Source organism: Corvus kubaryi, unplaced genomic scaffold (genome assembly GCF_017639235.1).
Source record: "Corvus kubaryi isolate FWS band 111438036 unplaced genomic scaffold, C.kubaryi_AGA036_p1.0 split3-73, whole genome shotgun sequence".
NCBI classification, from domain to species: domain Eukaryota; kingdom Metazoa; phylum Chordata; class Aves; order Passeriformes; family Corvidae; genus Corvus; species Corvus kubaryi.
In genome coordinates, this window is record NW_024582091.1 from 42,964,415 (window position 1) to 43,036,503 (window position 72,089).

General features: G+C 39.3%; 1 long non-coding RNA gene across 1 annotated transcript; it reads left to right on the forward strand.

Moving 5' to 3' along the window:
* Window positions 1-15,350: 15,350 nt before the first annotated feature.
* Window positions 15,351-29,430, forward strand: LOC121659221. Its single transcript, XR_006014213.1, has 3 exons — window positions 15,351-15,547; window positions 25,496-25,679; window positions 29,132-29,430. It is a non-coding gene; the product is annotated as an uncharacterized LOC121659221 (long non-coding RNA).
* Window positions 29,431-72,089: the final 42,659 nt, after the last annotated feature.

The following is a 72,089-nucleotide window of genomic DNA, read 5'->3' on the forward strand; positions in this document are numbered from 1 at the left end:
TCCTTTGAGAGAATAATGGAAGGAACTATATCACAGCGGTGCAGAAAACAATTTCACAAGGCGTAAATGAATGTAGAAAAGAAATCCTATAGCACTCCTTTTGTGGAGTATTGGACATATGTGTTGCTTCTTGACTCAAATTTTAAGTGGTTTCCTTAAAAGTAATTGAAGAGTTTCATTAAAGATCTAGATGGTTCTTTTATGAACATTGTCATCTAAAGGTCAGGGACCTGGGAATGCTTCTCAGCTGCACAAGTCCAAGTTACTTCTGTGGCCAAGATCCCTGCCGGAACGAGACCTAATTACGCTGTATTCTGCTTCTCCACTGTAGCACTGTTTCCTTTGAGAATGAAACCTGAGTTTGGTGGCCGTAAGAGCCTAACATGGTACAGTGCTGGCCACACACCTGGATGATGAGAGGAATAGGACCCAACGGGAAACGCTGGAGCATGCACTCACCACACAATTCCTGAATATCCACAATAAAACTCTGTAATACAAGTGGCTGACTTTCATCAGGAAGAACAGATGATAGCAACCTATTCTGTTGCAATGTGTAAGCACATTGGTTTCTTACTATTGCATTACTTCCCCCCCTCTCTTTCTGTCCTAAATAGCTCTGTGTGTGTGCATATGTTGTATGATCTACTGTAGACAAACCAAAAATTACTGTGGTAGCACCAAGCCAGTAATCAGGGAATATGACATACTGTTACTCAAAATTCTGCTCTACTGAAGAATTAATCATAAACATTGATGAGAATAATAAGGTGGTTCAAGCCTTCTCAGATACTTAAAAGTATTATTTTTCCTCTATTCTCTGTTTTCACATATTTATTTCTTATAATCCTGATTTAGCAGAGGATTTTAAACAGATGTGTCAAAATATCATAAGATAGGCTATTTTGGTATCAAAGTGGAAATGAGAACTTTCAGTTGATTATTTTAACTTACTATAATTAATGCTCACGTGTTTGTGAAATTCACTTCTCACTTATGTAACAAACAGAACAACTGTGAAATAAATACTAATAAAATACATTAAAACTAAAAATTGGGAGTTTTTTCATAACTTGCTTCCTATTGAAAACAGACTGCCAAAAGCCAAAGTTGTTCCCAGGAACAAATCAGGTTTTATACATTTTTTATGTGGAAAAAATGTTGACCTTTTTTTTAAGATCTCAACTTTTTTTTTTCAATATCTACAGAAAGGAAATAGCTCCAGTTACAATCTACTTCCTATTTTGACTTTTTTTTATTTTTATTTGTAACAGACATCAAAAATTTAAAACTTCATGATTAGCTAGATTACATGTTTCAGGCTTTTTAATGTTTTACTAGAACATGACAATTGTTTCCTTCTCAGCTTTAACTGAAATTTTCCAATACTGGTAAAAGGCTGATGATAGCCATTCCTAAAGGTATCTTTCTTAAGAAATAGATTATTAATTTAAAGGCCCAGCAAGCAAAAATATATTCCAGAACAAAACAAAGTTTTCACTTACTGGATTAATTTTCACAAAGAAGTGACCTATTCTATTCACTCCATTTGTGTAATAAATGAGCCATGAGATTTCAAGAGCTAAGCAAAATTACACTCTAAAAAGTTTCCAATTAGGTGCCCAACATTTCTGAAAAACAGTTTTTCAATTGCTAGTATTCAAGGAATAGAATAATTTCTAAGTTACTCCCCAAAAGCATATGACAATATGTTCTTGGTTAATATGTTCTTTGTACTCTTAGAGGGGATATTCTGACTGAAGATGTTGATACAGTTAATCAGTAATTAGTCAGTAATCCATGCTTTTATGATTCAATGCATGAATGAATCAACTTGCAGACAAGAACTATTACTCATTTTTTCTAATAGATATGGTAAAATAAAAATAATTAAGTGAAGTCATCATCATGGTCATACACACAGAATCAGCAATAAAAGCTGTTCATCTTGGGCACTGTGGGTCAAATATACCAAATAGTTGTACACTCCAGCAAGTCAAATCACTTGTAATTGCTTAGAAGCTTTGAAACTGTCTAGCCAGCCTTGAATATGAATTCCAGAAATGAATGCCAGTACTCTGGCTGTACTTGAAATCAGTTTTTTTCACTATTTCTCTCTACCAAGGACTTTCATGGAAGGTCTGAACAACCAACCACAGGGAACAAATTTTTATTGAAGGAAAAAACCCAACATTTTCCATTAGAGGTACCTTCCTATTTCTCCTTCCCCCATCCAGCTGACTGTAAACACAGCAGAAATAATCTTGGCTTTAAAGTACATAGGCATTTACTTTTTCAAGCATACTCATTTACAAAAGTCCACTTTTATTCCCTGAGATTATACAGGTACCTCTGGGGCATACTCTCTGTACTCCCTTTTCTAGATGAAATTCTGTCATACTTTACTAGACTTAGTTAAGAAGCACTAAAAGTCTTAGACTGTTGAGTAAAAGGAATAAGAAGGCTGCAATACAGCCTTTTCCAGGTATCCCACCTTAATGCATATTGTACTTATGACTAGCACAGAAAAGTTTGTTTCTTCATTAGAACATATGTATATTACATATCTTCTGTAATATCATGTTACAAATAGGCTTGCATTGAGTTGACTTCAAATATTTCAATTTTATTTAAGTTTATTATATTAGGAATCCTGGTTATATAGTAGCTTGTCAGCATTGTGTAATTTCAAAGGACTGGACACAAATCTTTCAAGAGGGAATAAGTATGTTCTTTCCCAGGTTTTTTGGGGGTTTTTTGTTTTGTTTTTGGTTTTTTTTTGTTTTGTTTTGTTTTGTTTTTTGTTCTCCATACTCTGTGCTGTACACTCCATTGCAACAACCACAAATTACTTCTCTGCAACATATTTAATGAGACATAATGATAAACATTCTTTCTGGTAAAGCAGGGAAAACAAAAATTTGTCAAAGTAAGAAAACTGCAACCTCCTTTCCACCACAGGCAGACTTGAAAGAGCACTCCTAAGGCTTTGTAGATATTTCAGACTTTAAAAAAAAAATTACTTTAGATGTTGGTAGGCAGTACTGGCCAAAACCCCAGCCCAAATCATATATGGACCCTGATATGCCAGAAGCATATTTGACTGGTATTAAATAATAACAAATAAAACATTATTTTTTCTGACTGGGATCTAAAAACACAAAACAATCCCTAAGGCTTTATGAACTTGCATTTAGCAATTTTTTCAGAAACACATTCAGAAAATAAGAGTGGTATATCCTAAAGGTGAGTGGGGAATGCAGCTTAATTTTTTTTCTTCACCTTCACTGCAAGTTAACAGGAAGACTTTACTTTGGATGATGCTTCAACTTAGTCCAAGGCATTTCTTCATTGTCTTTCACTCCCTGTTTCCCCACATTAGCATTTGGTATGCTACTGGCCTATTAATAGCTTGTATAAGCATGCACTGCAGACATATTCACCAGCACAGTTGCACATATGGCTGTCACTCCATGTTCTGCACTGAAGGATGGATCCTTGTGGAAAACATTTCTGCCCTCAGACTTCCACTAGCCAATTTGACATCTTCCCCAGATCAGAGACCCTTGCTGGCACCTCCAGGGGCATGCTTGGGCCCATGCACATGCTGGCGCCATGAATATTTAACAGAGAAATTGAGAAGAGGCTTGCTAGTGATCCATCTGTTAAGTTGCTGGAGCTGTACCAGGGACCCACGAGTTGGCTGCAGACTTCTTCCATAATAATGCCAAGGTTCAACAGAGAATTTAAGGTATTCAGTTGATCCTCTGCCCAAAGCTGACTACTGGCAGGGAGAGTGGCCACAGTGCATAGCTGGTGACAGCAGATTTACCACTGAATAAAGCCAAAGCTATCTCTGAAATAATCAGCTGTGACTAATAATAAATAGTAACCTTACGCTATCATTTTTTAGGATAAATTTAGGATGTTTCTGCCCTATTTAAAGTAGCTAAGGTATGCTGCTTCACACCTGATTTTAGGAAAGCCTAGTATTACCCTACCATGCCAAATAATGTCCCTTGGACTTTTTGGCTTCCAGAACTCACATCCCTACCCAATGCTGCATAATAATAACTGCATTTTGGGAAGAGAGAATGTGATAAAAGGGAGAATAACACAACAGATAGTCCATTATGCCATCTCATGCTGCCTAATGAAATATGTTTTTTGCTTGGGGAACAACATCAGGATTTCTAATAAATCATTGATGGGTCATAAAAAAGTTGGGTCAGCCTCCTGCAGGGTATATCACTCCTGTGTGAACATGGAAGAGCAGCTAAATTTTCTTTCTCCCTTTCATAAATTTTAGATTTTGGTTTTGTCCTTTAAAAGTCAACTAAGCCACAAATATTACTTTTCAAACAAGTCCAACTATTTTAAAAGAAAGGTTAGAAGAGAAGAGTTGGTCGTTTTTTCTCAGCATGAAGCAACAGTTTTGACTTTAGGTTGGATCTGCCTGCATTTTCTTTTTTTCTCTTTGTCACTTCCTCCCAACTCACAATCTCCAGGGGAGTCATTCAAGGCTGGAACAAACCTCTAAAGGTTTGCACCATTAGAAATTTTTTAGCTTGTTTAAGTAAAATTCTTAACAAATGAGTTAGTTGACACTGTATGAACTGGATGTCAGCAAATACAGGGAGAAGCTGTGTTTGATATAATAAGTCTCTAGTCATTCTTTAACCCTGCAAGACAAAAATATAACCTTGTCTACTAGGTTATGGTGCTGAAAAAAGACTTCTATTTCTCCACATTGACAGCAATTGGCAGCATCATGAGAGCTTGTTGTTAAAACCATGTCTAAACATAGTAAAAATGCCCAAATGCACTAAAGCCCTTAAGTACCATTAAAAAGACAGAGTATTTAGTAAAACTATGGCTCTGGTTTGATGGCACCATAAATCTGTCTTGAGTTCTCCAACTTAATGGTGTAGCAATACACAGTCCAGCTCTGGCTGAAACTCATAGGCTTGCAAAAAATTTCCCATTTTTTTCTGACAGGCTGCTTCCATGTAGATATGTTGGTTCATGAACATCTGGTCCATGAAAGAGTTTCTCTGGACTTCCCCATTTGGTCTAGTCCTGCCATTCTTGCTCTTTATATTCAGAGTACTCTCATGTCACCACTTCTCCAAACATGAACTCAGAACTTTCATTTTTGCTGTATTTCCATTTTTGTTTCTCATTGTGGTTGAACCTTTCTTGATCGTGGACTCCTGTGCCATTTCTAAGCAAGCCCTTGGCACCCAGCAGCTGGTATAAACAATGACTTAGTTTGTCCATTTCATGACTTTGCTTTTGTCTGTTTGGTGGCTTTGCTTATCCTGAAGTTCTGTCATTTGGTATCCAAACAAGAGCTGTTGGCTTGACCAGAACTCTGGCAGTGCACATTAGGAAATTGTCTGCCATTCTCTTCTGCACAGATGCTTCAGTGTAGGCTCCAAAGCAACCTGGAACAAGACAGGCCAAGACTGGGTTCCACAAGAGACTATGAACAAAGCCAAAGAATAGACAATCTGGTGCTGCAAGATTAGCATACCTGTAGTAGGAAGCACTCCAGAGCGCCTGAGGATGCCCTCTTATGTTAGATCATTTCACCCAATGAAGAGAGACCTCCCAAAAAAACCATGACAGGGCTATCCAGAGAGTGGAACTTTGCCATTACCCATTAACCAGACTCAAGCTTGTCCAGACTAGAAAATGTACCCTTTTAGTCTGGTCATTTGGAGAGGAAACCTTAATGTCATTTTCTGGGGATGCAGTTAAGCTCTGGATGCTTGGCCAAAACGCTGACTGCTCTGTGCCGACAGTCACCCACCTGCACCAGCCCCATTGTGTTTGTCTAAGCCTACCTCACACTAAGGGTTTTCAACAAAAAGATCCTGCACTTTGGGTCTGGGAGCCACCCCAACTGGAGTCATACTCATTCCACACTCAGTCTCCACACTTGATTGGGCTGTAACAAAAAGACAGAATTTTTTTAGAAATCTCTGAGGACATCTACACATGTACAAAAATCTCAGTGACAGTTCATTATAGACAGGAAAGCATTTGGTGAAGTAAGGCCAGCCTGTATTCACATTTCCCCTCCTGAATAATTACCAATCATATGTTACATCTCAGAAATGTGGTATAAGACTGAACTGTAGTTCAAAACACTGATACAGCATCCACCAGATGGTCCTCAATATATGAAGTCTCTTTCTTGATCCTGTGTGGGTTGCTTTTCCTGACCAAGATTTCAGCATTCGCCTCAGTCACCACGCACGATAGCAGTATCATTCTGTATTTGGCTAGACTTCTATTGATCATGGAGAAAATAAGTTTCATCACTATGTCTCATCACAGCCACTTAAGACACTCGCACAATCCATGGCAGAGAGAATCACCAACACTATCAGTTATTTTACACTCATTGGCTTCAGCTGGATTTATACTATTTTCTAATTTCAGCTGGATTTGGCACGGTAGAGGTAACAGGTAATACACAGGAAACCCTGTGTGTCTTAGGACAGGTGCCTAAGACACACAAGGTAAGTCAGATGCTGGATGTGGGTCAGATGCTTTTTCATTGACTGCAGAATAGCAGACTACATGCCTAGGTTTTAGGTTGCCTCAGTCAAAATAAAGTTAATGCCACTTATTGCACAGGTTCAGGGTGTATTAAATCCTCCAGACAAGACTGTGGGGGCAAAGAGAACTAGCAAATCCAGGCAAAAAGAAAAGCCAGCATGTCTCTGCTGGTGTGACTCAGTGCTGACAGAGTTCCAGCTCTTTTTCACCACTGCCTGCCTGCCTAACAATTGACTAGGTGATCTTCTGCTAATCCAAGTGACCCTCTGGATGCAGGTATTGGTGTAGGTGACTGGCCTAGGAATTCCAGCCCATTTCACAGTGGAGCTGCTGTACACAACCTGCCTTTGAAAAAAATTCAACCCAGAGCCCACAGCTGGCTACCACTGGTCTTCAAGCACTGCCCCCTTCTTGAGACTGTCCAAGATCACTGGGAGTCACTGCTGATTTGCCCTCATCCCTAAATTCAGTGCCTCTACTAGTAATAATTCCAGCCACAACCCAGAACTCAAAAACTCCTTGAGGGATTTAGCAGGAAGACATCCCTCACCTAGCTAGCAAAATCTGCAAGCTGCAGGAGACCAATGGCAGCTTGAAGAACCATCCCACATCTTCATTGCCAATGTGCAATGAAGCGTGAACAAGAAGCTACAAGTGCCTCAGAAGCCTGTCACTGCATGCAGCAGACACAGTTTTAGCGACACCAGTTATGTGTGTGTTAATTTTTCTGCAGCAATCATCAGACCAGACCATGCTGCTTGACATTTTCTGTGCAGTCTAGGTTGCCAGCGTCCTGCACACACAGTTAGTTGGGGATTCCTAGTGCTTACACATCTGAGCTGAGGCATGGGAGCTGAATCACTCCTCAGAGTGATTCCTTCTCCAAGGCACTGTTCTGCCAGCAACATTTGTTCCTGACACAGACCAGGCTGGGTTCCTCAGACCAGCCAGTAGTCCTCCCAACCACTTTCAGTATAGTTCCCTAACACCCAAAGAAGTAGTCACAGCAATTTTATCTTCAGAGTCTCCCTATGGGACAATTGGAAAATTTTAGTCAACCACAGACATACCCCCCAGAATTTTAAAAGCCAGTTATAGGAGTTGACTACCATGGGCAACTCACTTGCTGAGCAGCTTATGAAGGACAATTCATTACCACAGTAAATCTCTGATAATGCCTGATGGTCAAGACTTGCAGTGAGGTTTGTCCCAACACTCTGTTGAGCAAAGCTAATTACTAGGCAGGCTCTGTAGACTCATACAAATTTCACCATCTGAAGACCCAACTAGACAAGTAGAATTTGTAAACTACATAAGATATTTAATTGTGGGAGGCAGCTGAAGTCAAGGCTGGAGTTAATATTGACAGTACAGAGATATTCCAGTCACCATTACATAAGTCTGTATGTCTTTGATCCCATAAAAAAGTCAGTTCTTGTAACACTGAATTAGAGGGCAATTAGTTTTACACACACAAAAAATAAGTTTTTGGGAAGAGATATTATTGTTTATATCCTTAGTTAAAAAGAAAGAATTTATGCATTCACATACAAAATGTTTAACATTTCAGCTGGAAACGGAAACAAGCAAGACAATTTTGACCTGTACTGTAGAGTGGTGTAGTGGAATCTGATCCCTGTAATCTAAATATACCCTGCAAGTAGCCATTCCTGTGGGAGAGCTGTGTGCAACAGCAGCAATGATAAACAGGATGATGCATAACACACGATTTTTTGCTTCATTAAAAACATGTTGTTCTTTTCATAAGGAAACTTGAAGTCTGTGTGTCTCTGATTCTCTCTTTTAGTAATTATGGTGCCTTTCATTTCCCCAAAAAATAATCTTTTACATACTGCTCTCCTCATTTCTCCTGCCGCACACAAAGCATTATGCAGCTTGTCTCGCTCAGAGCTATGCTGCACTGCTCAGCCAGTCAGTACACACACATTGACTGGCCACTTAGATGCCCCCTCTCAGAATGGGTAGCGGACTGAATCCTAGCAGGGTTTCTCTCCAGAACATTCATTATGATTTCTACCTAGCCATTTCATGCCATCTATCCAGGATGAATTTTTTTATCCTTCTGCTACCAGCATTTCCTAAGCTGATGAATGGGTTTCACACCTACTGGGCATGAAAGGTGTGGGCTGTTGGGAGGAAGCTAAAGGGAAAGTGACAGACAGAGCAGACAACATGATTTGATAAGCTAATTTACTCAGGAAGCTGGGCTAAATATGTACGCCAGTACAAGATCATGTTTCTTCTTCCTAATGAAGATCCTTTTCTAAGGACACAGGCACTTGAAGAAAGCAGATTTCTTTATTACATTTTACAGACATTCTTCAGAAGCTAATGTGGGTGTACACCTATACTGCCAAAGGAAATGGGACTGCTCACTGAGTCAGAGGGGCTAGGTTTGACTGCAGCCACACCACACACAGAGCGGCCCTGTGTCTTTCTTGGCTTGGATATACACCAACTTCTGCTTACCCCAGATTCCAACAGAAATGGCTAGTGTCAGACAGCCTGTCTGAGGAGTCAGCTGGGACCCTGTGGACAAAAACTTTGGATAAAGTACCACTGACAATTTCTACTTCCACTAAAATTAGGATTCCTAGTGGATGGGTCAAGGTCTCTCTTCCGTGTGGTCTATAAGACAAAGCTACACCATGATGACAAATGTGTAATTTCTGTGATAGAAAACTCTAAGAAGTGGGGACTTTCAGGTTTTTTGCACAGCATGTAGGAACAATGAGCTCACAAAGCTCCACTGGGAGGACTTTCACCTCCCCCACATCACCACCTCCACACACGTGGACACACAGAGAGAACACCTTCCCTCAAAATTCAGCTTTCTGAAGTTACAGGGAATATTTCAGAGCTCTTCAGCAGAATCAGCCCTCAGGAAACAGAGCTCTTTTTGCGAGACTGAACTTCTTTCCTTAGGTTCTGTCAGGTTCCTTTTAACAGCTGGTGTCATACAACCCATACTTTGCCTGACCCATCCCCACAGGCAAATCAGACGTGCTAATTTTCCCTTAGTCTCTTGCTTGTAGTAAACCTATCCCAAATATGTGATCCAGTCACAACACTGTAATATATAACTCCTGTAACTACAAATTTATAATAGAGTTAAATTGATTCTCCATTTCCACCAGCATCTCCAATGGTTCCTGAAATCATAAATAAACTTCTGTTTAAAATTGTGATGTTTTTAGATGGAAGTACTGCAACGAAAGACAAAAAGTTCTGATCTTTGCCCTTGCTTCTTATTTCCTTGTGGTAGCCCGTTAACCCACTGCTTTCGTGATGCCATGTTCCCCTTCCTGCTCCCCCCTGCCCTTAGCCTTGGCCACTCCCTTGGTTTCTCCCTATTTGCTCCTGTACCCCAACCCCGCCCAGGGACCGCCCCTGGGCCCCTGACAAAACCCCCCCGCGCCCAGATCACGGGTCTCCAGGGCAAGCTGTGATTAAAGCCATCTCAAGCCTCATGAGAGACCCTTCTCGCCTCCTCTGTCATCACTGGTTGTAACGCTGATAGCTGACCAGAGCAAGATCGTGGGGCCATCCGAAATGGACTGTGGGATGCGACGGGTCACATTGCCCTAGGTAACCCCCGCTGAGCTCTCAGGGAGCTACACCCTGCTAAGCAAAATCTAGTGGTTACATTTCCTCTTCTTCCAAAGCTTTGTGAAGAAGCACTGAAGTGATGACAAGGAAAATATTTATTCCTCTTGCTGCATTGAGGGCGTGGAGAGGAAGGGACCCTGCAGGAGGAAGACAGGACTGTAAGTGATGGAAGGAGCTTTGTAAGGCAAACTTGTAAGCCAGACATGAGTGGCCGTTGCAGAAATTTATCAACAATGTTTGACAAATGTTTTCTATGACAAGCACCACATTTTATGAGCAGCCTAAAAAAGTTGATTGAATACCAGACTAACTGATTTGTAAAACACATTATTTGATGAAAGATGACCATTTACTGACTAATGGTTGGCCTTTGTTAATCAGATCTCAAAGTTCTCAGTCAAGAAAAACTCCCCTGAAGCCAAATCCTGAAATTTTTAATTTGAACAAGAGATTGCTCCACACCAGAGTACACAGCTGTTCACTGCAGTCAAGATGGTGCTATTCACCTAGTAGGAAATGCACAGGAGATGAATCTATGCACTCGAGATTCTGATTTATTTTTTGTCTGAGGAGTGCATTTCAATGGCCATTATTAATAAATAATGTTTTTCTCCCAAATATTGCCACCATTCTCTCTCCCTATCCAATTGCAGATGTTTGTACAAAACATCACTGTTAAACTGCATGAGAGCACCAATCTTGAGAAGAGTCACCGTCATCAAACACTTGGTCTCTACTGGCACACAAGAGCAGCTTACACCAGGAAAAAGACCCAGGAGATCAACAGAGCCACCCAGAACTATAACAGCTGTAGCTAGACTTATCATCAAAACAATTTATCATTTTATATATGCATTTAATCAACAGCATATTACACATCACTAAAATAGACCAGACTCTTCATGTTCCTGGTACTACTATTGACCTTTGCAGATAATCCCACACTAGTTCTGCTCAGCTTTCCATGGCAGTCATGGAGACTTTGCAGCATGAAACAGAAATTTCCTTCTATTGCTGATCTTCATTTGACATGGTCAAGGAAAAGGGTATGAAGGGTGTGTGTGCCCATATGAGTGTAGGAAGGTGGGAACTGAATGGCATGCTGGGAACTGAAATGCCAATGTAATATTTCATAAACTTGAAGGGTAGAACATATTTTATAATTTATTTTGGCTTGTATTTTGCCACTGCACTGCCCCATCCACCCTACTGCCCTCTCTATCCTCATTTTATTTTAATGAGCAATGATAATTTTGGACAGCTCTAAAGAAAATGTGCTCTATGAAAAGCAGGAGGTGTTATCATGTGAAAATATAACCAAATTAGAAATTATTGCAATAGCTGCAACTGCCTAATGATCAGAAGAAATCTTGCTTTGATGTCTAAACTAGAAATAATATAATGTTTTACTGACTACATCTATCTAAACAGAATCGTATACTCTGAATGTGTTTGCATATAGAGTTGAACTCTTTGTCACTCAAATGACTGCAGAGAAACAAGATTAATACCATTTGATTGCATAGGTACACTGGCACTTTAGATTGCTTGCTTCTGTCAGGACTGCATTTCTCCTGTGCGTGAATGACTCCGTTTAGCTTTCCTGTGTGCTACTACTACGTAGTGATATACTGTTACTAGAGAGGCATGCAAGGAGAATAGGCGCTCTATACAACTAGATTTTCACTGGGGATCACACTTGAGTTATTTCTCATGTGTGACTGCTTTTTTCCCTGTCTAAACTTTATAACCATTGCAGGAGGTCAGATAAAGAAGCCAGAGTTAGAAGAGGACTACTGATGCTAATTGCCCTTGAAAAGAGTTTTCTACATTAAACAACTCCTGCTTTAAAAGACACCATCAGAAACATCTAATTAAATGTAAATCAGAGAATAAGAGCAAAAGAAGTGCCTCCTTGGAGATATTTTGATGACTTGATGGAATCTGGAAGCAGCTCCTTCTAGCTTGAACAGTGTGCCCGAACTGACCAGAGTGAATGTAAGATCTATATGGACTATATTAAAAGTAAGGCCAAGTGAGATCTTAGTGCTTAGGCTAGAACACCCTTTTGTCTCACATTTTCTGTCCCTTCCTCATTCTTTTCTCCTTTCTACGATTCTGTCTTTAAACTCTCCACCATATGACATTTGCAAGAAGGGAACAGAGCAGATCTGGCAGAGTCTCTCTGTGCTGCTGCACTGGTTGATGTCTACTACCTGAGACAAGGTGCAATAAGCACCAGGAACTGCTAGAAACTTCTGGTTCTCATTTCTCTTTTTAGGCTTCCTGCTCAGAGGGGCACCTAACTCACATATCTGCACAGTGATTGATATAATTGTACATTTAAAAAAATTGTACATAAAGCAACCACAAACATTGGTATAAAAATAAGTTATAAGTCAGATTTACCGTAGGTGGCTATGTAGTAATATGACTATGTAAGTAAAACAGATTGGATATAGGTATAGATAGAGATAGAGGTTTTTTTAATAAATAACAGATTTTGCCTTCATGATGAACTTCACTCACTTGTGCAAATGTCCAAACAAAGACATCTAATACAGTAACAGAAACTACCAAAACTTTTCTGATAACCAAATATGTCCAAAATATATCCTGCATTCTCTGGGACTTCTATGCAAATGCTGCACCTTTCCAACCATGGACTGAATTTCACTGCGTATGTATTTGTGTCATGTTTTCTTATTTTTATTGTGTTTGAACTAATCCTTCACCAGAAAAAAATATTACATACTTTGACACTGAAAGCAGAGTAGATGCAAGGAAGAGAAAAAAATGAATATCAGGAAATAAGACCAAGTTAATAAGACCAATTTTCAAAGTGTGCAATCATGACCAAAATTTTTACTGGAAATTAAGGCATGCTATTAATACGATTCATTATGACAATACAAAAGGAATCTTGCAGTAGGACAATTCAGGTAAAGAAGCTAACTTTAGCAGTTTTCAAGAAGCAGGAAAGCTGTGAAAACAGAATCTGTTTATAAGCATTAAAGCCTTTCCAGGTTTCAGAAGGATTCAATGGGGAAAAAAGAAAAGTAAAATGGGTAGTCCACAAAATTGAGAACATTATAAACTTTGAATATTATCTAATTCAAAAGTATCCATTTTTTAATGCTAAATATAGGCTAAAATACTCATGAGAAACTATTGGCATTACCGACATTTTTCCATTTCAATAAAATCTTGTGTAATTCTTGTGATTCTAATCATAAAGCAGAGATTAAAATTATTATGTGGGTTGTCTTGTTTACCAATACTTTGAAAACCATAATATCGTAACTAGTACATCTTACATTAGAATGCTAATTAAAAATATCATAAGTATGGGTTGCCAAGATTTTCTTGAAAGAAAAATTGAGCTCTTTTCCATGGGAACAACTTCGAAATTTTTAAAGGTTTTGCTGAATTGTTTTGTTATTCTGTTAATAGCACAGCAATTATGAAGCAAAAAAGGTATTAAGAATGAACGATTCACTGAACTCATTCTGTTGTAATGAACCATCACATTCTAAGCATTTTTTGCTGTGTAGTATAGTATAGAAGCCTGCAAACTCCATGTTTTAAAACAAGTACTTGAATACCAGGTAAGGTATGTTTTAATGGACACATTATTTTATTACCTTGTATTGGGGCATTTCCACACACCAGAACCTGGTCATTGCTCAAGAAGCCTCAGAGGAGTCAACAGAATTTTTATACTTCTGAACATGCATCCTGTGTCCAGCTGATGTAGCGCACAGCAGGAAACGTGCCACAGTCACCTCAGGTTGGTCACTGTTATTCTGCAGTAGTGGTCTGTGTGATCATAACATCTGCTCAATAAAAGTTTGGCCAGCAAATGGGGATGCTGAGCTCCTGCTTTGTTGCAGTGCCCATTAACTTGGGCCCAGATAAACATCCGCATCTTCTCCCATGTGCAAAATGAGAACATCTAACAATTTACACAGTCTCAGTGCTCAGTTTGCTGCACTATATAATCAAGGAGCAAGTAGCTCCTGATTGTTTGCCCTCTCACACTGGCAAGCCCTCCCTAGTCTGCCTGCTCTTTGCAAGTTTGTGCTCACTGATCCTGGACTAGCCCTCCACAAAAAGTGGTTTCCAGAGCACTGTGTGCTTTGGGTGACATTTTCAGAAGTACAAGGGGAGCTTTTGTGTTGGGCTGTGTACATATCAGGAGGTCAACACCAAACACAGTAAAGCTGTATTGCCTCCCTGAATAGATAAGCCCCAGCCCCATTATCAAATAAAGAGATCTTGGCTCTGAAGTGCCTAAGTCACTTTTGAGAAAATATGGTCAGATTCTTTTGTAAAATGTAACTTGTTTGACCACTTGGTTCCTGAGAGAAGTCAGCCGCCTCATATACACAGAAACTCGGTAACACTCAGAAAGTACATGTTCAGCCAGCTGCCTCCTTCCTACTGTATTTAAAATGCAGCTTCCTACAGGAGAAGGGAAAGATCAGGAATCTGTATCTCACTTCATTTACCCTCAGACGCAGAAATACAAGGCGATATTTTGAGAAGCAGCATGAAAAAATCCATCACAAATGATAAAAGACTATGGTTTCAAAACCTGCCTGTTTCCTCAGAGAGAAGGGCTTTGTGATGGAAGCTCTCTGTTGTTGAGGAGAAAGCACACACCACGTATGTGTAAACATATCCCACATAGTCTGTGACGCACTGATTCCCTTCTAAACATAGAGCACGTTATCAGCACTGCTGTGCATATCAGCAGCTGAGAGGCTGCTCAACACCATGTTTATCTAATGGACCATAATCATAATAGACAGAGCGACCGAGCACAATAGACAGTGAGATGTGTAACTATGTTCTGAGCTAGTACAAGTCCTTTTTTCTCTTCCCCAATCGGGGAAAGGAGGGGGTGAGGGCATTACACAAGACAGATCACACGGCTGTCCGGCAGCCACTGAACCATAGCATAAAGGCCTTGTTTAGATAAATAATGACTGCTTTACTTTATTCTTAGAACTGGAAGTCTCTAGAACTGAAACATAATGTCCCACAACTGCTTCTGGCATCTGTTTTTCAGGGAGAGGATTGGGCCATTTATAAGGGGATCCATTTTCACAAAGGTTTGCACTGTTGCAGAGAGAATTCATCTCTTCCCATCAATAGGTCCCATCCACTTACAAAGGGCAACAAGGCAATGAACTAAGAGTTTCTACACAGTGTTTTGGAAATTAACTAGGCAATCAAATCACGCGCCTTCCTCAAGCCTCTTCCAATCATCCTACAAGTGTCCCAGGAAGAGTATATTAAGCAAAGGGAAAACTAGCATCATCTGAACAGCTTGGATGTTAAGGTATTTCCTTCCCCAGTGTTTGTGGGGGTGGGGGGAGGCGTGTTTATTACTGGTTTTCTGGTTTTAACTTTATAATCAAGAACACTTTCAGAATTCAGCTTCATGGTTTGCTGGGCTCTGGAAATTAGAATGAAGCTGACATACTTCCATGTACATGCAAATGTTTAAAATTGCTTTATAAACTGGGTATCTGAAGGTGTTCACAGAAGACTTCACTTCTCCTAAGACAACCACAGCAGTCTGAAAGGAGATATTTTCCCTCATCTCAGGAAGTGAATACAAGAAAAAAGACCAGAGTAAATAATAAGGTTTACTCCTGAATCCTATCTCAGTTTCCGCTGAGAAACTGCTTTTGTGAAGCACCTGCAGTGTGAATAGTTTGTTCATCAATTTATTCCTTTTTCCCCAACTGTGACTTACTAGAAAATGGCTCATGAACTCTCTTAAATCTGTTACATATTTGACATTTATTCTAGCTCAGAAACCGTGTTAGTCTGTGGTTAGTTCATAACCTGATCATGACAGGTTTTACTATCCATTTTAGTGACCGTGCAAGTGTTGACTCCTTCCCAGAGGCACCTAGCTTCACAACCAAGTGAAGCTCACTTCAGTGTTTGACAAGATCACTCCATTGGCAAGGAGGCAGTGGATCCTACTCAAACACACATGCAACAGATGGCAGGCAGGAAGAGGGAGTGAGAGGGGACGGAAAGGCAGGGAGAGCCTCCATGTGAAGTTACAGCCAAGGAACAACATGCTGTCTGGAGGATTCTTTTGGGCAGAGGAGAAAAAGCCCAGGAAGCATGACTAAAAGCCTGGCTATGTGGGGATATGTCCAAATGAAGAGATAAGAATCAGGTAGGATGACCTATTTTGAGTGCCTGGCTTTTTTGCACTTCTGGGAAATTTATTACTGCAGAAAATATGGAGGCAAAGAGTAGTTTAATTGACAGGCTAACACTGATGGATGCGATATTCCAGGGAGACATCTGCCTAGGCAGGAGAGTGAGCAAATCTTTAAACTGACTGCACAAGTGCTTCTAAAATTTTGGCTTGTTTTTCATCTTTATAACGCTGTAAATTTTAGAATGAACTTTAAAGGGTAACCACTAGGCATTACTTGATCTACCTGCTTCACAGATAGTTTAACTAAGACCCAGGAAAGCAAGGGGGTTTTACTCCTGTCGTGAGAGGAAAGATTGGCAAGAGCATAACAAAGTGAAGGTCATTTAGGAATTCCATTTCAAGTATTTTAGAAATAAAACCACATAGTGACACCAAGCCATTCAGGAAGCTGTAATTATCTACTCTGTTTTGGAGAATACTTGTGACAAACCAGCCAGTGTTGGAAGTGGTGGCCTCAGATAAGAAAAGTCTGTAAAATTCAAGCTTCAGCAGAAATCTAAAGATGAGTCACAACCAGGGTTAAAACTGAAGCAAAAGCCTACATTGCATTAAGATTCTTCATTAAGATAAACAACCAAGACACACACAGACATACACACACACACACACACACACGCATGCGCACGGTCACAGTCGCTATTGCCTCCTACTAGGAACAGTTCAGTCTTTTCCTGATGATTTTATATACCCACCCTCTGGGGATACAGCTGACTGCTAGCAATTACCCTTGATACACCAGCAGGTATTTCCTGAGGGGAAATGACAATCCTAATAGCTAGTGACTGGTAAGCCTCCAGCTGACTGAGGCAGTTTTAACTCCTGACACACTGGGTCCTGTCCATTCACCTTATCACAAGTACTTTAATGCCTTCTTTGCAGGGAACTCAATGTTTCTAGAAAAATTTTAAATTGGTTTTATGGATACAAAACTTTGCATCTCTCATTTCCATCTGCTTCTGGTTGCCAAGCTGTAGAGCAGAAATCTGGAACAGATCACAGCATGGCTCCGCTCTCCCAGATATCTCCACTACTTAGCAAACATGAGGGGGTGAAGGTCTCTGAGGTTGAAGCATCACAAGTGGTGAGAGAGAAGACTTTCCACAAGAGTGAGAGCAAGTAACAGAATCCACAAACTTTCCCAGGGCTTCATTTTCAAAGGCCAGTGGGACTGTCTTTGCCTCTCTGCCACCCTGAGGTGCATGTAGCTGTCCCACTGCCAGCTTTGCCATGTTCCTGTGGCCTCCTCAGCCCACTCTGTAGACCTGCCTCAGGTCTGCCATGCCCAGGAACACCAGGCAAGATAAGGCTGGCCACCCTGTGTAGCTGTTCTCCTTAGATGTGGCAGCAAGAGACTGATCCCATATTAATTGGGGTTCCCAGCGAAACCCAAGCTTAGCCTCTCACCCAGGAATTTAAGTGACAACATTGATGCTCAGTGAGATAATTATCCACAACTGAAAATTTTAATCAATGGTAACAACAATATTTTAATAAAGGAAGAAGAGAAAATTCCTAACCAAGTAAAACAACTGACTATAATATGCACTACTTAAGCCACGAAGTATGACCATCTCACAGCCAGCTTTGCAAAGCTGCACCAGCCAGTTTCTTCCTCCTTCCTGTGGTAACATTTCCTTCCCATTTTGAGACTTTCAAGTTTTCCCACATAATAAGATCAGTTCAAGCTACTTCTACTCTTCTGTCTTCCTCTTTCCCACCAGCTCCCTGCTAGCTGTGTCAGTTAAGTGCTGCAGTTTCTGGTTTTTTCTCCTCTAAATAAAAATACATCTATCACTAAGAGATCTATAGGTCTTCTTGCCTAAGCAAGACTCTTAAACAGATTCTCATATTTCAAAAATTAGCAGGAGACATTTTAATAGTGTTTTCACCTCTAACTGTCACATACTTACAGAAGAAGCCATTGCCTTACTCTAGTATCCTTACTCTCCCTAGGAATATTAAACAACTATCTAATACACACTTTCTGACATTATTCCCAGAACAAACTATTTTCCAACTCATAACATGCCTTTCCTTTTCTCCGAAGTGGCTCTCAGGTACAACAAATTACATATATAAAGCTAAAGCAGCCACCTCTCACACCAGCCCTTTGGATCCTATCTGTTCTCCTTGGCAGACACTGACAGGAAGCTCCTCTACTGGGGTATATTCCTGGTGGGACGGAGAGTTACTGGAGTGCATCACTTTTTAAGTCAGTCTTCCAGTTTTTCCAAGAGGTTGTCTGTGAAACAGTCAGATGTAAGACATCACTCATCTTAGTAGGGTATTGATAAATCCCATTGAGTTCAATAAGACTTTTGCTTCTCAAGTGCTTTGGCAGTTCTGGAAACTCCACTGCTAAACCTCTCAGGGTGAAGCTAAAGAGAAGCTTCTCATCAGCTCAAACCCTGCTTTGGCATGTCTGGATCAGCTTTGGAATTTACAAAATTAGATCAGACTCATTAGGATTCTAGAAAAAAACAAAAGAAAAACTTCTTCCATTTAGTCCTCTGTTGATGAGATAAACCCATAAGTCTCCTACTTAAGTATTTTCCCTTGCAATAGCATACATAGACATACATGAGTATATGTATGTATATATATATATATGCATATATAATGCCCACAAACATGCATATGTAATACAAGTATATATAGGAAGCATGAATAAAACAAACCAAATCCAAATATTTTGAAAATTCAAATCCACCTAGATACAGTATGCAAACCTAAGGCATTGTAGATATGGCTTTTGGCACCCATTATTAGATAGCAATAGTAGAATAAATTATTTAACAATACCCAGAAACTAACTATATTTTGTGGGATTTTGTTGGATTTTGCTTTTTACTTTAGATCAACATTAGTCTGCTGCTAGCTGGATTTGTTTACTTAAAAATGCTTCTGAATGCTTTGATAGAGACAAGTGTTCTAATATTATTGCCAAATTTTTGCCAGATTGAAAATGTGCATGGCTTATTTTCCTTCTAAGACTGCACAAGAACACTATGTCTCAGGTCTCAGTTCGCAAATCCTGCAAGTTCTTGCTGATAGCTTTTTTAGAAAATTGTAGTTCCTACATGGACAAAGCACAGACCATGTCCTTACAGTGCAAAATTTCACTAGTTTGCACAACCTCCTCAGTATGTGGTTCTGAATAAATTTGTACTATATCACTGCTTCCAACACACAGTTTAGAATTGCAGTTCTAATAAAGACATAGGCACATACCAGAGTTTCCAAATATTTGCTCAAAAGGGAGCCAGAGAAGCAAAGTCTACAGCTAGGAAGTGCAATGCATTTTACAATTATTCATCCTTTTTTGGGAAAAGACTACCAACTACTAAAAAAAAGCAGTCTTAAATGGACTGCATGACTTGAATGCACTATAAGCTTTCTAGATGGCACAAACTGTCCATGTTTGTGTTTGTGTGTCAGTGTTAGAAGCACAGTTCATCTCTCAGAATCTCACAAACCAGAGCACAGAAGTGACCCAAGGGAGTGCACAAGAGAAAAGGAAACCAAAGAAAGTGGCTGACACCAATAGGCAAAGCTGTGGCAACTTTTTGATTTGCTTTAAGTAGAAGAATATAGATAGGGAAAAGCATTTGGAGAGAGTAGGATGAAGACCAAAGTCCGCTTTGTACTTTCCCAGATCAGCAACCCACACTGGTCATTCCCTTTGGGCAATTTCTTGCTGAAAAGGAGATTCCTGTTACTAGGAAGGGTTTTGAGGAGAACAATTTCAATTTCCAAGTGATATTGCCACTGATTTTTCTTGACAGCAGTGTAGAACTGTTCCCTGGCCACCCAGGAAGAATTTTCCTTCATGATTCCAGGCAATCAGTTTTTTGCTCCCTTCTTGCAGCATCAACCCAGTATTGAGCTGGCAAGCACTGAGCCAGTCTAACATTTTTGTAAAGTTCTGTGCAAAGGTGGTGGGATGCACACCAAGCTTAATAGATTGATTTAACATTAATATTTACAGGATATTTAGATTATATTCAGCTTAATGTCTGGAAGTAGACCCCAGCTGTTTTTTCTGAAAATGCTAGCAAACACTTCCCGTTGGTCTCCAAGAGTAATCTGAAGAGAGAAAAAAAAAAAAAAAAAAAAAGGCCAACAAAAAAACCCCAAACAACAGCTAAGGCAATCTCTGCACTCTTGATGTCGTAATTAAAGTCTTCCTGATCTTAATTCCTGACTGAATTGATGTTGTCCTCCCCTAATACCTGCACTAAAGAAAATCTCTTTGGACTATTGTAGTTTTGATAAAACTTTCGACTTCAGAAAAATTATTCCTTATAGAATTCAATTGTTAGTACCCATGTGGCATGTGTTAGCCTTTTGCATGAAGCTGAGCGGAAATATGGGGATACTTTTACAAAGGGGAGGAATTGCACTCTCGGGAAAAAGCAGCTGATGTGTGACCATGGTAATTTAAACATCGTTCTGGTGTTTTGGGCAACCATCTATCAAAACACAACTAATATATACCATAATTAGAAACAAGACAGTGAGATAGAGAAGGTGATACTCAATGAAAATGAAAACATTTAATGAAGATTGGTCTGTGGAGAGAGAAGCAAGGAATTTTGAATAATCTGTGTTTGTGTACACAGAAAACAAAAGAATTAAAAACACAATTACTGGCGGCAGAAAGAGTAAATACCAAAAGATCTGTAACAAACAGGCATGGTCAGAAGAAGAATGGCTAATGTCCACATGCAGTTGGCATTCAGCAGTGAGTGCAAGTGATACATCTATTATAGTGGGCAGACAACCAAATGAATATAAATTGTGGAGTGGGAGAGGATATGAAGAGGAAAAAGAAGAATGGTGGTTTGCTTTTGTTCCAAGCTATGACATTAGGCAAATTATGGAAAGGGAGGAGAATTTCTTAAGAGACTGAGAGCAAAGACTTGAGAGAAATCTCAGTAACATGAATTAAAAGTTAAAATAGACACAAATTTAAAATGAAGCCTGTACAGTTATTCCTTGAAGAGAAAGGGATTACCATCACCAGAATTCCACAACTACTTTCAACTTTATCCCTCTCCGTGAGGTTACAGTTATTAAGCTGCAGTGCATTTCTTAATGACTGGATCATATTCTAAAGTTCAGAATTACACATAGCACAGGAAATATTTATTTCTGCAGCAGTCTAAGGTTCATTGCCTCTTAGTGAAGACTTTTTATGTCAAATGACACCTTTCAAATCTCCTTCTTAATGAAATGCAAAAACAGCAAAAGGGAAACAAAAGAATGGAATTTTTTTCTGACTTGTTCAGAAATGGCTCATCTTTTATGTTCAAGTTTTAAATAATAACATAAAATCATACTGGGACAGAGACTACACCAGCAGTATTCAAGATAATACCTTTCATTTCAGAAAGGTATGAATATCTTACAGTAGTGGTGAGGCAACAATAAGAAGAACTACAATTGGAGCTAGTTATTACTGACTACTGAGATGGCCACCTAAAAACAGAGACTAGACAACAATAAGGGAATAAAGGTAGGTATTTATTTGAAGGACCTTCAAGGTACACCCTGGGGAGTTAAAAGGCTACACCCAAGATGGACCCCAAGTCATGAGTTCTTCACACTTTTATAAGTTTGATTCATTTGCATATCAGGGTTAATTGGCCAATTATATCTTCAGTTCATGATGTAATTACCCCAAGTTTGCCCCTCTTCAGACATTTTGGGGCCTGGTGTCCTTGATGTGGGAACCTAGAGAGGTTTGTTATGTCTAACCAGCATGAGAGAACAGTAGCTAACAGGTCACAAGAAACTTCAGAGTTACACACTTGGCAGTACAGTATTTAAAAAACATAAAAGCTAAAACCAAAGGCATCACTTTTCCCGAAATAATAAGATTTGAATTTCCTAAATACAGGCAGAGGTAGTATCTACTTCTGGTCATGGCAAAAGATAATAACTTCCCAACACCCATGGGAAAAGAAAGACCAGTAGAGAAGCCATGGTGAATTTAACTTCGATTTGAAAAGAGCCTGGCTCTGATATGGGAGATTGTTAAGAGAAAAGCTCTGCTACCACCTGCCCCCTAGGGTGGAAAACCTCATTTGTTTCTGCCCAAGCATAACTCAGGGAAAGGATCCCCAACCAGATCACAGTTAAAGGCTTTGGGCTGATCTGAGTAGTGGTTCCATACTAATTTCTTCCCTCCCACTCCCTCCTCCACCCTCCACCCCAAGGATGAAGGGAACTTCATCCTTCACTTGCTTTCTTCATTGCGGGGAAAACATCAGTTGCTCAGACAGAAAAAGTTTTGCCTCGCCTTTATTTTTCTTCCCTTTTTGCTTTTCCTTCTCTCTTTTTTCTCCCCTTTTTTTCATATCCTTTGTTGCTGTTGTTGCCTTTTGCTAACTGATCTTAAATAAACTTCTGATTCCCATGACCCACTGCATGACCAAAACCGAAAGGAATATTGAAATATTTTCCACAATATAAATAATACATAAATAATACTATATTTTCATAGGGTCTACCATCACACACACAAAAAAATCTAGAAATGACTATAGGGACTCTAGGGAAAGGACAAAGCTGTTGGTCCAAATTGAAGTGAATGGTCCATAGATCAGACACTTGTATCTAGGCTTTGTCCCTTCCAAACAGTTATCCTAGCTACAATAATCCAAGAATTTCAAGAACCCATTCCTCAGTACTCAGTTCTTCAAAGTCCCAAGGGTCTGGGGGTTCCAGAATGCACTAAGGAATGAAAACATATAGTAATTAGAGGAGGAAAATGTGTTACTCTTCCTCTGTACCAGAATGAAAGAGGTGATTCATTACAGAGAAAAGATTTACAAAGTAAAGCAGCACAAAGCCACATCCAACAACTTAATCTCTCCTTATGAGCAATAGTTGAATGATTTTCTAAACATTTTTCAAATCATCACATTCCTTTTTCAATCATTATCTTCTATTAATATCATTATCTTCAGCTTCATTCTTTTCTCATTTCTTTTTAAAATTATCTTTCCTTCTTTCTTTTTCTTTTTTTTAAATACATAACCAACCTTCCTGTAAGAACTCAGAGATTTTCATCCCTTAGCCAGTTGAAGCTCTGAAAATACTGAAAATATTTCGCTTTCCCAAGAACTAAAATGTTGGGAACTCAATGTTATCGTGATAGACAAATAATTTAAAATTAAAATAATAGTGCACCCAGACATTTTTGTAATGCATAACTGAAGCAGAACCAAGCTTTCACTGTAACTGTGCAGGGAGTAATTCCTTCCTTATACATATTCACATTACCTCTCAACATGCTTAGTGACACAAGACAAATGCTCCATAGGAACATCTGGAGATGAGGGCAGTGTCTTCCCAAGAAAAAGGGGTAAAATATGGCAGAATTCTCATAAAATACTTTTGAATTTGTCTCAGGATATTAGTAGCTTTTCATATGAACAGCCAATATTTGGACACATTTCAGTTTAAACCCAAACATTTGTTTAGATAATTCAGTATATCAAATTGGTTTAAGTCCACCCATGACCAAACCAGAATTCTTATTCTACTCAATTTGTAAATCTTGTCCATTATTAGACACATAAACATGATGCTTCATAAAGCATATCATAAATTTTACATCTGCAATGTCAGAGCAGAGAGAATCACAATGCAATGTTATCACAGCTACACCTGATAAGACACACATAAAAGATGAGGGTTTTTTTAAAAAAATTAGAGACCTCTGGGATAAAAGTAGTGATACAACTGATGCATGAAATCAAATACAACATTTTATCTTTTCTATTAAAGGATATTTCAACTAAGTAAATTTGGTACACTAAGAAATCTGTCACAGTGCCCACTGCTGTTTTTTGAAATTTACATAGCTGATGCACAATATGAAAGGAAAAGTGCAAGTGCAATTATGTATGCAGGTAGTATACCTGGTGTAAGCTGTAGTGTATTATAATATATTAATATAATAAAAAATCCAGAACATAATGAATAAAACCAACATTCAGATGGTTGTATTAAGTGTCCAGATCCACCATGTTCCCTGTTCACTCTGCTAAGTCCATTTATGCTCTGACTGCTGAAATTGCAAGTTGTCTTGAAAAACAGTAGAAATGCATTCAGTTGCAAGGATGAATTTTAGAACAAGGAAACTCATAGAGTTGGAAAGAATTGCTGTTGAAATAATTAATAAGACTCTGAGCAATTGAGATTCTCAGCATAAACGTGATGATATTGGAATGTGGTTAATTTTTTTTGTGGGGAGGTTATCTCATTTAATTAGGTCTTGCAGTCCTTGGACAGCTCTTTTAGATATGAAAAGGAGCACTCAGTGTTGGTATTTTCTACAGTTTAGAAAATCTGCCTGCATTGATTACAATGCAGGCATTTCCACACAGAATCTCCCAAATACCTGGGCCAAACTGGAAACAAGAGCAATTGCATTTTAAAACTGCAAAGGAGCCAAAGGAGTAGTTTCTCTAGTTACGTACTAAAGGGCACAGAGCTAGATGGGGAGCATGTGCCTTCTTATGTGTATCTGTCACTGACACAATTCAATCAAGGAAGCAGTAAACTTGCCCCATGTGTTTTCTCTGTTAATTGCTTTCTTCTATTGTTCAGATTCCAGAGGACACTGGGAGTCCCCAGTAAAGATGTGGTATGTCAGAAGGCTTACCAAAACACGTCTTTTTTTAAATGTTCCTTTCAGCAACTTGTGAAATTCCTCACCTTCGTCTTTCATTCCCCAGGGAGCAGGCTCTGAGGAAGTGGACGGCACCAACAAATCGGCTGCTTTGAAATTACAGACCATTTAACCGAGAAAACTTGAAAGACATAATCTTTTCTTCTACTGACCTTGCGGTTCCCCCATATGAGCCTACCACCATTGTATCTGCAGTTACAGATTTTGGCTGTCACTTCCTCCTATATTTTTAACAGATGGGTTCATTTGTTAGTATGCTTTTTCTCATGCCTGCTTTTAATTTTCCTCTTTCCCCATCCTCAAAGCACCAACTTTATATGTAATGTTTCCTCTCTCAGAGACACATCACCCTCCACAGCCCTGCGGAGGCCAAGGAGTCTGAGACCTCACTCTACCACCATGAGGAGCGTGTCAGCTGCTCTGCACCAGGGAAGAGCTTTCTGTGAAATACAAAAAATCCTTCCCAGGGGACAGTGACGTGACAAGAACAACTCATTGTTTTGGGTTTATATCCACAAAAGGGTCAGTTGTTTTTTTAACATTTAAATATCTTTCCAAATGATTGACAAATTAAATGTGCCTCACTGAGTAGGAGGTCAACCCTAACATTCAAGGTACAGGATTTTACTTGCAGGTAGAGAAAAAAAAAATATTTAGGGTAATAAAATCTTCATTAACTAAGTACTTTCAGTAGAGTCACAGAAGTAAAACTTGGGCAGCTATTAGCAATCTGACAAGATGCTGTTTATTTAGGTCAGGTCTTCAGAGTGTCTGTTAGCCCTGTAATGATTTGTTAATATCTGTAATTTTCCTTAAGGCTAAACAAATGAGGAAGCCATCTTGTTTTCCACATCATTGGACCTAGCATGCTCCAGCAGATTACCATGGCAACCAGAGCAAGTGTGCCCAGTGTGAAGGGAACGGTCTAGGCCTCATTTCCTAAAAGCATGTTCCTACTGAGGTTGACTCACCAATTAAAAGACTTTTCTGTCCTCCAGGGTTTCGGGGATGTAAATAGAGACGTGAAGCCCGGCTGATCAGCTGCTTTACCTGATCTAGCCACTCTTACCAATTGCCTAAATATAGAAAAAATATCCAGCAAGTAGGGAAAGAAGAATTTCTGGAATTTCATCAAGGACTGGGTTAATCCTAAAATAAATAAATAAATAAATAAATTTTTTTTTTTAGATAAAGGTTGCTTTGAAAAGTGCATTGAGACAATTCTTGTGATTTTGTGATTGCTGAGTAAACAGCTTGAACAGGGGGGTGTTCTCCAAACCTTGGAAGATGCTCATAGTGCATCTTTTACAGCATCAACAATAACATGTTTTGTCATCAGCCCTCTGTCAGCGTGTCTGAGTCACACACATTTGGTATAAGTGAGGATTAATTATAGATCTAATGAAAAAAAAAATATGTGAGACTGTGGGATGACTGTTCCAACATAGCTTTTAGGCATCATTCATTTTCTTATGATCAGCTGCTCACAAGTTGATTTTATTAAACAGAACTAAATTTTATAAAGAAAGGACAGCTTTATAGTACCATCAATTAATGAATTGTCTCATCATGATATCAGTTTGCTTAGCACAAAATTGTGGCTGCAGCTGATTCAAACCAAAAATTTTCTGTAATATTTTTTTCCTATTTTGCTAGACTGATTTAGAAAAGAAGATAGAATAAATTGAGAAATGTGACAGAACTGCAAATATTAGCAATAAAATAACATTTTGGTCAAAGTGAAATAATTGATTTAATAGGTAGTCATTGTCAAAATGTAGATCAAGTACTGAAAGAAACAGTAACACTACACATTGGACTCAGTATAAGATCCATCTTAACACATTCACCGTTGATCACGTAAATGTCACTTATTGGAGAACATCCATTACAAAACTCCAAAAGCCTTCAAAACCTTAAGAAATAAAGGGCTAGAACAGCCACCAGAGACAGAACACTAGTAAAAAACATCTCTGCATACTGCTATCCTGTTTGGAAAAACACTGAACACACAGTAGTTTTCAGTCATGAGTTTCTGAACAGCAGTAAATCCAAAATTGTATCATTCTGTTCCTACTGAGCAAAGAAAAACCCAGCATTATGCTTATTTAGTACATTCAGGGCATGCCCTTATATGTGAGATCAGTGTAAGACATAGGGTGAAGTAGACTTAGCGTACAGACCCACATTTTGTACTGTACTCCAAATGAAGGACACAAAGCAGAAAGGTGGATCTGTCTAGAGCACCAAGCCCATATCTCTCCCTTTTAAGATGCATGTAAGTCCCTGTCAAATTTTTTCGAAACATATCTTCTATTAATTTCCTTTAGAATCTCAGGTGGTTTTGAGTCCTATTTAAATACCTAAATACTTTGCTGACTTGCTTCCAAATCACAGTAAGTATACTCAGAATCCCAATTCAGAAAAATAGCTGCTTCTAAACTAATAACATTAACACCACTCTATTACTCTCCATAGACCATCACTCAAAATATAATTCTGCCCATTCCATTGAATAAATGTGATTCCCTGTTATTGAATCTAACTAGCTAAATATATTCTGTTTAAGAGTTATCTTGTAGATAAACTCAGTAACTGCCTGCCTTGGACAATCAACAGCAAATTGTGGCTATGGTTTTAGCTCACTAAATAATCAGCATTTCCTCTAACAGTTTCCTAGACACAGTGCTGTCCAATTTGACAGAGCTCATTAGTTTTCAACTCTTGAGGAAAACAAAGTGTTGCTATAAGAAAATTTCTTGAAAAGACCAGATAAAAATTCTATTTGCATGTACCTCTGTGTGTTGGAACTGCTAAGACGACTTCTTGCCTTAAAGAAAAATGCCACATTTTAAGAATTACTTTAAAATACTGCATTTTAAAATGGAAAGAAACAATATAGAAAATATATAGCACCATATAAAAATGATCAATTCTGACTTGTAATATTGAGTTCAGTTGTGGTCGACTCACTCTCAAGAAAGATAAAGCAGAGATTGATGAATTTCAGAGTAGAGATAGAGGTAAAGTGGGATTTATATTGGATGAGAGATTAACCCAGACAGAACAAGAGTAACAGGAGACTTGATGGAGGTATACAAAATTGCTACTAGTATAGTAATAAACTGATCAATCTCTCCTTTTATTAAACTTGTCCCATCATATAACAACATAGGATTGCAAATTAAAAGGCAATACATTCCAATTAGAAAGAGAAGTATTTACTTATGAGAGACATAGCACTGTGCAAGGTCATTAAGTGAAATACTATGGATAGAGTTGAAAAAGAAGGCTAATGTTACAACCATTAATACCTTTTGTAGACATGAAAGTCATCATAAATTAGTATTAATCCTTATGTTATGGGCTATATAGAAAATGCAATTTTTCCTTATATAGTTCTACTCATCTACTGCCATGGTTCTCTGACAAGGATTTTACCTCCCTCTGTAGCATCTACTGTCAGCTACTGCCAGCTTATTCTTTATAGATTTTAATTTTGTTTCACTGCCTACTGGTTGTAATTATCTCAGATGCATGAAAATAACATTTTATCAACTGCTTTTTATCCTTTTCCATTTGGCAAACATTGGTTTCTTGTGTGTGTTTTGAGCCAAACTGAGATCAACACATCTGTTTCAGTTTAATATCTACGGTTTATATAACAAGACCTATGCAGTAATATGCTGTCTTTACGGTGGTGTTTCCTAACCAGTGAAATCAGGCCAAAACACCTATGGCATTTTAGAATTTTACAGATTATATATAGAAATCAAGGCCTTGATAATATATCTCCGCTAAAAGATACCTTTAGTCATGCCAAACAACCTTTTTGTTTCTTCCAGCATTATCAATTGCTCAGGAAATAGTGTGCTTAGTTAATTATTGCTTTGGAGTAGGCAGATGGGGTACAAATAATCTCAGTTCAAGAGTTGCAGAAGTAATGTGAATTGTTTTCTTTTACAAATTCCCAGTGATGAAGTATGCAACTTAAATAAGAAGGATTGGGTACTGCTTTTGGCATCCTGTGATACCATGAATAGCTGCCACTGAAACCAAGAATCCTTCAAGTGACATCCATTTGCAAACCTGCCTGAGGACACATGGGTTGAATTTGCTTCGAAGAGATGCAACAAAGCACAAAATTCCAGTCTGCTTTCAAATAATCAGCCATAGTGATAAGAGTATTTGGATCCAAATATAAATTGTCATCAGTTTTTAGATGTTTCATCACTGGCTTGAAGTTAAACCCATACCACAATAAATAAAAAAAAGCAAAACTAGTAAGATTTAGACTTATGGCAGCTTTGCTCAGATTATAGTGTCCTTATGTCAGAACCCCAAGGGCATCCACAAGTCTTGTCCTGATGAAGCCTGTCACTATCACCAGCATGATCCTGTTCAGACCTTGTGGGACAGTGCCTAACTGATGAGCACCCTGCCTCTGTGAAGGTCACTTTTGATTCCAGACTTGTCCTCCCTCTTGAAGGGAACTTGTTCTTGCTGCTCCCTGACCCAGACATGTCTTTCTAAAAATTTAAACATGGAGTTTATTACAACAGTGATTTTCGCTTGAGTGAAAATTTCTCTAACCCTCAGTTCTGTGTATTTAGTTTGAGTTCAAACACCCACTTGTTGTCTTCCAGTGTGGTTTTTCTCTGTGCACCAGTTTGTGCTATTCTGAGTAGTGGTACCCACCAACAGAAAGCATTTATGACAGTGGTCAGTTGAAAAATAAACCCCCAGTAAATTTCCAAAGACAGTCCAAAAGTACAGATGTTTTCTACAACCAACCCAAAATGACTCTTTCTGAAAATCCTTTTCAGCTGGTTCCTGAGACTGTGATAGGCAACACAGACAACAAAGTGAGAACCCCTTCCCTTACAATAGATTCTTCGCCCTTCCCTGCAGCTCCAGAGGAGTTTAAATTGTTTGGTCGTCAAACTATTAACTGGATAAAAATATAACTTCTACCCTTTCTGCTCAACCTGTCTCACTGTTAAGGAAAAAGCTTCAAAACTCGTTGGTTGGAAGGAAAATACAGAAGAGAAAATGTTTATTCTACAGCTTAGCAACAGATTTCAATCAAACAGTCCTGGCTTTTGGACTATTCTTCAATAATACCTTATGATATCTATCAAGTAACTGCTTAATGCAGAATATACCAATAATATTTGAAAATAGGGCCAGTTTCCTCCTTGTGTCTCTTACAACTCAGACCAAAAATCCTCTTCTAATTATACATTCAGTGGATCACAAACCAGTTAATTTGTTTAGTGGCTTTAGCTCTTATTGTATTTCTTTGTCAGAGATGTGTTAATCTCTCATTGTGGTCACACCACAAAGATGGTACAGCTATAACTTAAGGAGCTTCATAGCAGTGGTAAGGTATCTGCATTTACTTCATAATAACTATACCCTCTGGGCCTGCTCAAAGGCCAAAGGCTACCTCACTGTAACTTAAGGTCTTTGCATTTTTCAGGATCAGATCAAAATCTCAGTTGTCCACATAAGTGATCAAGAATAATTCTGATTTCAGTTGTGGAATGTGTAAAGAGAAAACTTAAGACCACTATCTTTCTAAATTCCTAGAGCTGGACTTCTAGACTTAGTTGTAACTCAGAGGTCATTCTTCACTTGGATGTTATGTGCTGCGTTCAGTCTGCATAACTTCAGCTGTAGCTTTTCCAGTACTGTATTAGGAGTTTCAAGTTCAAAGGATTCTGAGTCAACAGGATGTTGCCTTCTATTTCACCACAACACTTTGGAAAACTTATCCTTTCATATTCAGTATGAAGATGGTGTTTTTCCATAATCCAATTCCAAAAAAAATGGACTTCCAGAGGTAATGCTAGGAACTATAGCAAATTTTGGAGCTATTTAATACTGTCTCTGTAAAGTACAGAAACTTACATTTCCCCCTTTTACCATGTTTCTCATTCTCTACTGAAGCAGCCAGTACTCATGCTTTAGAATTGTGAGAGGTAAAATTGAGCAATAAATCCTCACATGCTGATATCTTATGTTTTAGCAGAGGAACAATTTATATTGAATAATAAGCAAAACAATTTTCAGTTGGATGACTGACAAAAGAAATCATTGTTCATTCTTGCACAATGAACCATGAAAACCAAGTCGAGGTAAGAATGAAAATAGAGTTGGTAATTTCATGCTGCAGGCAAAGCACTGGGGACTTGGAAACTATCTGAGCTCATTGTCACTAGATTTCATTGAAACTCAAGAGGTTGCTCTCATGGGGAGTTTATCTGTACATTTTTTTCTTGATTTGAGTCCACACAGTTTCAACTTTACCCTTTTCAGTCTCACTGGGAGCTTCAGATCCAAATGATTTCAAAACCTCAGAGCAAACTTCACTTGAAATCATTCTTCTCATGGAACTCACCTAGAATTAGGAGTTTTTTCGACCCAAAATCATGAAGAAAATCCTACAGAAAACTGATCTTAAAAGGTACAATATGTTCAAAATGAGGCATGTCTAAACCGTCATATATTAATCTAGTTTTATTTCTATAGAAGATAAATGTGGGAACTGGGCAGCTAGCAAGATGTCTTTTGTATTTCATATAGTTAGTACTCCTGACAAAGCAATTCTCATTTAAAACAGGATATGATTCAGAAGCCCCTATGCACTTGCATGATGATGCCCAAGTCCTAGAGGCTGCTCATCGGAAAGATGAAATTGTGATCGATACTGTTTGAGGTTCTACATAAATCATTGATACCTAAGATCTTAGATATAGCTAGTCAAATAATGGCAAGGGAACACTGTCAATTTGCTGATCAGGAGGACTTGTAAAAGTACCTTACCTGTTGGATCTACCAAAAAGGACAGCAACCTTATTCCATTGTTATACAAGAACACATGGTGACAGACATCTTGAATGCTGTGTGCCATGTTGGGCCCCCTGTCAAAATACAAGAACTGGAAGATTTCAAGGAAGAGAGATGTGGGAGATCAAATGTGTGGAATACTTTCTGTACAAGGAACAGACAATCAGTCTAAGGCTTTTCAGCTTGAAAAAAAGGAAGCCCAAGGAAGGATGTGACAGAAGTCTATAAAATCAATAGCATAACAGGGTGAATAGAAAATGATCGTAGTTTGTTTTTCCCTCAATGCAAGAACACTTGCTAGTGTAAAGCAAGCCATATAAACAATACAAGCAATTCCACGAAATCCCAGTTCAACTACCTTCCTAAATATTCCGCAGTACCAATATTTCTCTTCAAAGGTACACAATTGTCTGAAAATCTATCCAGTAAGTTCAGCTCCACAAATGTTGTCAGATCCTTTCTGAACCTTAGGACAGCTTGAATTAGGTGAATGCCCACATCATGGAAGTGGGAAATGTATACAATTAATTTGGAATGGGGTTCAGCTTCAGTTCTCAATTATGGAGTTAATTGCATGCATTTCCTACTTCCATGGTGTTTCTGTAGTGTGGAAATGTAAACAGTTTTCCAGACTACAGAAAAATAGGGGTTTTTCCAACATTTCTTTTGATGCACCTCATACCTATCATGACCTTCTGGTAAAATTGGGTACTAAATTAAAAACAAGCATTTTAAGATTTTTGTGTTGACTTGGGATCTGAAATTGATCCATGGCAAATCTACCCTTGTCCTCTGCTGCTCATCAGCAGAATTCTGTCCTGCTGACACTGTCTGATGACAAATAATATGCATCCCTGTATATTTGGTCAAAGACTCTGGAGTCTACTCTGTTACCAATACCATGAAAAATATTATGCTGACAACCTCTGCAGTGAAGCCATGTTAATCAAGCTACAGCATAGTTAAAAGTGCATAGCAAAGATACAGCTGGAGGTGATACAACTGCAACAGATATGTCTGGTTAGAATAAGGGAACATCAAATTAAAAGCTATGATGGTATGTTGAAAATTAATGAAATGAGACATTCTTCTCCAAAAGGACAGTTAAATCACTTATTGACACATCACATCATCGATGCCAAAATGGTTTCCCAAAAGTATTTAGTAGAGTAATACAAGGACAAGACATCAATATCTGTTAAGAACAGAGAAAATTTCCATGATTAGGGAAATACATGAGCTGCAGATGGTTAGAAGTTCATTAACTATAACTATGACTTTAACTATAGTATTGTCCAAACCTTATCCAAAAGTGTTACCCATTTTTGGCCACCTTCAGATAGCAGCTTAGGTGGTTTTTTGGTTCAACCCACTGTGGCTATTCTTATGCTCTGCCTTGATACCTTCAACATTAATTTGGGTTGTCTCATGCAGACGTGTCCTCTGCTTCCATCTTTTCTCATCAGTAATTTGTTAACAGAAAAACTGACAAGTGGGTAGCTACTTGCTTGTTGAATACTGTAATAGGTTATGGCTCACAATGTCCCACTATTATTTCCAAATTAGAGCACCTACAGAGCACAATTGAAATTCTGTGCTTTGCAATAACTCTGAATCTCTTTGCACACTTGGTCATTACAGACAACTAATCCCCCCAAGTAGACTGGCTTACCTATCTAAGCTTTTGTGATGCTGTGGTTTGTCTTTGCCAATATGCTAACAAGAACATTATTAATAATTCCTATTGTTATTACTATTGTCTAAAGTTTGTGTGGTCCTCTGGCCTCCACGAATATGCTCTGTAATCTGCTCTTTTATTCATCCCTTGACACTTTTACAAATGGTCTGGCTCCCTGCCTGTAATCTTATAGTATTTCCTGTATTAGCCAAGTAGCTTCATTTTGTTTCATTGTCTATCTGATGGCCCATGACCCAGTGCAGGGACAGCAGTTACCTGTCTCTGTTTCCATGGGGACAAGGGAATGCTACTGCAGCATCACTATTTTACCTGGACGCAGGGAATCACTGGGATCACATCTTGCTGCAAGCCCATGCCAAGTTGAACAGCAGAGGTTCATGCAATCAAGGTTTAGAAGTTTTGAACACTATGTTGAAAATAACTTCCAGGTTTGGGTTGCATTTACAATATTATGTGAAATATGCACATGCTAGAAATGTTGCTGGGATACAAAGAGGAAAATGGAGAGCAGAGGTGGATAAGCAAACCAATAATATTAACGCAAAGAAATATCACTACAAGCAAGTTCAGAAACTCTTGTAAAAATTGTAGCATCCTGCTTCCATGATAAACGCTGGCTTCCATATTTATTTTGACAATCAATCTTCTCTGGTATCTGCCTTCCATTAATTCCTCTCCAGTGGAAGGTTAGTGGAATGACTTCTTTCAGCACATTATATTCATCTCCTAAGAATCAGCTGCTATATCTTATTCTATGCGGTTTGTCAAAATGTGATGATTCATTACACTAGGTCTATATGTCAATATCTGTATTTGAATAATACAAAGATAAACTTTCAGGCCAGTACAGCTGGCTTACTATTATACATATCTATTATTTGCATTAGTCTGGCGCATCATACTTATGGACAAAAATAGATGCCAGTTATTGTAAAAATACAGAATAAAACAAGATCCCACCAAGAACTGTTTCAGGATACAGGAATTACTGGAACTGGCAGTTAGCTAAAAAGTCAAAGTTTACCAGTGACCCACCAATGGATATTTAGGATGGGAGGGAAGCAGGACTTTAAAAAGCACCTTGAAGGGAAGCTGTGAAGTATTTTGAGTGGTGAGGTGGCAAATGCTGTCTTGCAACTGGAGACGACAGGAGAGAGTCATCGTTCTTAAACCACAAAGCATGTTACTGCTACAAAAATCCTAAGATCTTAATTAGAAAAAAAATCTATATTTTTCATTCCACTCATTTTGTATTTCAGCTTGGAGAGCTTTCCCTCCACCAATAACAGCCTGGCCAAACCACTTTACCATGTCACTGTTAGCAACTGCTGTGGGGAAAGGCCATTTATGTCCTCTGTGGCAATGAGTTAACAATGACTTGATAATCCTCCACCACCTGATGCAATCAGCCTGCTCTCCACACATGGCAAACCAAGCTTGAACTGTGAAATTGCATCCTATAAAATTGTAGATGTCCCTGCAGAATAACACTTCATTGAAAGTTTGCAGGTATTTTTTGCTGACTTGGAGCATATTTGTATATTTTCCCCTCTAGAAGAGTTTTCATGCAGTTATTTTTTTCCTCTCAAAGCCCACTTTAGAAAATATAAATGGTAATTATGTAAAACATGTGAGGTTAGTGCTGAATCCCTCATTTTGGTAACTCTGCACAAAGGCACTGTAGCAGAGATTTAAGTGGATCTTGAAAATAAAACAGAACACCTCTCCCCAAAATCAGTTTCACTAAAGACATCCCACATGCAAATTAAATGAGTTCATTAATTTCTCTTAGAACTTCCATTTCCTAGAAAGGATTAAGCTATAAAAGATGAATGAGTAAATCTAACGGGTCCTTGTGGCTAAAAGGGGAATGTCCGGCCACTTCACAGAACCACACAATTGTGGAATGGGTCAGGATGCAAGGTACCACTGGAGGCCATCTAGTCCAACATCCTTGCTCAAGCAGAGGCATCCTAGAGCACATGGATTGGATTCCCAATTCGCACAGGATTGCATCCAGATGGTTCCTGAATATCTCCACTGAGGGAGACTCCACAACCTCTCTCTGGGCAATCTGTTCCAGTGTTTGGTCACCCACACAATAAAGTTCTTCCTCATGTTCAAGTGAAACTCCCTGTGTTCCTGTTTCTGCCTATTTCCTCTCGTCTTACTGCTCAGCACCACTGATAAAAGCCTGCCTCCATCCTCTTGACACTCTCCCTTCAGATATACGTCTTCCATACATTCATACATTCACATCATCCACACATTTCCACTCCGGCACCAGCTCTGGTGTTTGTCAGACTCCTATGTAAAACAGCTCTCTCATGGGGAGAGAAAAAAAGAAAAAAAATTAAAAAATCAATTTTTTTTTTCTTCTTGGTTAATAAATCGAATTGTCCCAAAAGAGGGTCTAGTGAGTGTCAGAGTCAAATCAGAAGCAAGTGAGAAGTCTGGGAGTGGAAAAGAAGGGACCTCCCCATTCCAGCAAAGGTGATTTGAAAGAAGGGGTGAGTGACTTGACTAGGAGAGCCTTTTTGAAGGACCTTTCCAGTGGGTTGTGAATATTTAGAGCAGCTCATCTCATGCAATTTTACCTCAAGAACAACACAGACAATATTCTTCCTCTCAAGGCATAGATGGTACTATCTTCTTTAACTCGAATTTCCCTGCCTTTAGCTTCTGCTTGGAAAAAAAAAAATTTAAAACCCTTCTTCCTGATCAATGTAACAGGTTTGCCATGCAGTTATCTAGCTTCCATGAGGTGAGACAGATCTCATAACCAGCCCAGGCAAACCCACTATTGTAACCGATGTCCAGACATAGTTTTGTCACTTTTAATGCTAGAGTTCTTCCACTTTCAAGAATACATCATGTTTTTAAAAAAAGAAGAGATCATCAGGCCTAGCAGGATATCTAGAAAAATTATACTCTTTCAGGTATGTTTTATGTTACTCTTGATAGATGCTGAACTTGAAGCTTTCATCTGGAATTATTATGTAGAGCAGTCCTGATCTTGCAGTTATTCCCTGTAGTCTGTTCAGCTTTTAGCAATCCCAAACCAAAATGGAATATGATTATCTCATTCTACTCTTCCAATATTGTTACAGAAGTACTGAGGACTCCAGCACTGAAGCATGTGGTTTTGAAGGCATGGTGCAAAGCAGAAACAGCAGCAGAAATAATGACAGTCAGAAGTGTTGTAAGCCACTCTAACCCTATGCTCATTTCTTTATTTTTGAGCCATAATCTGAGGCTTGGCTTATGTATGCAGGGAAGCTTCAATTTCTGACAGCTGGAGTGATGCTGAGAAATACAGTGAAGAAAGCCACTCATCCAGTGGCAAAGTATTCACATACACAAAAGTGGTATTGAAGCTAATGAAGCTGCTATAGTTTTCAACAAGAGGTTACAGCTTGGGGGTCTTGGTCTGCAAGATCTCCATGACATACCCCTCTGGCACTTTCCATAAAGATTTTGCCACAGATACCACAGTTCTGTGCAGCACTGGATCTCATTTGTGAAACAGCCTGGGCTGCAGGGAAAGACCTCTGTCCTCCTCTGTATGTACCCCAATATCACCTATACAGCATTTTTTCTACGCATTTTCAGAGGATGGGGAGCTAATAATGCTGTTTCAAATGTCACCTGATTTGTTACCCTTGTTTTTATTCTCTCATTCCCCAAAGTAATTCAGTAACCAGAGAAGTGAAATTAAAATACTTACAAACGACAGTTCTTCTCACAGTTGGAACAGATTCTACCTGTGTTAAAACTGAGATGGAATCAATGCTCTGGTTGCCTAAAGGGGATGTTAAAAATCCTGTCCCTAATTCTGATTCTCAAATCTTATGCAAACCATCAGAGTACATCTCTGGGGTAAAAGGTAAAGGCGTCTACTCTTCTCTGGAGATTTGCTCATATTGTCTTTCTTATTAGCCCCGTTGGGGGGCTATAATAGCTATCCTACTTTGTACCAACTTTATTTAAATCTGAAAACTTTGCAGTAGTGACAGTGCAGAATGAACACAGAGCCCCAGAAATCTTTGCCCTACATAAATTTTGGAACTTAAAATGTCAGTAAATATCCAGGCATGAGGAAATACTCCCTCCCTGTAATGTTTGCCATAACCTAATTCTTTGAAATACAGGGGAACAAGCAAAGAACTTCCAGGATTTTCTGGACTTAAAGTCATAAATAAAACAGACTGCGTGTATTTGGCAGGAAGCCTCCTTTATGAGGGTAAAATTAATCTCCATACAGAGCATCAACATCAGCCTGAGCAACACTGATGTACCAGTTAAATCCTATTTTAAGAGTTTTGTTAGGACTTCAGAGGGTTTTGTTTTGGCCTCTATGAGTTGGAGAGGTTTTCATTCTCAGTGATTTCTTTCCTTGCTAAGGTTAATTAGATCCAAGCTCTGGCTTGTTTTGTTTTTCTGAGTTGAAAGGTAATTTTCACTTCTTTTCATCTCATTGTAATGTTAAGGTATTCATCTGAAATTTGAATTGTAAAGAAAACCATGAAAAATCATGGGACTTGTAACAGTTTTATGTATTTTGGCAATACTGAGAACAGATTGCTGCCAATAAATGGTTTGAGATAAATAGGAATTAATTGGAGTCATGTGGGTTTAAGCTGATGTTGAGGGGGAAAAAAGGACAGATATTAAAACACAATTCATACAGATATTCTTCATAAAAGGTGCTTCAAATGTGGAATTTTCCATATGTTCCACGTATGTCAACAAGTTTCATCATGATCTACAGCACAAATAGCTAATGATGTGGACCAACAAAAGATTCTGCATGCTTGAGGAGTTAAATTGACACCTGACAAGTTGTTAAGCTACCATAGCAAATTCATATGTGTGACCTTTGATTTTTACTAATGCTAGTGTAGAGAGCTATGATTTTGTCAAAACATACTGATATGTTGGTATGAGTGGGACCTAGCCTTAAAGAGAAAGATTTTCTTCCTAAAAGGCTTTCATCAAGTGGATGCACACTTGGGGCTTGTGAATAAAATTTTGTAATAAGACAAATTTAAAACTTTTCCAGAACTGGAAAAAAGGTCCCTATGAGCGGAAGAGATCACTGTTACTTAAACTTACATCTTATTTATTAAAGTCAGGATTACAACCAGTTTGCAGCTAAGCCTTCTTACCAAATAAATACCAGATTGCATTTGCAGGGCTTTATAAACAGTGATTAGTTCACATGCCGAAAGCATGCATTACTAACTCACCTACAGGAGCAGAGATCATTCCCTAGTTCAGTCAAAAGAACAGCTTCCATCAACACAGTATTCATTTTTAAAAGACAGGGAATGCAAGAATACATTGTTTGGAGATCAAGAGGAAAAACATGTAATAAATATGCTACTGTATATTTCTTCATCGTGTTATTGAATGTTTATTTTTAAATGTGATTGGTGTTGAATCTTCCTGGAAGATTTTAACTGAATAAAGCTGCCTGGTCTCATAACAGAATTTCTTTTAGACAAAGACAACAATAATTAACAATTAGGACAGGATATTTGATTTGACAACTTCTTCCCCACAGAAAAATCTATTACTAATAATGTTAGACAGCAATAATTTACAATCTTTTATTTATACCACAGTTCCATAGTGTTCTGGCAGAGAGGACACTATTTCCAACACAAGTTCTTTCAAGTACTGGAAAGCCAAATTCAAGGCAGCGTGTGAAACTGTTTGCATTCCACCTAAGACTGTGAATCTGATATTTTCCAAAGAGAAAACTGGTCCAACTTTTAGAAAAGGGCGTGTGTGTGTTTGGGTGTGTGAGGGTATGTGTGTGGGTGTGCGGGAGTGTGTGTAGGGGTGTGTGTGTAAAGGACAATGTAACCTTGTCTTCAAAGGAAGAAAATTTAAAAGAAGTCTTCAGTTTTGGCTGCACCAGGTACATTGCTAGAATATGATGGTTGATAGATTCTCTCTTTTTTTCTGGGTGTATAGAAGGCAGCAACATAAAAGGTGGTGAGCTAGTTAAGCTACGCTGCTTAGAGTTTATAGTTCAAACTGCCTACCCCGTTTAAAGACCCACTTTCATTTTCTTTGTGAAATTCTGGACAGTGTATGCTAGGTTGAATTAAACAACATTAACTCTGCATAACGACAAAGCCATGGTGTCTTTAAAAGCCAGTGTGATTGTAAATGTAATAATGGCTCGGGAAATGAAGAATTCTGCCCTGTGGACTAGTAATTGGTGATCCCATACAATAGCGATGGAGCTAGAACTGAAGATAAAGCAAACAGTCTTAAAGGAATAAAAGGATAAATCTGTAAAACCATCTAGCTGTCCATAAAAAGCTAATTCTAAATCCGACTCCTCTGCTGCTTAACCTCGGAGATGCTTCATCCTGGAGATGTGCTTTGCAGAGGTATCTAAACTAGTTCCTAATACCTAGGTGATTAAGGAATTGTTTCAGGAGGGGAGCAATAAGGCTATAAGCCTCATCAGAGGAGGTCTGCTAGCACCTGGTGCTGATGACAGTGTTCTGAGAGGGGAAGGAATTTGACATCAGTCTTATTAAGGAAGAAGCAGAGACAAACCTGGATATCCTGCATCCTAGGGAAGTATTGTACTCACTGGAGCATAGGACAAAGACAAAACCTTTCCCACGCCCTACATTCCATCAGTTTGGGCACAGAGCTCTCAGCAAACCCACTTGGAAGAGCTAAGTACCACTTTCTCCAAAGGTGCAGCAGGGAGTGTAGTACTCTCCTAAGCTTTTCCTCAGAGCTATATTTAACAGGTCAGACCTTCAGCCTGTTTGAACCCCATCCACAGCCAGGCCTATAGGGATCGTTCATGGCATGAAGGCGCAACCGGGGCTGTAGCATCACAGTGAGGTCACAGTGCCTTCCAGATGATGCCTAAGTCATTTTGTGAATCTAACTTGAAATCCACAAATTGGCAGAGGAAGAATGTGAAGAAATTAAACAAAAAGATGTAAAATAGCAAAGAGAAACTGGGAAAGAGAAAGGATGTATCAAGGTCATCTCCCCATTTTAAAACCATAATTTGGACATGAGTTTTGTGGCAAGGAAGAGTTTTACAGGCAGATAAGTTATATTATTTTTGCTGTGCTTTCTTAGTTTAAAATGGGTACAAGTGAAAAAGAAAGGAGGAATTGCAGTGACAAGCTGAAGACAAAAAAAAAAAAATTTTTCCTTTTGGATCAACAAAAATGAATAAGAGGTAGGTGTCTTTAAATAAAGGAGCATGGAACAAGCAATGTGCAAGCAGAACTCTCAGGTTTGCAAAACTCTAGGTATTAGCAAAGTACAGTAAAAGGCTTAGCCCTAGAAAAACACAGTTCTGGAACAATCTATCTCATGGATCCCACATTCAGCTGCACTTTAAAATTCTCTATTTCAATGAAACCTCCCAACCTCTTCTTTCAGTAGGAAAGTGGCTTCTCCTCTGCATGCAGCCACACAGCTTCTTAATTTAAAATGCCTCTCATTGTGAACTTGTCCTTGGTGCATGACCTCTCAGCAATATCTCTCCAACAGATATTGCACACCAGTTTGTTTCTCCCAGCTGGGAGATGGTCTGGGACCTTGGGTAGGCCACTTCCCCTCTTCATCTGTCACCTATAAAATGAAGATTACGACAGTCTTCCTGTTGAATAGACAAGGCAAGAGTAACGATGTTATTATTCAAACTAATTACCACAGCGATTCCTTGCCATTCTGTTTGCTTTCTGAACCTTCCTTCAAATATTTAAACTCCTCTGGATTGCTCAGTTTGAAATCTAAAACAAACCATAGGAATAAATCTACTTGTACATACACTGTAAGAAGGACATTCCGATTATCCTGAAGTTTTATTATTCCACCTCAAGGAGCGGCACCATTTCCTGCATAGGTGCATGGAAGTGATGGACTTTGTTCACTTAGGGTGTGTGTCACACATTTTTAACCTGGTCTTCTAGTCCAATGAGATGATAGACAGCAAAAAATGGAAATGGTTTATAGATGTGGTTGTATGTGAGCATCCATAACTGAGGGGAATGTATCACTTTGTCTCTTCTGGTATCATTAATGCAGAACAGCATTTTGCAGAGACAGGCCTAAGCATATGATATTGTTTCCCAGAGGAAGCTCAAAGCTTGTTAACTGAAATCTGGAGAAGTATGAAAAAAACCCTATTAGATACTGACACACCAGCAGTAGACTGGAGTAGATCTTCTTTGTGACAGGTGCCCTACAGCTGTGGATGACAGTGCCATAGAGGCAGAGAGTGAGCTATTGTCATATAAGCTATTTAGCTGAGCTAAACTGCAGAGCAGGACACAGGCTCAGATGAATCAGGAGACTGAAAAGTGCAAAGACTCTTCATATGAAATGGGAATATGCGCCACACAAGCCAATCCTGGTAGGGGGTCTCTCTCTGGGGACAAGGCTTGAACTAGATAGATTAAATCAACTAAAAGCTATGACTACAATTTACATTCTCTGTTTTGTATTGCACTGTGGTACTAGTAACAGTAGCACACAGAGACTTTACACAAAAACAATCCTTTCTTTTGCTGAGGCTTGTCTACACAGAGAAATTCAGTAGTATCTTTATATCAGCATAACTCCCCATGTGGACTCTCTTCCTTCAGAATAATTCCAGGATAATTACAATTATGCTGTATAATTATGCTGCCTAATTATAACAGTGAGTTTCTCGGTGTAAACAAGCCCTTAGTCTTTAGCTGAATCTACTTGAACCTTCAGAATTATGTTGTTGCCTTTGCTGTTTACAGCCTTCTCAAACTTGTCAGTTTTATGCTATGCATTCCCAACCCACTAGCTGTTGTTTATCCAAAGTAAACATATTTGATTGTTCTGATTTGTTCTCAGATCAGTCCCTCCAGCCTCATACCCTTATCTGACATACAGAGCATCACAGCATTTGGTAGGTCTCTCTTAACTTCAGAAGCAGGACTTTGAAGCATAGCACATGTGCCCAGATGCCTTTAAGTGGCTGTAAATCTGTTTGTAGGACCTATAGAAGGAATTTCCTTCTTGTTGTTCAGGAAGAAGAAATCCAACTTGCTCACACAAGCGGCAGAAAAAATCTCCTTACAATTTCTCAAGGGTCTAACTATCACCTTCACTCACCCAGCTCTGCTGCAGTTAGCTGAGGAAACAGAGGACACATCAAATGAGGTGTTTTAACCTTGTGAGCTGCACTGGAAGATAAAAGCATCCATCACTGCTCCACATTAGCATTCTTGTCTTCATCAATAAACATCAGCTTCGGTGGGAGAGAAAGATGGGTAATCTTGGCTTGGGTGGCAGTGCAAAGTCACCAGCATTTTCAGTCTTGTTTTCTTAGCAGTCTGAGAAGCAAGGTGTAATGTTAGCCAGGTCACCAGTCCAGCATTTAGGAAATGCTTCTCTACCGCCTTGTTTGGAATTGTGGCATGACACCGAATAACTTTTCATTGATATTAACTGTTTCCTCTAAACATCCTGCAAATTATTTACTGTACAGGATATTCATACCAAATTTACCTCCTGTTCCTAAAACAGATAGTCAATGATATCTCTAATACCAGTAGTACTGATATTAATAATAACAAATAGCGCTAATAAACTGTTATTTCTCATTTGCTTGGTCTTGTCATTTTAAAGCATTTCTGGAGCACTTCTTGTGATCCCTGGCACTCCAGTAGCTGTAGGGATGGCCTATTCACCAACCAGAGACACACAGGTTCCCCCTGCACTGGAGTGTAACAGGCTGGTAGGTGCACATCAAAGCTACTCCAGAACTGAAGGAAAGAAGTATAGAAAATTATTCCATTTTGTTAATGGCAGAAGTTTAGGACCTTAATAAGTGATAAGGAGCAGACCATGAAGTTATTTGTATTTCAACTTCAAACTCTTGCTCAGTTTCATTTTGCATTAAGAAATGTACTGCTGAATTCCTTCTTTTTCTTCCCTACAGCCACTTTGTTTTCCACCCAAGCAGAGGAAAACTTATTTCTTCTCTTGATTACAAGGAGCATACTAAAGCTGCTTTTTGCTGGTGCAGTCAGAGGTTGAACTGTGTCAGTTGGGAAAGAGCATGATAGGGCAAGTCACAGGGGAGTTCTGCTGCGTCCCTAATTAGCTGAGCTACCCAAATAATGTAGAAGGTCATCAGAAGCCATTTTCACTCTGTTTCTCAGATAGGGAGAGAAGCTGTGTTCATCTGAGTACTCTGATCTCATTTTAAAGAGAACAGAAGGAAAGGAAGATTTTTATCCATTCTGATAATTTATCACATGCAGCAGTGCAGCTGTTTATATCAGAAGGCGGAAGTGGAAGAAAAGCCTTTGTTTCTCTTTGGCAAATTTTCCATGACACTCTCAGTAGAAGAGAACTATTTTATTCTGTAGGGTGCAACCCTCGCATGGGAACACAACAGCAACAAAAAAAAAGGTTGGTTAGCTGATTATTTGGCAGCAGCTTAGTATTCTTGATTCAGTTATTTAACTTTAGCATTCCTCTAGCTTTTTCCAGTGGCAGGAATAAAACTTGGAAATTATAGAGTCTCCTACTCTTCCTTTGTTCAAGTGTGAGAACAGGTCATATAGACATTTTACAGTCTCATGCATTTAACTATGTGTAAAAAATATTAGTACCCTCTTGTATTCAAACGCCTACTCTTGGAATTGATATGGATGCAAAGACCCTTTATATTACTGTTGCTTAGCTGAGCTATAACTGTACAGTAGGAAAAGCCAGAGCAGGTGGAAAACACTGTGATTCACAAGGTGCTTGGGCTGGTTCTGTCCCTCGGATGGGATTGCAGAGCAGCCACTGCAGGCACAACATAGTCAGGGCACGGGCAGCATTCACACAGGGGAACTAAAGAAAGATGGCTTTTTAGACATTGTAAAACAGAACAGAAAGAAACAGGGGAAAAAATAATGGAAGGAGTTCTTTCCACCAAACATGCTTGTAGATTTCAATTGGTGAGAATATAGTTCATGAACACACATATCTTTTGTTTTAAAAAATACTGGAATTTTTCAAAAGTTCAGGTTAGGATAATACAACAAGCGTAGCCATTTTTGCCTTAACAAGCATCTATATACCACGTTCAGAAGAGTACACTAAGAACTTCACCTCTAATTGGACTTGGTAAAGGAGCTTTGTTCAATTAGCCTCAAGGGTCTGTTAACACAAAAATCCACTAATATTAGGAAAATTATATATATGAAAAGCTAGTTGTGATCATGTCACCAACTATTTCATGCACTGAATTGTGTTGGGGAAATAAGATAATAAAAACTTGCCAAGTGGGACTAAATAATTAAATTTTAAATAAACTATAATTTTCAGTTGTGTTGTAACTCTAATAGCTGAAGGAAAACATTGAGAAGCAGGGAAGCACACGTTAATATAGAAATTTAAGGATAATAACAGAAAGCACTAATACTGATTAGGATGATTATGATGATTATAACTTCCAGTATGTAACATCGTAATGAAAATGATCCAGCCTAGTATGCTCTCAGAAGTTATACATTTAGTTAGGCACTAGGAAAAATCTTTTCATGCTCAGATGGTTTATGCAGTTACAGTAGAACTTATAAAGAAATACGAAAAGGAGTAAAGTAAGCTGATCAGAATAATGATAGTCTATGCAGAGAAAAGGTTTCCTCATTCAAAAAGACCCTCCAACACCATCAAATAGGAACACAGGAAAGTAAAATATATACTGAGGGGAGTGGAAAATATATTGATATAAATCCTTCAGAGGTAACACTGGGAAGCATGGTGACTTCAGCTGCAGTCAATATTGAGATTTATTGATCTGAGAGATAAATATTGACCAAGGTGATGCCAAAGTCAATATTTAACTTCAGGGACCATAAATCTTAACAGCAACTGTAAAGAGTAGTCAGTATCATCTATGTTTGATATATATTTTATTGCCTTTTACAAGGATATAAAAGGTTTCTTAAAAGAGAAGCTGTTTTCTTCATTTCGAGAAGACTTTGCCTTGCCAGAGCAATCCAGATGTATATGCTTGTCTTTTCAAAGATCATCTAATGATTGGTGTGGGCTCAAAATTGTGAGAATTACTTGCATGATGAATAAGTTGCCTATTAAACAAAATATGCAACCAAAAAAAACAAAAACAAACAAAAAACAACCCCAAACAGTTGGCAGCAGCATCTTTTGAAATTTAAGTTAGCTGTGAAATGCTCTCATACATGCAACATTTTGCTAGATAAAGCTATTTAACAACTTAGGGGGAAAGCAGTTATAAATTATGTAAGCTATCTGCAATTCTCCTGAGGTTTCTTAATTTTTTACTGCTGCACCTCAACACATCAACTGGATCCATAAATTGTTCATGTACATAACAGTTCCTATTACATTTACATACTATTACAGTATATGTACTACTGTGCTCTCTTGCACATTGTATTTTTCTGATTTTGTTATTAAAATTTCTATCAGATCTGCTTCTAATATGTGAAGCATTCTTTAACCCAGTGTCTAGGGTTCACAGTATTAAATAGAAAGACCTTTTTCTCACTTGCTGTCTCCTTCCTCTTTGCTTATGTTAAAGAGATGACACTAACAACCATACCTAAGATAAATGCAAGGAAAAAATACGCATGAGGTAGCAATTGGTAATTTAGTTAACACTCTTGGAACATTCCTAACTGTCCCAGTGTTTTCCCTGATGTTCAGAGGAGATTTCTCTTATTACATTAGAAGATATTGCTTTTCAAAAGCCACTGCATATTTGACTTTCACTTTTCTGACACACGAAAAAACACATTTATAATAAAAGATTACTTGGACACTACTGCAGTGAATGAGTCCAACTCTTCCTGAAAACCAAGCTTTTTAGACCAGTTTATATGATCTAACCCAGCACAAGGGAATGTTTTGACACAATTTTAGGTAATAAGGCTTTAATTCTATGAAAAGAAGGCTTTATGACATTAAGGAGCAAGACAGTTAACCTCAAATGGTTTATTCATGTCAGCACAGTCCAAATATGTAATTAGTTGTAATGTCCTTACACTCAGAGTCAGGGGTTTAGAGAGGGAAGAGACACCAATGGCATTTCCCAGATCCTGCTACTCACTCCCCAGGGGTCTGGGCTCTCTAATTTTACATCTCAAGAATCCTGACAGACTATGGTCTTCCTTTCAAAAAATGTCAGTACATTGCCAGGACAACTTACAGGGAGACTTTTCATGCCTGAGAAACAGTGAACATACACAGGTATATCTAAACCAATACTGAGCTTGGTGCTTAGGCTTTAGCAGTGCCACATTTTAGACACTTGTTAACAGGCCCTTGTTTGGGGTAGTAGATATTTGGAAGTTTTAGTCTGATCATTTGCATGACTCATTAAATTTTTGACTGTCAGAAGAAAACAGTCAGTTGTCTGGAGAGGGATTCCCTTGTCAGGCTGTTTCTCAAGACTTTCCCAGTCTTCAGAACTCTGCAATTAAGTGATTGAGTTTTATTGATATTAATTCTCTTGTTTTAGGAGGTGGCAAGGCTAGAAAATATGGTAATTAGCTAACACAGTAAAAAACCATACCCACTTCCCCCATTACCAGAGCTAGCAACTGAGCAAACACTGATACTGGAAGCACTCACAAAGTTTACACTTGCCTGAGGAGTACCTTCCAAACCTCACTATAAGGGTCAGTCAAGTATTTTGCTCATTTTAAGTATCTGCAATTGTAAGCAGTGGTGATAATACTGGGAAAGAATGCAGTTTAGAAAAGAGATTACTCTAGACATTATAACACCCTGAGATAACATTTTAAGAGAAGCAAACTGGGAGGAGGGAGTCCTTTATCTGTTACATCACAGCAATCTGGCTTTTGAAATGTTCTGTAGGTAGCTGTATTTGCAAACTGTAACTTGTGATGACTCCAGTGACAAAGGGAGGGAGAGTCATCCCAGTCTGTGGGGGGGAGGGGGGGAGGGTCGGGGGGGTGGAAATCACTCCATAGTTCGTGTTTCCACTACGTGTAGTCATCATCTGGCATTTGGCTTGGGTGTAATAACTTGGTGTCTCTTTGTTCCCCCATACAGGATGAAGGCTCTAATCAGTTTTGTCAGAACGTTTGCTCAGTTAATCTCCTAGCAATGTGTGATGAATAATCTGCCTATTGACTGTCTCAGCAGTTGGTGGGTTCTCCACCCTCACCCCATGGTGAGACGCATCTAGTTTCTGCTGGCTGCTCATTTTCCTTTAAAAGAGGAGCACTGTCTCTCTTCCCAGCCCCCAGCAGGCACATCCCACCCATCCCACCCCTTTTAGCTTCACACCCCTTTTCTCCCCTTCCCCTCTGGAATCTGGAAAATGCTGCCCATCCACTCAGGGTTTTGTCCTTGGATAACTACCTTCCTGCCAGTCACCTTGAGCTCTCATACCACAGAGTGTTCCCTCTCTGCTGAGCTTCAGATCTTTATTTTCATACCAAGAAAAACAGATTTAGGGTGAACAGGAAAGTTTTGGCAACAACTGTCATCACATTATCAACACAGTGTTAGTGATGAATAGCTCTGGAGGAAAGAAAATACCATAGAAAGCTCTACTTCACTGGGACAAAAACACAAGGGTGGATCTGAGATCTTCCTTCATCATTGACTCAGAAGAAGAAAAATAAGAAAAAACTCTAATCAAAATATCAAATCTTAATTGCCTGCAACTGTGAATTGACTTGACAAGAAAAATCCAGGCCTCTATTCTGCGTGTGACTGCACACAACTATGGGGTCTGCCTGTGCCAGCCCTTTGCAGAGCAGAGAACTCTAGGGAAGTTTTTTGCAAGCATCCCTGATTTCAGTATGGTTGGTAAAAAAAAGCCTGACAGAACATCTATGTAAGGTAAAGGTTTTCAGCTCCTGTGCCAGGGCAATATTTCTGAAAGTCCCTAAATTAGGCCAGAAATAAAACCCATTATACAAAAAGCAGTGTAGATTTTTTGGGACAGCAATATACTTTTGGTTATAAAGGCTGACAGAGGTACATTGTGTATTGGGAAGAATACAGAAAACATTACATGAAACATGGGTTTGAGGAAATATGAATTAAAAGCTTCATGACTGCCAGCTGTGAGGTCTTTTCAGACCTATCTGAAATGCACAACTGTACTACCTTGAATAAGCAGAGATGTACTGTTAATGTAATATTGCACTTGTTACAGAGCTTCCTTCATGGACAGGTAAATATGCCTTAGATCAAGCTCCAACTCTGACAGCCAGATTTCACAAGAGCGACATACATGAATTGTTACACAGCTAGGATTCAGTATCTCTCCTTTTAAGGATGTTCTATTTTTCAAATTGATCATTCCCACCTAAATAAAAGTGGTTACAGCTCCTCTTTGTATGTTTCTGGTTTATTGTCCGCATTGTCCCACAATGACACAGACAGATATAGATATAGATAGATAGATAGATAGTTTTTGTCTCAGATGACTGGTACCAAAAGCCATCTGCTATCTGTGTGTTCCTGAACCCCACTGGCTCCTTCAGGCAACCTAAACTAAGTCAGATTTTGTATTGTCTACATTTCACACCCAACCTTGCTGTTGGGTGGTCCTGCCACTCCAGCTTTGGTGATGGATCTCAGAGCCATTTTGGCTGCACAACCAGGAGGGCTCACGGTATAGCTGGAGCCAGGCACAGCATGTCAGGTCCCAGCACACAGGAGCTAGTGTATCCCCAAATGTGTCCTTTCACATTTACATGCAGGTCTTACCCAGTGCTTTCCCCAAAGGCATAGCAACTGAATCATTTCAGAGCTCACAGGAAGCAAACAGATGGTCAGCAAGAATATGATACGTGATTATATCTGTGCATAAAAGTATGCATATTTGAAAGCGTGTACAAGCCTCCTTGGAGTGAGTATATAGAATTTCACTGCTTTTTCTAGGGTTCTGGGAAGTTGTTTTCAGCTTGAACTTAGTGTCAAATTAATCTGGTTTATAGGTCACTTGTGATAGTTTGCAATCAAGTTGCATAGCACTGTGAAGCAGATAGCATCACATATTATATCATCAAGAATTCCTGATGCAAAAATAAGGAAAACATTTTAGATCTCTTGCTTTTGTGTTTTGAAGCTTCTCTTGCAACTGAGAAACTTGCTAAAATAAATTAAATAAATTAAATGCTGCATAAAGCACCTGACAAAAGTGAATTATGCTAATAGAATGGGTGTGTGTAGTTCAACATAGATGTATATCTCATGGTCCCTGTTCACACCTCAGCATCTCATTCACACATTCTTGAGAGAAGGATCAATCAAAAGCGAGGTGCTAAATAGCATGCCTTTAGTTAACTAGATTTCAGAAGTTTCTAGGAGTTTCCATGAGTCCAAGAAACAGGGGAGATGCACATTTTATGGATTTTCCATTTAAACGTGAAAAAGGTCCTGCCCACAGAGTCTCTGTTCTCTTTCCTCAGCCCTCACATGTATTTTCCAAATCTCCCACTGTCTCCTTTCAATGAACACCATGCGTTCAAGCATCTTACCCACCCGGTGACTCGCCATTTCATCTGCTCCTCCACAACAGTCTTCTCAGAGAGGTTTTGAAGAGCTCTGTACAATCTACTTGTTGAATTTTCATGTCAGAAAGCCTCACCTTGCTACCTAAACATGAACAGAAATGTTTTGGCATGGGAAAGTGATGCAAGAGGATGGGGATAAAGAAGAAGCAGCAAGATGCTGTTTTCAGCAGAACACCTGTGACAATCTAACAGCCCCCTGTCTCCAGAAGTGTCCTGTCTTCACAATCTGAGTCTTTCCCCTGTATTGCAGACCAGGTATCACACTCAGGCTCACAGGCCCCTCTCAGAGGTCCCCCCACAGGCTGGGCCAAGCAAATAGATGCAGAGAAAGGGAAATTCTGGAGGGCTGCAAAACATATGCCTAAGGCCCTACTTTTTGCCTCAACTTCCTAATGCCTAAATCTGACCTTCCCTGCCTTTTCACACTATAGCTTGTTCACCAAAGCCTGGTGAAATGAACCAGAGCTTTTGCTGAAGTCTTTATGTGTGTAGACAGGACTCATTTTCAGGGACATGTGACAATGTTTTCCAAACAGATCGTAATTTAACATTTTAGGATCTGCCACCTGAATTCTAAAAGCAAAGCTTCTGTACTATTCTGACCAAACTGCCATGAGTCCAATTCTCCCACTATATTCTGCATCAGAGACCTCAGTGGCAGTTCTGCAGTTAAGATGTTATCCCCCTGTACTTGGCACTGGTGAGGCCACACCCTGAATACTGAATCCAGCTCTGGACCACTCACTTCAAGAAGGACATTGAGGTGCTGGAGCAAGCCCAGAGAAGGGCAACAGAGCTGGTGAAGGGTCTGGAGTACAAGTCCTACAAGGAGTGGCAGAAGGAGCTGGGGGACTTTGCCTGGAGTAAAGGAGGCTCGGGGGAGACCTTATCACTCTCAACAACTGCCTGAAAGGAGGGTGTAGCCAGGTGGGGGTTGGCCTCTTCTCACAGGGAACTAGCAATAGGATGAGAGGACATAGTCTTAGGCTGCACCAGGGGATGTTCAAGTTGGATATTAGGAGGAATTTCTTCACAAAAAGGGTGGACTAGAAATGACAGGATGTGGCACTGAGTGCCATGGTCTAGTTGACATGGTGGTGTTTGGTCATAGGTTGGACTCAATCATCTAGGACGTCTTTTCCAACCTAATTGATTTTGTGATTCATATCTTCTGCCTCTTTTTGTAAGTCAACAACATCAATGACTAGACATCAGTTATCCTTATATCTCAAAGTAATACCCTCTTAAAGCAACAATTTCACATGAATCATTCAATGCTGACTCCAGTGTGCCAATATTAACAACAATCCCCCATTTCAAGGATTTCAAGGAGGAAGTAGAAAACTTGCTCCTCCAGTCTTAAAGGATCACTGTTCTATAGCATATAAGCAAATTGTCATATAGGAAAAAAAAATAAAATGGCATATATGTTCTCTGTATTTTCTGCAGATTCTCATGCAGTGTCTCTGGACTCATCTTCTGTTTTTCTGTTTTCATTTTACAGGCTTCTCCAGACTTTTTTATCTGAGGTAAGTGATTGTCAGTTTATTCAAGCCACTTACCATATTTGCAAGAATGAGCACAGACCTCTCACATATTTGGTCTAGGTGTGATAAGAACATTTGCTCTTTATACATTAGCCTCACTTAAAACCTGTCAAAGACACCAAGTGGTCCTGCAATATATCATCTGTTCTACGGTGCAAGTGAAGCTGGGTGGTTGGCTTCATCAGCCCTTTAAGACCAGATGTCACTACTGCTGCCTCAAAACAGCCACAGCCCAGAGAGGCTGGCAAGATGCGTATGTTGTGTGACACGATCTAACCTGCAGGAAAGCAGCTTTGTACTCTTCCAGCAGGGGAAGGTGCCCTGAACACAACAAAGGTAAGTGCTCTAGGTGAGGCTCCAGCCCCTCAAGCTACATCTGTACTGGTAAAATAAACAGTGCTGGGCAGGCTTTGGCACTGAGCCTCAATCATCTCTGCTGTTAAATTTCTAGAACGATTTTGACTCGGGGCCAACTTGCACTCATCCAAGCAATCTGCAGGAAGACTTCCTGAGCTAGCACAGGCCAGGGATTCTCCCCACTAGCGCACCCTTGCTCCCAAGGGTTAAAGTGTTTAATTGTGTGGATGCAGGCAATCCAGTCCCAGGTGACTTCAGTAGCAAAGAGATGGACATGTTTGATTTACTAATAGAGGTGTGGCCTCACTGTCTAACAACTTCCTGTGAAGCTGAAAGTGGAAGCTTCTGAAGGAGCCCCATGGGTTCCCATGCCCTGGATTGCCCTTCTGCTAGCTCTGAAAAGCCAGATCCTGAATTCTCTGCTAAAGTCTTCAACAGTATTGAATGAAAAAGGGGATGAGAAACTATAAAGCAGACACAATTCTCCAACCTCCAGATAATAATCCCCAGGTCCATATGCAGAAGGAAAAATGTATATGCCTGGGTTTCTTTAATAGATTATGCAGTCTACTAGCTCACATTTATCACATGGGCTAATGTAAGATTTACTGTCCGTAATTAATCAACCTTAGGCAAGAATATTTAGCACTTCTACTCCATTTTTCATTTTCAAAGTGCTTTTCAAACACTACCTAATTAAACATCAGGACCAATTATTTCCAAGGTACTTTACAGACACTTTTAAAAAATGAAATAAGCACATTTTAGCATGTACATGAGGAATCTTTTTAAGTCAAAACAGCTCTATTTGCAACCTGCTGAAGGAATGAAAGCAGTAATAGGGCTGATATTTCCAAACAGACCACAGCAGCAGCCAGTTAGGTCTGTTCCTATGCACACAAAAGCCTGTAATCCAGCCTCCTTCTTGGAACTTCTGTCTCACACTTTCATTTTGCCTGTGAGAGGATACTTTATTATAGAATGCAGAACTGGGATGAGAAAGAATTGCTTCTTTGCAAGGGACATATGCCACCACTGGGCTGAGGCTCTGATTCATCTGCTCAGCAGTAACTCATGAGGTCACACCTGTAAGTCTCACCTCATTTCTTTCACAGGAGTAGCAGAACAAGCTGTGTGTTCACACAGCAGTAGTGTCTTCATCAGCAAGGTCAATCCAAGGCACGGTATTTACTCACTGAAAAGTTCCAGTATCCTTCCCTCATGACCAGAAATACAGGCAGCATTGGCATTTTTTTTACCACCTCTGAGGAGAAAGCTGGGTGTTGTGGGACATGCCTGTCATCCAAGCTTCTCCAGAGGTGGGTGGATCTCCATGAGCCTGGAGCTTCAGCGTGCTCAGCCAGTTTTCCACATCATGTTTGGCATCAGTCTGATGATCCCTGAGCTCAGGTCAGCAGGTTTCCTAAGGAAGGAGAACCCACCTGGAACAGAAACAGAGCATTTCAGCTTCTGGCAGCACAGTCCAGTTTACTGAGGGGCATGTACTAAGACTGTGATGATTTAAATCCATAGGCCAGCTGATGGTAGATTTTGATTGAGAGTGGACACACAGCCCCTCCTGTGCTCTCTGCTACAGAGACAAAGCAGAGGTAAGGCACAGACTGCAGTGAGCCAGGGTTGTCAGGGCTTAACAGCAAGTTCTTATTCGTGCCAGAATCCTTCTCACCTCAACAGTGAAGAAAGGATTAATATTGCATAAACAGACAAACAAGGGCAGAAAGCATGACATTTCCCTGACACGATAAATAAAATCAAGAAGAAAATATTCTTCATTACACATTAAGAGTTTATGGATCTGCCAACATGGCCCAATGGAGTTCTGGTCACATACCTAAGGGAGCACTATATAAGCCAGCTCCCTTCCTGGAAGCAGCCTAGCCTGGCAAACATGGCATTCTGTACCAGGTCATTAAGCCCTGCTGCGAAGTCAGCTATATTGACTCAGCACATCACATTAATGTTCCTCCACTTCTTCTGGGGCCAGGACAGGTTCGTGCAACACAGGTAACTCAGTGCAGCACTTAGATGAGCTCCCCAGGTACACATCAAGGCAGGGGACAGCAAACTTTCAAGGATGGTGTGTGCCAGATGGTATTTTTCTTTCCCAGATTAGAGGTTAAACATGCTGGTAAGAACGCTGTGGGATCCATGAGAGACTGCCTCTTACAGAAACAATATGCTACCATTTTCTATCATTATTAAATTGCATCTGTACAAGGCAGAAGCTCCTGCTGCTCTCAGAATGAGCCAGAAGGTGGGAGCCACCAACATCTCTCTGCAGATGGCACAGCCCCAAAACCAGCTCTGTGCTAGCCCTACTGGTGTTTTTAGAAATTGACCTCCATGATGCTAGTGGTTTCAGTGCCCCAGACTGTGAATAGATTGAAGAGTCACAGGGATGCAACAAAAAAGTTCTGCAGAACTGAAATTTATGGCTAAAGCTTTTCTGCCTTATCCTTGAGTGCTATGCTTGGGCATAGCTGCCTTACAAACGAATTACAGAATTATATTCTGGCTTAGATGTAAGCAAACCTACCTTCACAATGAAATAAACCAAGTGGATTTTCATAAGAGTACTAAAAATTGGGCTTTGGGTTGGGTTGTTGACCTACATGCCTCAGCTCCCTGGCTGTGAAATGGGAACAGTCTTTCCGGCAGGGACATTGCCGAAAGAATTTCATTCCTGCTTATAAAACACTACCATAGTGAAGTGATAATAAGAGATTTAGATGTGTTACTTTTACAAAACTATTTAAAATATCCAGAGTAGTAAAAATGGTCCTAGCCTTCCTTTTGCTTGTACTAGTGTAAATGGAAGCAATTGTATTGAACACAGCTCACTGTATATGAAACTTAATTGAAATCAGTCCTTACATCTTTCTATGCAATTAAAATGGATAACAGGAATTTTCGTGATCCCACTCGTAGCTAAGTTACATCAGCTTTTTATCTGAGGACTCGTTTATTAAACTTTATTTTGTTTTAAACTTTAGCTGGTTTCAAGGCTTACACAAAGGCCTCGGATGTTTTAATTTATTTATTTCAGTATTCTCCCTTGGGAAGAGCAATTTGGAGAATACACAAGCCTGAGTTTCAAAAGAATGCCATAAAATAATTTCTGAAACTGTATGAGAAGCCAAAGCATCAGATCTTTTAACACTTAGTCATAATTATGCAGAAACTAGGGAAAAATGAATTGCATCTACCTGTGTGCAGGGAAGGTTTCTGATTTAAGTTTTGCCATATATCCCCAACTGCATTTTTACCTTCCTTACTAACCTAACTGTTCCAGGAACACTGCATTGTGTAGACACAGCTAAAGGTTACACTTCATTGATCACAGCTGATTCTGTTACGAAGCCTTTCCCTCTAAGGACGAAGCTGCTCAGTTCAGCACCACTGGGAGTGGACATGATGGCTGACAGAGTCTGTTCCCAGTCCACTGCAAACATCAAGTGTCACGTGTTAGTTAAGCCACCAGACTACATCAGGCCTCAGTGATGACTGTATCCCAGCTTTGAAAGCAATATTATTTCAGACAGAAATGAAAAAAAGAAAAAGCAGAATGGACAAGAGATTCTAACTTTCCCACTCCTAACACCTTCTTTTCCAAGAATGATATTTTGGCAAAATAATTTTCCTGGATTTGTTTATAAATGAGCCTGAGGAACAGAAGGGCTCTTTCGTGCCACTGTGTGAAAGCTGGATGAAGAGGGCGTGAGCAAGAATGCTCCAGTATCAGCCCAGTAGCTATGCCCCTAATCACTCCAGAAATCTGTTTCCCCACAAGTAAACCTGTCAACATCCCTCCATCTATGGGTCTATGTCAAAAAACATACAGTAGTACAGGGAGACCTCAGGCTGGATCCCTATGGCAGCTGTTATGTCCTCATTTTAAGTGGTCAGAAAGGTCAAATTTCCTTTTTCTTCCAATTTGATGAGTTAGATGATACCTGAGGCACAAAACAAGACTGAACTGATATTTTTTTCTACACTGACTTCCAGTGCATCATGGGTTTTACAGGCAATACTGTTACAGGTAAGCCAGTCAGACATAAACACTTTGTACAGTGTGGCTTTCGAAACAAGCTTCAGATCTAACATTGTGTAATCCTGATCCTAGCCCTCATAGCTCCAGCTCACAGTGTGACCAAAAGAGACTACAATAAGCAGATGTGAATGAAATGGAAAACTGGTAACTGTGATGGTACCATTCCCAATTAGATGCCTGATGAAGCACTGAAGGCAGTGGGCCAAACAATGCCATACATTGCTAAGTAACCCCCCAGGCTTACCCATGAATCACAGCACAAGTTTTTATTTCTGGTAATTTACAGGATATGATAATATAGATGGCCACTAGTTAAAAGTCCAAAATACAATCCCCACATCAAGACTAGGATACTTTTCAACTGCCACAAATTGTGGACTAGTCAGTATTTGCTTTGGAGCTACTTAATAGCTGTCCATTATTCCATGTCACATTTTGTTACTCTGTACCTAAAGAATTGATGATACTGTGATTAAGAAAGATAGGAAAATAAGTTGTTATTATGAGATCCAAAGGAACCTGGGTTTTTAAGTTATTTTTATTTTATGACTCTCTGTTTATTTCTTTTCCAAATGCCAAGACAAAATCTCAGGAAAATTAAAAATACTAAACCACTAACACTTACAGAAATGCAGCCAACTTCCCAAATTCACAGAAGTTTCTTAGTCTATGGTTTTGAGTGGGTTCCTGTAGGCCAATTGTTGGGAAGGGGTGGTGGGAAGGGGGAGAGGGACGGAAAAAAGGGGGAGGTGGAAAGAAGAAAGGGAAAGGAAAGAACAAGGAGAGATACATAAACTTTAAAAAACCCCTCTAGCAGAGGCTGCTGCAGTAGTATGGCATGGAAAGACTAATAGAGACAGCTGAACCAATGCATGAGATTGTTCTGAAATTAAAAACAAAGTGTATTTTGTTTAACACATTCTATGTTATTTAAAGAAAAGTAAGAAGAAGAATTCCAGCTGGGATGGAACCTACAGAGCCCCTTGAGCAATTTGAATAATTATAGACTTGGATAAATTGCAGTTAAACCATTTGTTTCAAATGTGCTACAACCAATAACTAAACCAGCAACAGCTTTTCAGTGTAAGAGATCTGTTGCTGGCTTCAAGATAAAGTACAGTGAGCTGCAGATAGTTACTGGCCAGCCATACTCTATGTAATGAAAAAAAACTTTTCCTCCATAAAGGCTGTGATTTCCGAACTTCAGATACCAGCAAAAATAGCTGTGTGCATTTGCTTGCCATATGTACTCAGAAAACAGTAAAGGTATTTTTCTGGAATAACAAAGGCAGATTTGGGGTTTCTCTGTTACATTCTATAATTTCCAGAATAAGAGTTTCTCAGTAAGAAACTAATCCTCCTTCTTAAGAGACCATAAAAACAGAGGCAGAAAGAAATTTTATTTTCATGTTAATAATGGCCAGAACATACTTCACATTCTTGCTTGAAAATTTGCCTTCCACCCTGTTCATACTCAATTTGCACCCGTTGGGGATGGCAGGTACCAGCTACCATGCCAGTGTTAGAGCCTTGCCCTATTTCACAGATGTGAGCGTTGATATAAGGCACAGATTCATGTTGAGAGTACCATGGGAATTACTATGAAACTTGTTTTATCATTCTTATATGGACAGAAGTCCTGTATAAATCCATGATTTTGCTCTGAGCTCAGTGCCGTGAGACTTCTCTGTCCAGTTGGGTCCTACAGGGCTCAATGCAGCTCAGTTTTACCACAGGGTCTGCCAATTATGCCTCTTAAGGAAAGATGGGGAAAGAAGACACGAGGATTTGATGCACTTGAGGACAGGAAAGAGGCTTGCGTTTGCCAAATGTGCTAAGAACACCAAATCACTTAAATCTATTGAGTTTAAGGAGCCTGGGGCGAAACAGTGGTACTTCAGTCCAGCTTGTACACCGTGAAATGGCTCCATGTGGTACAAACACAGGCATGTTGTAGAAATCACATTGCCACAGTTGCAAGATGAGCCACAAGTGTTCTTCCAACAGTAGCCCCACTTACCCTTGCCGCTCACAAGGACAGCCATTTATTTTCTTTCTGCAACTCGTCTGCATACACAAACTTAAATATGCACACAGCTAAAGCACCTCACCAGCATGTTCAACCCTTTCTCCCTGCACATGGAGTTGATTCAGTATTCGCCTGTGGCTGCCAGGATCATCACTGAAGTTTGGCTGCCCTCCCTGAAGTCCTGCTGCTTTGGATGCCTCCAGTGTAGTATTTAAGACAGTTGGGGCAAGGGAACAGATGCTTCTGCAAGGTCCTTTTATCTAGTGAAATGGAAGTGCTGCACTAGGAAATAGGTACCTGTGAGAGCACACTGAAAAGGGCGTGAAGGTAGATGCAATTATTTTGCATTTCACAATGAAATTTCTTCTTCTTTGGGAAGAAAAAGAAATTGTTTAAAAACTAAAAAGGAAGTAATAAAATTTAGAAACCAGGAAGCGTGATGGAGGATCTAGTCCAACAAAAGTAGAGTATGCCAGTGCAGGAAAAATTTAAACTTTATGTATAGGTTGATGGCTTCTACTGTCACCTCAAATTGGCAACTTTTTTTAACCAACTCAGTGACGAAGTCTGTGTATTCAGCAGGGATCACAAGAGCAAAATCAACTGCTTGGACTTCTAGACTGTAAAAGGTAGGTGCTGGAGAAGTCTTGTGAGACTACAGAAAAGCAGTATGGCCCCCGTTCTGGGGCTAGGGAGAAGGAGTCTGACATTCCTGAGCATTCCTATTAGGTGCACCAGACAGGATGAAGCAGAAAAATACTGACAAAAATCATGTACCATAGGGCCCTCAGAAATCTCTTTGGGAAGGGAGAAAAAAGTAACAACTGAGACGCCACTGATTAGGAACTCAGTCTTGGGCATCAAACCAATACACATTTCTCAGCAAGAAATGGACAGTAGAGGCAGAAAAGAAAATAGAAATTAGAGTTAGTGAAATAAGAAAAAGGTGGACCACTATCACATTCCTGTGTGAATGAAATAGTGTTCTCTAAAAGGAGCATCATCATGGTAATGAATGAGATATTAGGATAGAGATTTGATTGTTTTCCAATGTTTTGTCCAATACACTTTTGATTGTTAACCTACTTTTACTTTTGTGAGCCTGTTCTTCTATATCATTATAGATCATTTCTACTCATACCCAGTCAGTATCATCTGCTGCTTACTTTCATCCTGATTTTCCCAGTGATAAGTATCTAAAAACCCCTAAACAATGTGTCTATCTTTGCCATTCACAGTCTTAGTGTTTATTCATCATTTGATATTTAATTGGACAAGCTAGATAAATTTGATTCTTTTCATCTTTTGTCATAAACCAATTCTTCTTGTCTCTTCATGATGTTCCACCTTTGATTTATCTGCATTTTCACTGACATTATGAGGTTTCCAGAAAACAATCCATGATTCTATGTATGCCCTTATCCATGCCAAAAGTTTTACAGGATATCTGAATAAAGCTCAACACCACCAAAGAACACTGCTTTTCAACAGGGGGCTATTTCTCCTCCAAAAGTCAAAATTTCAACTATTTCACATTTCCATAGTATAAAAAATATTTCAAGCCAATCTAATAATTTATGAGACTTTTAAGCTTCACTGGTGGCACTGACTTGTTTCCCAAGTGTTGGATTTGATACCTGCTATCCTGATAGCACCCACCATCCTGCAGGTGGCTGCCGTATAAGGACAGCTTAGTAATTAAGGGTAAGTCTTCACAAAATCACCACAGTCTTGCTAGAAACTGAGCCACTTCCTCAATGAGGCCACTGAGTTTTTGGGCAGAGCAGTAAGTAGGACTTTCTAATTTTCAGTAAATGGAAGGAGACTGGGGCAGAATCTCCTGCTTCCTCTGTAGACAGTTCTGACTCTTTTTTGAAAATCTTTCTCTGTTATCATCTACCTAGAAATAATTCTCTAACACCTGCTTGGCTTTAAATATGTGAATAGAGTAGTGACTTTGATGGGAAATCCCAGATGCTTATATTTGAGTATGCTTTAAAGTGGTTTGCTAAATTAAAGCCTGAGGACAAAGGAAACAGTTTAGAAAGTGCATCAGCAATAGAAAGTCATTGCCTATAACCTGAAATGAACTCAAAACTTTTTAGCTTGGCTATTTATTTACTTTAGTATTCACACATAATTGTAATTCCTGCAGTGAGAATTACTGCAATGATGTGATATGCAAGAAGAGTCTCATGATATTTTCTGCACATATAAAAGTGGAAATCTCACAAGGGAATTTGATCTTGAAAGATTTTTACTCTGATTTCTAAAAGAAAATGCATTGTTGTACTTTTGGATTAGCTACAAAAGATTTTGATACCTCCTTCTGAGGTTCACCAACCAGCGCTAATGCAATGATCACAGTTTCATTTTTAAGCATTTACTAAGAAGAAAAAGAAGACTTTCCTTGGGGGGAGGGGGAACAAATCCACTGATTCACCAGGATCCATTCGTTTGCACCAAAAAACCTAAATATTGTTCATGATGCTCTTAATTTCTCAGCCACCAATGCCATTTCCCTACCACTCCCCATCAGTTTCACACTGAGGATGTGTTATGAGACTGAGTGGGGACATGCAAATCATGCACACATCCCTGGAAAAATGCTTGGCAAATCTGGCTTTTCAGTTTTGCATTCACTTGCCAAAAAATATTCCCTCATCCCCCAAGCCCTCCCTCTGCCATGTCTAATTTAATTTCAAAAGTCAGAAGCTTAACAGGGACATAAGCTTCCTAAACATGCTGTCATCTAACAAGGAATGTGAATTCAAAGCTTATAATTATGATTTTCTTTAGGTGCAGAAAAGACAGTGCAATCTTTTAGATATTGTTGTCCACAAGTACTAATACAATGACAGTGTTCACATGGCTGGTGGAGACTTTATCCCCCCTCCCTGCTCTTAAAAAAAATCAAAACACCAGATATAAGAGGTTTTTTGTCAATCCTGCCTTGCCAACAAGACATGAGGCTTTTGTTGCTGATGCCAGAGGTTCCGAGTTGTATAAATATTCCACATTTCGTTGTAACAAGAAGCTGAATGACTCTGTAGAGAGCTCAGGGCAAATGAGACTTACTGACCTGCTATTTCTATAACTCTGTCATTTTATCTTTTCAAAGGGACTTATATACTGAACAACTGAATGTTCAGTTTTTAAGTAAAAATAAGTCACTTATTTTCAAAGACATCCCCTCTGCACCTTCCTTTTCTTCAAGTCCCTAGGACCTTAAGGACACACATTTTATGAGCATGAATACATCTGTGCATGTTTGGGAGTGAAAAAGGGAAATCATAGAGATATCACTCATTTTAATCACTAATTTTGAAACAGCTGGTGAGCCTGGACTCTCTTGTTCAAGCACAATAATTTTGTGCCTTTTTTTATCTGTAGTGAGGAATTCTTCCTTAAAGTGAGACTTAAGTATTTGCCAATAGCCCAAAGTAAATACTTTTTTTGTCTTTTTGTACTTCTATGATGACTGGCCTTCTTTCCCCTTCAGTAATCACTGCCTAAAAAAAGAAAACCTCCAGGCGCACTTCACTTTTGTCCCTTCCCCCTGGCAGAATGCCCAGCCTCAGTATGATGCTTTTAAACCCTTCCCCCCACAGACACAAGGTTTCCACCACATTATTATCCTGTACAGCAGAGGGGGGGAGGCACGGCTGTGGGATATGATACCATTCAGGCAGAGATGCACGGAGATAGAGCTCTTTAGAGCGCCGAACGTTTTGCATTCTATATGTACGCACGTATCCTCACACACACAAACAAGAGAAACCTTTTGTTGTAATGTATTTCATAGTTGTCTTGGTTAAGAGGACTGCCACAAGGAAAATATGATGAATGTACAATGAGTTCAGATTTCCAGGCAGTCTAAAATGCATGTGTATGTGTCATGTGCACATGCAAGTGTGCTGGTTTAATGAAAATTCAGCAGTAGTTTCACCAGGCTGAGAATAACAGCCAAAAAAAGAAACAATAAAGAGCCTTTCTATTGTTGTGCAGTGGGCAAGTTCTCAGATAACCACTCTAGATGTGACGCAACACTTCACACAAGGAAGCTCCTGGGAATTGTGATAGTGCAGGACAATTCAGGATCCTATCCTGGATAAACAGTGCTATCATCATCTTAAACAGCACTGCAGGCAGGTGACCAGCAGATGAAGGCTGCATTATTCAAGGCATTTGAATGGAAAAATTAAACTCGGATTTACCGCAAAGAATCCTTTCAGTGCTGTAGCTTTATCAGTCATCCAGAGAATCAATATGTTTTTCTGTATCACTTTTACTGCTGCAGTAAGGCAAAGATCTTTTGTGATAAACTCCAGTTTATTTTTTCATTCTTGTTCCCAAGCGAGCAGTCCACTCAGGTCATTCAAAGCTAAGTGTCTTGCTTGCTTCCTTGCAGTTCTAGTTTTCTGGGTATTAGCTCAAAGAAATTTCCCAGAAAAGCTAAAAAAGACTGTTCTCCTTGAGCTGATGGTAATACCATAAAAAAATTGAGTCTGATATCTTTATTTTAACTTGCTCATACCACAGTTTCAATAGACAAGAAAATAAATACAGAGGCAAGTGTATCTAACTAGAATTAAGATAACCTGTGAAATGTCACTAGATGAGAAGATACCGTGCTACTGTTTATCCAGGGAAATGCTGCAGCTGTGGTCAATGACAGCAAATGTCAGCTTAAGCTGTCCCTCCTCCCTGCTCCCACCTGCTTGTTCCTGTTTCCATCACCACAACCATTTGCAGGGTTGCACCAAATCAGGAAACTGATTCAATTTAAAAAAACCAAAACAACAACAACAAACCACACCACACAAACCAGAAATCAAATGAAACAATAGAGAATGGGGAGACAAAATCAACTGCTGAGGTCAAAACTGCCATTATTTATTTTTTATCATCAAATCATGGTCTTAGGCTACATTTTCAGATTTTTTGATGCTGTGTAAGATACTGTCATGCTACACAATGTGCTTCCCGCCATAAACATCTAAACCTCTCCACTTGTGCCACCTTATTTGTTTTGTACCATAAGCTGCATCCAAGACAGGATCATCACTGAAAGGTTGTTTTGTTTTATTTTGTTTTCCTGGAAAGAAGGCAAGGGGTTTTTTTAAGTAGATGATTTGGGAGAACTGGCTAAGTGCAGCTACACCAGTGCAAGGAGTACCTGCTAACAGCAGCGAAGGAAAGCAAAAGCAAGCAGGACACTGGGGACAGGGGGGGAGGAAGAGCTGCCACCAGTGGAAGCTTCTTGAGCAGCTTTAGGCCCAACATGTGGTTTGCACACACAAATTCAGCTGTAGGCACTGTACTCACCCTGAAGTTCAACGCTACCATTTCACTGCTCAGGCAAGATAAGCCCTAACAAAGACCCTTCACACAGGCAAATCTACTGCTGAATTCAATTCCCATCTATATTAAGAAAAGATCAATAGCAAAACTAAGGTTTGAACTTCAGCAGAGCTGGGATACTGCTTGATAAAGGATAAGGATGGTGCTTCCCAAATCATCCACCACAGCCTTGGGCTGAGCCAGTTCACAAACCAAGTGAAAAACCTGACCACACCTTTTGCATTTGGAGCCCCCTGTTTTCAGATGATTAGCTTGTGTGAAGTGAGGATAGAAAGCTAAATGTTGACACTGCACTCAGTCAATCAAATCTTGCTGCTAAATAAGAAGGATGCCTTGGGCAAGACCTAGTCGACCCAGATTTCAAGACCGTGTAAATACTCTAATCCTGTTTATCTGCTACCTCTCCCAGGGAAAAGCAAATCCTCAGTGGCTTCTCAAAGCCCTCTCCTGTATGTTAGTTGTGTTTGGCCACTGAAGGAATAGACACAGAGTCAATTCTGTGGCTGGTTATCAACAGCTTGAGTTCCAAATATCAAGCCCTCACAGCATGCTGCTTGCAAAAGGGGCATGAGAGGAAAGTGTGGTAGGACATTTTAATAACGAATGCATTTGGGGGACCAAAATAACTAAACCAGAGAGTCTGCTCTCACACATCCTGGGCACAAAGGAAATAACCAAGTTCCCTCTGTCAGTAACCAATGACAATCTCAAAAGGCATTTAACATTAGTTGGGGAAATCCCATTCTCTCTAAGGCAGATGTAAAACAAAAATTACAATTACAGGGACTCAGATGTCCACAAGCAGCATCCATGACACTCACTGTAAATATAATTGCATTTATTTATTTATTTATTTATTTAAACATTAAGTATTTCATTGTAATTACTACTGCTATTGCAGATCCTAAGAAACTGTGTGGAGCAGCATTTACTTCAGAGAGAAAGGAAAGCCTGTGAAAATGAGACTAACAACAAAAAGACCTATATATTATTAAAATGCAAAAGGCAGAATCCTTTTGTAAGAAAATTGCATTTAGAATGTGAAATAAAGGTTGTCTCTCATCTGCAATAAAATGTCCCTCCTGTAGCCTGGGTGTCATGGAGTATCCACTCCCCTCCAGTGGGAAGGAGGGCTGGCTTAGTGTCCTTCAGGCAAGGAAGGAGGGGAGACAGGAGGCCCAAAAATCCAGGCTAGGTCATTTCAGTACAAAATCCTGAGCATTGTCCCTCTCCCTCTCTTCCATAACAGACAGTGCTTGTAGCTACTCCAGTACAATGCAGATGTCAAATATCCTCTCTTTTTTTTTCCCCTTTTCCCTTTCAGAGCTCTCAAAAGGTCCAGCAAAGCAGTGTAACACTACCCTGGTTTAGATTGTGCAAAGTATGTTTACCAAGGCTGAAAGGAATTTAGTACATACTCCCTCCCCCAGGATCTGCAGGACTCGAGAGGGGCTGGACCAGGCAGGGAAAGAACTGGAGAGTTAAGAAAAAGAACTACAAAGCAGGCAATTTTCTTTAACTCACATCCTCTTATTTTATTCTTTAATGCCTGGACAAAAGCACATAAAACAAAAGCACATTTTTTAATTTAAATTAGTTCCCTGGACAAATTGCCATTGCTGTTCTAAAAATACTTGATTTTCATAAAATTCTACACCAACACACAATAAGGTACAGGCAGGGAATAGATTTCCTTTTAACTGGTAGTATGGGGAGGAGTGCTTGGTTTCTAGTTTTTGCTTTGGTTTGTTTTTTTTTCACCCAAACAATTTAAGCTACTTGATGAATGCCACAGACACAAAGAGCAGTATCAGTGCAAATGAAAGGTGCCACAAAGTGCATCAGTGGTGCCAAGAAATAACCAGGGGCAAGAGATAGGCGACGTGGTGATTCATAGTCTCCATAGAGCAGATGAATCTCCCCTCAGAAGCGCTTGTCTCCATCAATTATAGATAGAGCTAGGCCAATCAGCCAAGTTTAGACACCTGACTCATTCTCTCTGGCATCTGGAAGCAGTAATGGAGGGTAAGTGATAGTTTTACGGGGCATTTCAAAATGTTACACATCTAAGGAGCACAGCAGTTCTGATACAGGCATTCCACATGGTGCAAGGACTAGATCTCATGCGGCACTGTGTCCTTCCCTTCAAAGTAATCAGGGAACTGTGCATCCAGAAAATGCTCTGCATCTTTGCAAAATCAAATCCAAATCCAACTCAGTTATTTGGGGGAAAAATATCTGAATTTACAGCCTCAGCAGAATTGTTCTTACTTAATACAAACTTCACAAATGCAAACTGAAACTTTTCTGCATGATGGTTATTTCCGGAGAGCGTGGAGCACTGTGTTCTGTGTTGTGTAAATTTGACTACACATTTGAGCACAATTGTGACTGATTCATCAGATGAGCTACTTCTGCTGCAGCTGAAAAAGAATTTGTTATATAGACAGGCACTATCACTTTGTGTTTGACTGTACTGGTGGCAGGGTGCTACGACATGGACTGTGTTTGCCTGCAGGAGGTCATATTGCTTTAACCAGTGGGCCTGCTTGTTAGAATGCAATGCAGACTAAAAGTTCTTCTGTGGAGAGAGATAGACTGTTCCATCTGCCTTATTTTAGATGTCTAAAACTGAGATAAATAACTTCCTCAAAGTGTCTGTATCCCTCCATGGAGTGTACAGAGTGTCTTGGACAACAGTTACATACATAAGTGAGACAGAAAAAAATCCTTTCTCTACCATTGCTTTTTCCTATTGTGGCAAACTACTGTGAACACTCCATCTAAATATTTGTATTTATGCAATAACTACAAATTGATATAACTCATATTACAAATCCCCCACAGTTCCCCCAAGTGAATCATCATCATCATCACAAGATTAACTTCTGCACCCAAGTCTAGTGGTAATTTGTGCTTCAGCCAAGCAAGACCTTTATCATATTCTCACCAGATTTCTTTCTGCAGGTGCACATTTACCTGCCGTAGTTGATGAGCATCATATATTTAACCATGGAGGAATAACTAATGCATGAAAAGCCTTTTTGTGAATACTCATGCCACATTCTCAACAGATTTACATAAAGTCACATTCACTCTGTCCTTCTTTCTTCAGTTTCAATGTAACCTGCATGAAATACTCATGGGAAACAGAATTGGAGGTTATACATTGAAATTCCCTCAGATCTTAATTTTGCTGCCTGCTGCACTTATAGGAATAACATTGTTGTGAGTTATCGCCATCCAACCTAGAAAAGAGAAACAATACCATATATATGAGGAACTACAATTGACAGACCCAAATGAAACACAACACAATTCAAAGACCTTAAAATATTATTATATATTATTAAAATACTATTATATTAAAATATAGTTTGAGCTGTTTCAGGCCAGTAGGCCCATAAATTACAAAAAGTACTTAGCACAGCAGAAAAATCTTATTAGTTGGTATTCTAAGATTGTCTCACCATCTACAAAATACAAACAACAGTGATATCCAGAAGGATGGAAAATATTGCTTTCAGGTATTCTGTTAATGAAACCAAAGTATATTATCCATGCAAATTATTCTCTCAGTGGTATTTATAGAGTAACACTTTGAGGACTTCCAAAGCTCCCTCATTTTTGACAATAATAGTAGTTTGTTTCCTTTCAGGTAGCGACTGTTTTCTGGCTCTCTATTTTGACTTTTAATCTGAAAACTTTTTCCCCCCACTCGTCACAGCCTAAATGTGCAAAGACAGAAAATAAGTGACTCTCTTGCACTCCTCTTAGAACAACAAACAAAAAGAGTGAACCAGGGGAGGTTGGCACCTCAATAATAACCATGTGCAACCTTTTGTTCTGCTAATAATAGTCGAACATGCAAAACCTGTCAAAAAGACCTGAAGATCTCTTCTCTGACACACTCTGAGGTCTTGGAGGTTTGTACTCTATCTGTTTCAGCATGACATGCATTGTCTTTTTGGCACTGTGATTGTCTTCACCTCATTCTCTGCCTCAGGAAAAGATACCATTTATGGTGCCACATTTGTGTCTGTTTAGGTTTCAGACAACCTACTTAGTGCTGGCTCTCCAGGTGTTGAGAAATGTGGACTTCACTGCCATGTGGGACCTTTGTGGCAATTCATCCTCTATCAGAAAGGATTTTTGTTTTCCTTTCCTCTCTCATAGTACATAAGCTTTATAGAAAAACATGACAGTAAGACATGAGGCAGGCAAAAGTAGCACAACCCCTATTGCACTGTTACTGTTCTTTTTTCCTCTCCCTGTCTCCAGAGATCCCGTCTTAGTTTTTCTCCATCATTGCACTGATTTATTGCTTCAGTAAATTTCTGGAAAAGGAGAAAAAGAAGGCACTAGAAGACCCTAGGGACTACCAGCATGGATCCCCTGACCACTCAGTTCTGTGTAGCAACAAAAGCATTCCAGAGGGTTCAGTTTTTTCACCAGTGCTAAACCAGAGCAACTGGGATGAGCAATGAAGGGGGTGGGGTCAGATGGGAAGGAAGAGGATGCCTGTTTGGAAGACCAAGATGGAAGAAATGTCTGGAAAGACAGGGGAAGAAAGGCTGGGCATATTCATGACCCCAAGGTACATGTGGGTAACAGGAGGAGGAGCAAAGGAGGAGTGAGGTAAAGGCTCACCATTCATGTAATTAACAGTGTGCCCATAAGAGGCCTGGCTATCTTTGGGAATGAAATGGTGTTGCCCTGTCTGTTACACTTTTTATCTGACTTTGAATTCACATGAAACATTATTTCTTTTCAGATAATTTTTAACTTGGCTGTTTGCTGTACTAGAATGCAGTATGTGACTGTTTCACCTCTTTCTCTACAATAATTTGCACACTGAGAGAAGAAGAGGTGTAGAGAGCCTGCAAGATGGGCCATGGAAATGTCATACCATGCTTAAAACTTTAGTTAGCACCACTGTGTGCTTCATTTAAAATCTGACAATCCCCATTCTCGCATCGCACTTCATTTAAATCTGACATTCCAGTTACCTGGAGCAAGTGCTTTGATGAAGAGAAACTTGGAGGGTAATCCACTAGGACACATTAAACTGTTACAAGTCATAAAACATCTGCACCCAATGGCAAGCTATAAAGCTGAATGGATAAAGCTATTAAATGCATAGCATTGCTGGGCTGAATTCTTCCCCCTGTGAGCACACTCAGCTGGTTCACACACAAACGGTTTTCTCATGATTGTACCATGAGCAGCTCATATGCTTATGATTTTCAGTACAGAAGTTTGCTAGCAGGAGCTGAGTTAGGACAAATTTGCATGCTTCTAGTGAGCACAAAACAGAGAGCATATAAGATTCCTCCAGTATTTACTCAGCATATGATTTGAGATGTCTTTTCCCATCACATCTGCTGTACAACTTTATAAAATGATGAAAACACCAAGAATTAGCTAAAATGAAATAATAATCAAGTAGAATGGAAAAAGCCACCAATGCAATAAAATTGTATATTTTAGAAAGCTGCAGTACTTCTGCTCATCAACCCTGTTTATTCCATTTCTACTTCTGGGCAGGGAAATGAACAGGGGAGAAGTAGTGATACCCAGTTCCAGCTCTGCTCTGAAGTTCAGCAGAGCTACTAGAAACCTGCATGGGCTCAAGAAAAGCTCCTACACATACCCTGGTTAGCAAAGAACAGGTAGAACACAGCATGAAAGGGCCCTGCCCTCTTTATATCCAAACACTGTTACTGCCTTTGCTGGCTGAGATTAAATAGAGGTTGGCATAGGTTTCATGAAGTCACCCACCCAGGTATGATTCCATGGGACCATACTTAGTTTTTTAAGGGGCAGCTGAAAGCAGGACTGATAGGGAATGAAGCAGTGGCATGGTCTGTATGGTCTCACAAAGTCCTACTGATTTTGTCCAAGAGAGATGACCTTATTTTCAATCCACTCATCTCTTCCTGACACCCAACAGAGAACCCATTCAGTGAGAATCACTCAGTAAAATCTATAATAATCTCTTCCTTCTCCAACAACCACCACTTTTTCCGTATTTTCCATGTAAGGACTGACATTTTCAACACAGGAAACAGCTTCATGTTGCCACAGCGTCCACAGAGTCCAGCCTAGATAAGAACCAAGATTTCTGCATCACTAAGATCTTCACCATATTTTTTCCACTCAGAAGTAGAGTAGCAAAAAAGTATATTTCTTGCCAGATATTCTCCAAACATAATCCTGGTAACTCAACTGAAGTTCTGTTTTCCTAAGTCAAAATTCCTGTAATCTTTACCAGTCAAATTCTTGACACTGAAGAATAATTTCCTCTACAAAACATTGTGCTTCATACAAGGTAGCATTTTCCAAAATTAAAACGTTAAACTGGAAAATGGCCATCCTACTACGCCTACCATATTTCTGGGTAATCTCCTCTGCAAAAATTAACTCAGCTACCACCTATAGCCTGGGTAATCACTTAAGCAAACATTCTTTCAGTTGCTATCTCTGAGCAAGCACCTCACAAAGCTGTCTTTTTGCTATATGTCTATCTTCTTTAGATCAAACAGAAGTCCCAGGTTGATTCTCTGTTCACTCACGCACAGTTTCCTTCATGCATACTGGACCACTATTTTGCCTGTGCAGGGTATCTACAACTCATATCACTCCCTAGGTCTTCATTTGCAGGGTGTATTTAAATTTTTCAGACTCTAGCATCTCCAGAGCCAGTCTTACACAGAGAAAGCAAGTCCATGAGATTGCATGACAGTATTTCTACACTGAAAGCAGTATAGGAATTCAGACAGTATAACACTGTCTAAAGACAGTATTCCTGTATCAATGTCTTTTACTCCTTCCCATTCCACCAATACTGCCCTTATTCATTCACTAAAATCTTCGTGTTTTCTCCCATGTTTTTCTGTTTGTGAGAAGTTTCTCGCTAACAAATACATTTCGTTATACAGTTTTAATTCTTTCTTATTAATCTCTCTTGCCAGTTAGTTTCCAGAAAGAATTGTCAAGGGTTTAGGTACCAGTAAGATGAAGCCACTGTCTGTTGTATAGGTCTGCCTTAATGCTTCTGTAAATTCCTCTCTTTATCTCTAGCAATTTGCTTTCCCTTACTTATAGTGTAGGCTCTTTACAGCAGATCTTCCCTTGGAGTCTTAGGCACACTCTAAGGCAACTGCTACTGCTTCTGAAATAGAATTATTATCATAATTCGAATAAAGAGAATTATTTGAATCACAGCCATTGTATCTGTATATTCCAACACAGCATCACTTTTAATAAAGACCTGTGATCCCAAGCAGTATTTCACACACTCCTGTAGTTCCATGCAAGCATGATGAAACATTTGTCCTTTGAGCATGGCACAAACTAACTATTCACTTACGAAAACCCACTCTTTTGGAATAAACATGTTTTGGAGAGTCACAGATAATGTCATTCACTGTTAACTCTCCAAGAAAGGAATGCATAGTATGTGTTGCAATGAAAACAGGCACTTCAGTTACTCTGGGAGCCACAGCAAGAAAAATTCTTCAAATAAAAATAACTTCAATATGCACACCATAAATCTAAGCAAGACTTTGAATCATGTCTGTGAAAAATACCTGCATTTTTTCTAAGAGAAAAAAAATACCATATTATTAAAAATGTAAGGACTTTTGTTATTGCCATGTCCATCTGAATTCTAGACTAGATAGATATAATTTGGTATGTTACAGTTATCCAGACCTAAAGGAGAACATTGCACATGAATCACTCATCAAAAATCAAAACCTAAGGAACCTGCAGCAAAAAAAATGTTGGCATTTGGAATACTTCCTTAATGGTAACATTGTTTTCCTAAGACTTCCCTGTTCTATGTACGCCTGTCAGACATTTGGCTTTTTGTCTAAGGTTTATTCTTTTGCACAAACAGGGTGGCATCTCTGCAAGAGATCTCACTGTAACTTCTGTAGTTTAAATTTCCTCAACTAGTTGGAATAATGTATCCTTTATAGCATCATGCCTAAAAATTGCCTATGTGTACCATATCATTTTAAGGAATAGCATGATTCTAGCAATCTGGAAATAACTGCAAATATTTCTATTTGAATGTTGGCCAGCCAGGGCTAATTTTGTTATAGCATAATCCAGGAAGATGCATTACACTCTATTTTACTTGTCTCATAAGCCATTGTATAGTTTAAAGGTATGTTATAAGAAGCATTTCTGTACTTTTTCTATCTTTTTCTGTAGAAAAAAGTAGTCCGCCTTGTAAAACCGTCTCATAAAGTTATTTTCATTAATTCATGTACCCAGACAGAATAATGGCTTTACTGGCAAAACGTGGGGAATAAAAGCATGATCTGCCACTCTATTAAATGAAACAGGATCCATTTTTGTGTTTTAGAACCAATGGGATTTTAGTTCCAGCAGTAGAAGGAGAGAAGGTAAACCATCCATTGTAGCAG